The following is a 72,089-nucleotide window of genomic DNA, read 5'->3' on the forward strand; positions in this document are numbered from 1 at the left end:
CCAAGGGCCACGAAATTCCCCCCTCTTCCTCCATATATACAGCCCTTAGGGCATCGTTTAGACTTTGGGATTTGTTTAGTTAAAAGTTAGCCAGTGCAACTTCGTGTACTTCGTTTGTGTCCAACGACCAGACCAAGACCGCTTACGGATCCCCACCATTATCAATACTTCATATATATTCGCAATATTCAGATTGCTTTATCATATTCTTGCTCGTTCTTCGATTGCTTGCAGGAATAGACCTTCGTGGTCAGGTTGATCGTGCTCCAGCATGGTCAATAACCTCTCGGAGTTGGTTTAGCGATTGCTAAGGCGCAACGTCGTGCACGTTTGTAGTCGGATCGTCAAAGTCGTCTCCACCAAATCGATAGTTATCATCTCATCGAAAGATCGGGACACCCTCGCCTCTATCAAGTGGTATCAGATTTCCAGGTTGCTCGGTGAGATTTTACAGTTTTTCGTAGTTTAGATCGAGTCTGTTCTTCATACCTATAGTCCACGAAAAAGCCACAAAAAAAATTAGGGTTAGTTCATCATATCCGAACCAATCTGAGCCTTTGCATAATCTTTTTAGGGTTTTGCTTTGTTGAATTTGCGGTTGCATCGTCGTGTCTAGTTGCTGGTCTTAGAGTCTAGTCTTTTAGAGTTTCGAGTTCTGGTCATAAGTTGTCACGCCGCCGTCGCACCATCATCATCACCCCTGCCATCTACCACCACCGCTTCGAATCCGTATCCATATACCACCACAGCTGTCATATACCACCACCGCTGCCATCTACCACCATATATCCACCACCAATCTGAGTTCTTGTCATATTAGGTTTGTTTTCGAGATCCATCTAGATTCCGATTCGTGTTTCCTTGCCGGAGTAGGTTTCGGAAAAAAAATCGGGAAACCACGCTCCGTTTAGGCCCAAAATTTTTTGAAAACGCATTTTTCGAAAAAAAAATTCTGGCTATCCTATTTTTAGGTGTTTCTGAGTGTTTTGAGACAGGTGCCATTATAGGAAGTTTTTTTTGACCCGTTTCCAGTTTTTGGGTCCGGGCAGTCAAAAAAAAAATTGGTCGAAAAAATTTCGTGCCCATCCTGTTAGTTTGAGCTAGGAAGAGTTTTGAGACACTCGCCATTATAGTGATTTTTCGCAAAAAAAAAGCAGCAAAAAAAAAGAGCGCAAAAAAAAGTGCGAAAAAAAAAATTCCAGACTGTGCTTTTCCCTTGTTTACGTGCCGCGCCGTGATTTTGTTGGTGTTCTAGGCTCGCGTCTCTAGCACAGTCTAGCCTAGGACCAGCACAGTACCGTCGTTGAGCGTTTATTCAACTTTGCATCTCTGAATTGATTATTGCTGACCCTTTTTGCTACCATATTATAAGCCTTCCCAGCTCCACATACATCTACGTCGTGCGTTTGACTCTCCCTGGTAATCGCTCTATCCAAGCTTTGAGAGTTTTTGACTACAACGGTTGCCGATCACCGCCTGCTGCTGGGTAAGAACTGGTAATAATTTGAGATTTGCTTGACGGATTTGTGACACCCACCACCACCTCTTGTTAGTAGTCTGTAGGATCATATTCTTGTGTGTTTCTATTGCTGCTAACCATGCCAGGATCACAAGCCGACGAGACTGACTGGGAGAACATGACGAATAAGGATTTGCATGATAAATTTCAGCAAATGATGAGTGAACAGGTGCAAGACGTGCTAAACAGATTTGAAGAGGCCATGGAGAAGATAGATGGCATGGAGAAGACGTTTGAAACAAAGCTCGATAACAAGTTTAATGAATTGCTCGCGCGTCTTCCTTCACCACCACCCGCTGCACCTAACGCACCTCTCCAACAACAACAACAACGACTACCTCCATGTCGCGAAATAGACCTCCGCCGAGCGAGTCGTGTTCCTCTTGCGTTTGGCCAAACTGTTGGTGCTGCTGTTGATACTTCTGTGGCTCCTGCTGCTGATGCGGAGGAGGATGATTATGTGGTAGATTATGAGGATGAGGTTGATCAAAATCAGCACTACGTGCAGCCACCTGCACCACCACCAGCAGGTCGACCTCAGGTATATATTCGTAATGGTAGGCCTGCACCACCACCTCAGGTACGAGATGATGTCCATATTCGTAAACTGAAATTGAATATTCCACCATTTGAGGGTAGATATGTTCCTGATATATATCTTACTTGGGAGTTAGAAACTGAACAACGATTTACATGTTTACAATATCCTGAGGAGAGACGAGTTGCTGCTGCTGTTTGTGCTTTCACTAGTTTTGCATGTGTATGGTGGTCTGAACATTGTAGATTATATCCTATTCCAACTACTTGGGCTGCTTTGAAAACTGCTATGCGTACTCGTTGGGTTCCACCATATTATCAACGTGAATTGCTTCAAAAATTACAGCGTTTAAGACAAGGGAAAAATTCTGTAGAAGAATATTATCAGGAATTACAAACTGGCATGATTAGATGTGGTATTGTTGAGGAGAATGAAGCTATGCTTGCACGTTTTCTGGGTGGATTAAATAGAGAGATTCAGACCATTCTAGACTATAAGGAGTATACTAATATCACTCGTTTATTCCATCTTGCTTGTAAAGCTGAACGTGAAGTGCAGGATCGACAAGCATTGGGGCGAACTAACTTTTCTGCAGGCCGACCTTCATCATGGACACCACGTGCATCTTCTACTTTAACTGCACCAGCACTTCCATCCGGTGCCACCTCCAGTCGTGATACAAGAAAACAGGCACAACCACCATTATCTGCCAAGAGCGCACCTGCGGAGCCTGCACAGCGTTCTTCTTCTTCCATGGCATCAACAGGGCACACAAGTGATATTATTTGTCGTCGTTGTAAGGGAGGAGGTCATTATGCGAGCGAATGCAAATCTCCGCGTGTGATGATTGCTACCGCGGATGGTGGATATGAGTCTGCTAGTGACTAAGATGAGGAGACTTTGGCTCTTATTACACGTGAAGAACATGGTGGAGATGATTCTGATCATGAGACGCAATACCTGGCTCCTGAAGACGCTGACAGGTATGAATGTTTAGTTGCTCAACGTGTTTTGAGTGTGTAGATCACACAAGCTGAGCAAAATTAGAGGCACAATTTGTTCCATACCAAGGGAGTTGTGAAGGAACGTTCTGTGCGCGTCATCATAGACGGAGGGAGCTGCAACAACTTGGCTAGCATGGAGATGGTGGAGAAGCTTTCTCTCACCACAAGACCACATCCACATCCTTACTACATCCAATGGTTCAACAACAGCGGCAAGGTTAAGGTAACATGTACTGTTCGTGTGCATTTTAGTATACCTACATATGCTGATTATGTTGATTGTGATGTGGTACCTATGCAAGCATGTTCCTTATTACTTGGTAGACCATGGCAATTTGATAAAAATTCTGTACACCATGGTAGAAACAATCACTATACTCTTGTTCATAAGGATAAAAATATTACTTGGCTTCCTATGACTCCTGATTCTATTTTGAAAGATGATATTAATAGAGCTAATAAAGCAAAACAAGAGAAGAATAAGAGTGAAAATCAGATTGTGGCAAAAGAATTTGAGCAACAAATGAAGCCTAATAATAAACCATCTAGTGTTGCTTATGAAATTAAATTGAAAAGTGCATGTTTATTTGCCACCAAATCTGATATTGATGAGCTAGATTTCAGCAAATCTGTTTGCTATGCCTTTGTGTGCAAAGAGGCATTATTTTCATTCGAGGACGTGCCTTCCTCTTTGCCTCCTGCTGTCACTAAAATTTTGCAGGAGTTCGCTGACGTCTTTCCACAAGACGTGCCACCGGGATTACCGCCTATTCGAGGGATTGAGCATCAGATTGACTTAATTCCCGGTGCTTCACTGCCAAACCGTGCACCATACCGTACCAATCCAGAGGAGACGAAGGAGATTATGCGTCAAGTACAAGAGCTTCTCGACAAAGGTTATATACGCGAATCCCTTAGTCCTTGTGCTGTTCCTATTATTCTAGTGCCGAAAAAGGATGGTACATCACGTATGTGTGTTGATTGTAGAGGCATTAATAATATTACTATTCGTTATCGTCATCCTATTCCTAGGCTAGATGATATGCTTGATGAATTGAGTGGCTCTACAATATTCTCCAAAGTTGATTTGCATAGTGGCTACCATCTAATTCGTATGAAATTGGGAGATGAATGGAAAACAGCATTTAAAACTAAGTTTGGATTATATGAGTGGTGATAGAGGCGAGGGTGTCCCGATCTTTCGATGAGATGATAACTATCAATTTGGTGGAGACGACTTTGACGATCCGACTACAAACGTGCACGATGTTGCGCCTTAGCAATCGCTAAACCAACTCCGAGAGGTTATTGACCACGTGATAGAGGCGAGGGTCCCGATCTTTCGATGAGATGATAACTATCGATTTGGTAGAGACGACTTTGACGATCCGACTACAAACGTGCACGACGTTGCGCCTTAGCAATCGCTAAACGAATCTCCTGAGGTTACTGACGATGCTGGAAGCACGGTTAGCCTGACCACGAAGGTCTATTCCTGCAAGCAATCGAAGAACGAGCAAGAATATGATAAAGCAATCTGAATATTGCAAATATATATGAAGTATTGATAATGGTGGGGATCCGGAAGCGGTCTTGGTCTGGTCGTTGGACACAAATGAAGTACACGAAGTTGCAATGGCTAACTTTTAACTAAACAAATCCCCAAGGAAAAGCTACTAGATGGATCTACTTATATAGGAGCAAGGGGTGGCGGCCAAGGAGGTGGGAGGACGTCCCAAGGCAGCCTAAAACTAAATCTAGGTCGTACAAGGCCAATGGGCCCAAGTGGAGGTGATGTAACACCTTTGGACTTGTAGTTTGACTCGGATTCTGCTACAGTATTAGATTGTTTCGTCCACAACTCAACGCTCCGGACGAATTTGAAGGTGATTCCAATTGGGTTGGAAAGTGCACGAAATCTAGTTTCCAACAAAAAAAGAATCACCCAATTCGGAGTCCGTATGAAAAACTTGTGTGCGTTTTGAGTCAGGTATGTCTGTGCAGTCCGAATCTGAATCCAGAACGTGAGAGACTTGGATTCTATCTTCTCTTGGGCCAAAAGTGACGTGAGAGAACTTTTTGGACAGCAAATAAACATCTCTTTCTTCCTTATCTTCATATGTGGATTGTACAAATGTCCCATACACCTGCAATTAGACAAAACACAAAAATGTGTGAAGTATTTTTGTTCTGGATAACATAAATAGATTATTGAATAGTTTGCACTAGAAATCACCTGACAAATATGCATATATGCAATATTTTTGGTCATATCCAAGGTAGTCATGTCCTCATCATCCTCCCCTTCTTGAAAATAAAGCCGTCCTCGGCGTTGCTTAATCTGAAATGTGGCTAACAAAAGAGACAAGGTGTACATGTTGTATATGTATATGTCATCCATTTTTACTTCCCTTGATTTTTGCATATATGACACATGAATAGATGAGTAACTTGCATAGTTCATAAAATCTAAAGCCAAAAAATTAGCACAAGAAGTAGAAGGCATGAAAATATTGCAAGTCAGTTTGCACATATAAGTGAAGCTCTTATTCATTTCAAAAGATTGACAATGTTCATCATTAAACCATCCCAACATTGGTGAATAAACCTTACTTGCATCAAATTTACATGCTACAACATGCTTAAATAAGCAAACATGCAATAAGTCATTCAACACAGAATCATCACCAAGATTAGAGGTCATATCAAAATGATTAAACATTGGTTCTTTTGCATCAATAGTTAATTCAATGGGTGCACTCAAAATTGTTGGTATTTCAGTTGTTTGATCATATGGCAAAGTCAAATTATCAACGTAGTCCTCTAAAATAGGTGGTGTGATCAAAGTAGTGGGTAGCTCATCAGATGGTGCATTCAAATTGACAAGGCATTCATCATTCTCATGTAGAGATGGAAGATCAGTACCTTTGTCATTACCTCTTATGATCAACTCAGATGATGTAGCCACTCTCGGGGGCGATGTGTCACATGGTGGAGGTGATGTAGTCCTGACAACAACGGATGTGGTTGTCATAGTATGCCTAGTAGTTGAAGGAACAATCATATCAACTCTTGGAATGTGCACCGTGCGCTTGTTCTCCTTGTGGCCAACACGTCGTTTTATTTCATGTTCAGCTTTGCAAGCAAGATGAAACAAATGGTCCATAGGATAACACTCTTCATGAATTAGTATCTCTTGAATATCACGATTTAATCCTCCCCAAAATCTATCCATAAAATCATCTTCACTTTCTTCTAAAGAGGAATGCAACAAGGTAGTTTGTAAATCATCATAATATTTTGTTACAGTTTCACTACCTTGTTTTAAGTGTTGCAACTTCTTAATCATGTCACGAGTATAATAAGCAGGGACGAAAGTATGTCGCATGGCAAGTTTCAAATCATCCCAAGTAGTAGGTATATAATCAGGGTGTAACCGACAATATTCACTCCACCAAACCAAAGCATAACCAGTGAAAGAACCAACCGCAACCTTAACCTTTTTATGTTCATTGAAATTATGGGAAGCAAATATATTTTTTATGTCGAACTCCCATTCAATATATAAAGCAGGTTTAAAACGGCCATTAAATGGTGGTATAGATACATTAACCTGATCATGTGCATTTGGATGTTTGTGCACCTCTCGTGGCGGTTGTGGTATTTGCAAAGGTGGTGGCACGTCTCCCGCGATCGACAAAGCCCATGTATTGACTCTGGATCCTGTCATGATTAGTAGAACAAGAAACAAAACCCAAAAATAATGTTCCTATAACTACTAGGATGTGGTGGTAAAACGCTCACAGTAAAGCAAATATCAATGTCTTACAAGTTCTTACCATACAGCAGGCGGTGATCGGCAACCAGCGGTGTCAAGTAACTCCGAATATTGAGTAAAGCGATTGCCAGGGGAGCGTACGTATACACGGTGTAGAAATATGTGGAGCTGGGTTGGCTATATATGGTAGCAAAAGATTAGCAATAATCAATTCAAAGATGCAATGTTGAATAAACGCTCAACGACGGTACTGTGCTGGTCCTAGGCTAGACCGTACTAGAGACGCGAGCCTAGAACCATAATGAGGTCACGGCGTAGCACAACTAGCATCAATGAAGGATACTAAGTAGCTCTTGACAGCAAGATATAAGTGAAGATCACAACGGCAGTGAAGATAATGATGAAAAACAACTGCCAAGCAGGATATACAACAACTCTCTCTCCAACTTTCCTCTTGAAAAGTTTGAGACAATTTTCTGATAAATTCTTTCAAAGAATGCTACTAACTCAAGCTTTCCAATGCAAAAAGAATCACTCAATTCCGAGTTGATATGAGGAGTCAAAGAATTCTAAAACTGGCCTGAAAAATTGGAACAAGTTGTGCTCACGAACTTCGGAGGGCAAAAAGACCTATTTAGAAGCCGATTTTGAGGTGTCAAATATTGAACTAGCTTTTGCAACTATTTAGATGCGGCTCGTCGCTATCTTCAATTTGAGTACTCACGGAGCCAAAACTGACTTCGCATGAGGAAGATACACCTGTTTTACTGAACAGTATGCAAAACAGATTCCAATCCGAATTCAGGTACGAGATTGATTCTAGATAGAGCCAATTTTTTTTTTCTTCTCTCTTTTTTTTCTCACGCCTTTTTTTTCTTTTTCTTCTCCCTCTTTTTCTTTTTTTTTCTTTCCTTGTTTCTCTCTTTTTTTTTCTTTATCTTCTTTTTCTCCCTCTTTCCAAGATAAACTAGATAAGATGCAGATTCGATCAAGTGAAGATGTGAACGATCTCAACTATTATTATGACAATGAATGGTGGGTAGCACGTGGTGGAAATTGATGGATGGGTGGTGGACAGCGGAAGAGATAATGATGCAGCGGTGGCGTGACTAATGTGACCAGAACTCGAAACTCTAAACGAACTAGACACTAAGACCAGCAACTCGACACGACGATGCAACCGATAATTCAACTATGCAAGCAATGAAAAGAAAATTGCAAAGGCTCAGACTGGCTTGGACCAAGGATGAATAGATCTAACTCTTTTTTGTGGCTTTTTCTTGGACAATAGGTAAGAAAATAAATCTAATCTAGGAAAACTGGAAATTCTCACCGAGCAACCTGAAAACTGATACCACTTGATAGAGGCGAGGGTCCCGATCTTTCGATGAGATGATAACTATCGATTTGGTAGAGACGACTTTGACGATCCGACTACAAACGTGCACGACGTTGCGCCTTAGCAATCGCTAAACGAATCTCCTGAGGTTACTGACGATGCTGGAAGCACGGTCAGCCTGACCACGAAGGTCTATTCCTGCAAGCAATCGAAGAACGAGCAAGAATATGATAAAGCAATCTGAATATTGCAAATATATATGAAGTATTGATAATGGTGGGGATCCGGAAGCGGTCTTGGTCTGGTCGTTGGACACAAATGAAGTACACGAAGTTGCAATGGCTAACTTTTAACTAAACAAATCCCCAAGGAAAAGCTACTAGATGGATCTACTTATATAGGAGCAACGGGTGGCGGCCAAGGAGGTGGGAGGACGTCCCAAGGCAGCCTAAAACTAAATCTAGGTCGTACAAGGCCAATGGGCCCAAGTGGAGGTGATGTAACACCTTTGGACTTGTAGTTTGACTCGGATTCTGCTGCAGCATTAGATTGTTTCGTCCACAACTCAACGCTCCTGATGAATTTGAAGATGATTCCAATTGGGTTGGAAAGTGCACGAAATCTAGTTTCCAAAAAAAAAGAATCACCCAATTCGGAGTCCGTATGAAAAACTTGTGTGCGTTTTGAGCCAGGTATGTCTGTGCAGTCCGAATCTGAATCCAGAACGTGAGAGACTTGGACTCTATCTTCTCTTGGGCCAAAAGTGACGTGAGAGAACTTTTTGGACAGCAAATAAACATCTCTTTCTTCCTTATCTTCATATGTGGATTGTACAAATGTCCCATACACCTGCAATTAGACAAAACACAAAAGTGTGTGAAGTATTTTTGTTCTGGATAACATAAATAGATTATTGAATAGTTTGCACTAGAAATCACCTGACAAATATGCATATATGCAATATTTTTGGTCATATCCAAGGTAGTCATGTCCTCATCACCACGCTGGAGCACGATCAACCTGACCACGAAGGTCTATTCCTGGAAGCAATCGAAGAACGAGCAAGAATATGATAAAGCAATCTGAATATTGCGAATATATATATGAAGTATTGATAATGGTGGGGATCCGTAAGCGGTCTTGGTCTGGTCGTTGGACACAAACGAAGTACACGAAGTTGCAATGGCTAACTTTTAACTAAACAAATCCCAAGGAAAAGCTACTAGATGGATCTACTTATATAGGAGCAAGGGGTGGCGGCCAAGGAGGTGGGAGGACGTCCCAAGGCAGCCTAAAACTAAATCTAGGTCGTACAAGGCCAATGGGCCCAAGTGGAGGTGATGTAACATGATAGAGGCGGGGTGTCCCGATCTTTCGATGAGATGATACTATCGATTTGGTGGAGACGACTTTGACGATCTGACTACAAACGTGCACGACGTTGCGCCTTAGCAATCGCTAAACCAATCTCCTGAGGTTATTGACCACGCCGGAGCACGATCAACCTGACCACGAAGGTCTATTCCTGCAAGCAATCGAAGAACGAGCAAGAATATGATAAAAGCAATCTGAATATTGCGAATATATATGAAGTATTGATAAAGGTGGGGATCCGTAAGCGGTCTTGGTCTGGTCGTTGGACACAAATGAAGTACACGAAGTTGCAATGGCTAACTTTTAACTAAACAAATCCCCAAGGAAAAGCTACTAGATGGATCTACTTATATAGGAGCAAGGGGTGGCGGCCAAGGAGGTGGGAGGACGTCCCAAGGCAGCCTAAAACTAAATCTAGGTCGTACAAGGCCAATGGGCCCAAGTGGAGGTGATGTAACACCTTTGGACTTGTAGTTTGACTCGGATTCTGCTGCAACATTAGATTGTTTCGTCCACAACTCAACGCTCCGGACGAATTTGAAGGTGATTCCAATTGGGTTGGAAAGTGCACGAAATCTAGTTTCCAACAAAAAAAGAATCACCCAATTCGGAGTCCGTATGAAAAACTTGTGTGCGTTTTGAGTCAGGTATGTCTGTGCAGTCTGAATCTGAATCCAGAACGTGAGAGACTTGGACTCTATCTTCTCTTGGGCCAAAAGTGACGTGAGAGAACTTTTTGGACAGCAAATAAACATCTCTTTCTTCCTTATCTTCATATGTGGATTGTACAAATGTCCCATACACCTGCAATTAGACAAAACACAAAAGTGTGTGAAGTATTTTTGTTCTGGATAACACAAATAGATTATTGAATAGTTTGCACTAGAAATCACCTGACAAATATGCATATATGCAATCTTTTTGGTCATATCCAAGGTAGTCATGTCCTCATCATCCTCCCCTTCTTGAAAATAAAGCCGTCCTCGGCGTTGCTTAATCTGAAATGTGGCTAACAAAAGAGACAAGGTGTACATGTTGTATATGTATATGTCATCCATTTTTACTTCCCTTGATTTTTGCATATATGACACATGAATAGATGAGTAACTTGCATAGTTCATAAAATCTAAAGCCAAAAAATTAGCACAAGAAGTAGAAGGCATGAAAATATTGTAACTCAGTTTGCACATATAAGTGAAGCTCTTATTCATTTCAAAAGATTGACAATGTTCATCATTAAACCATCCCAACATTGGTGAATAAACCTTACTTGCATCAAATTTACATGCTACAACATGCTTAAATAAGCAAACATGCAATAAGTCATTCAACACAGAATCATCACCAATATTAGAGGTCATATCAAAATGATTAAACATTGGTTCTTTTGCATCAATAGTTAATTCAATGGGTGCACTCAAAATTGTTGGTATTTCAGTTGTTTGATCACATGGCAAAGTCAAATTATCAACGTAGTCCTCTAAAATAGGTGGCGTGATCAAAGTAGTGGGTAGCTCATCAGATGGTGCATTCAAATTGACAAGGCATTCATCATTCTCATGTAGAGATGGAAGATCAGTACCTTTGTCATTACCTCTTATGATCAACTCAGATGATGTAGCCACTCTCGGGGGCGATGTGTCACATGGTGGAGGTGATGTAGTCCTGACAACAACAGATGTGATGAGGACATCAATACAATTGTTACACCCACAGCCCCTGCTGCTATACATACTGGACCAGTTACTAGAGCTCGTGCACGCCAACTAAATTACCAGGTACTTTCGTTTCTTGGTAATGATTCTAATGTTCATGAGAATATGATGCTGCCTAAATTGGATACATTTGTTTTGCTTACAAATGAATGGCCTAGCTTGGAGAAGGATGAACATTGGAGCAAGAACAAGCATGGATATGATGGCATGCGCAAGGGGAACAAGAACGGAGTTACAAGTGATGATTTCAGGACTTTGAAGCCACCATAATGGGTGCATGAAGCCTTGGACGAAATATACAAGATGCCACTTCATAAATTTCGTCCCGAGGCTATTTTAGGTGCTGCGTCACCTTATTATTGGGCCAGGCCCATGTAATTTCGAAATACATAAGTACAGGCTATTTTTAGAGTCCGTATGTGTGGGGAAACAAGAGATAGGGTTGATTTCGGACCCCTCCACCAAGGGCCACGAAATTCCTCCCTCTTCCTCCATATATACAGCCCTTAGGGCATCGTTTAGACTTTGGGGATTTGTTTAGTTAAAAGTTAGCCATTGCAACTTCGTGTGCTTCGTTTGTGTCCAACGACCAGACCAAGACCACTTTTCGGATCCCCACCATTATCAATACTTCATACATATTCGCGATATTCAGATTGCTTTTATCATATTCTTGCTTGTTCTTCGATTGCTTGCAGGAATAGACCTTCGTGGTCAGGTTGATCGTGCTCCGGCGTGGTCAATAACCTCTCGGAGTTGGTTTAGCGATTGCTAAGGCACAACGTCGTTGCACGTTTGTAGTCGGATCGTCAAAGTCGTCTCCACCAAATCGATAGTTATCATCTCATCGAAAGATCGGGACACCCCGCCTCTATCAAGTGGTATCACATTTCCAGGTTGCTCGGTGAGATTTTACAGTTTTTCGTAGTTTAGATCGAGTCTGTTCTTCATACCTACAGTCCACGAAAAAGCCACACAAAAAAAATTAGGGTTAGTTCATCATATCCGAACCAATCTGAGCCTTTGCATAATCTTTTTAGGGTTTTGCTTTGTTGAATTTGCGGTTGCATCGTCGGTCTAGTTGCTGGTCTTAGAGTCTAGTCTTTTAGAGTTTCGAGTTCTGGTCATAAGTTGTCACGCCGCCGCCGCACCATCATCACCGCCCCTGCCATCTACCACCACCGCTCCGAATCCGTATCCATATACCACCACCAATCCGTGCCCATATACCACCACCGATCCATATCCATATACTACCACCGCTACCACCACCGCTGCCATATACCACCACCATATATCCACCACCAATCCGAGTTCCTTGCTTATTAGGTTTGTTTTCGGGATCCATCTAATTTCCGATTCGTGTTTCCTTGCCGGAGTAGGTTTCGGAAAAAAAAAAGAGTCGGGTAGCCACGCTCCGTTTAGGCCCAAAATTTTTCGAAAACGCATTTTTCGAAAAAATTTCTGGCTATCCTATTTTTAGGTGTTTCTGAGTGTTTTGAGACAGGTGCCATTATAGGAAGTTTTTTTTGACCCGTTTCCAGTTTTTGGGTCCGGGCAGTCGAAAAAAAAAATTGGTCGAAAAATTTCGTGCCCATCCTGTCAGTTTGAGCTAGGAAGAGTTTTGAGATACTCGCCATTATAGTGATTTTTCGCAAAAAAAAAGAGCGCAAAAAAAAAGAGCGCAAAAAAAAAGAGCAAAAAAAAATTCAGAGTGTGCTTTTCCCTTGTTTACGTGCCGCGCCGTGATTTTGTTGGTGTTCTAGGCTCGCGTCTCTAGCACAGTCTAGCCTAGGACCAGCACAGTACCGTCGTTGAGCGTTTATTCAACTTTGCATCTCTGAATTGATTATTGCTGACCCTTTTTGCTACCAAAGTATAAGCCTTCCCAGCTCCACATACATCTACGTCGTGCGTTTGACTCTCCCTGGTAATCGCTCTATCCAATCTTTGAGAGTTGTGACTACAACGGTTGCCGATCACCGCCTGTTGCTGGGTAAGAACTGGTAAGAATTTGAGTTTTGCTTGACGGATTTGTGACACCCACCACCACCACTTGTTCGTAGTCTGTAGGATCATATTCTTGTGTGTTTCTATTGCTGCTAACCATGCCAGGATCACAAGCCGACGAGATTGACTGGGAGAATTTATCGAACAAGGAGCTTCATGATAAGTTTCAGCAAATGATGACTGAACAGGTGCAAGATGTGCTGAACAATTTTGAAGAGGCCATGGAGAAAATCACTGGCCTTGAGAAGACGTTCGAAACAAAGCTCGATAACAGATTTAATGAATTGCTCGCGCGTCTTCCACCACCACCACCCGCTGCACCTAACGCACCTCTCCAACAACAACAACAACGACTACCTCCATGTCGCGAAATAGACCTTCGCCGAGCGAGCCGTGTTCCTCTTGCGTTTGGCCAAACTGTTGGTGCTGCTGTTGATACTTCTGTGGCTCCTGCTACTGCTGTTGCTGGTACCCAGGAGGATGATGAGTATGCGGGCGATTATGAGGATGAGGTTGATCAAAATCAGATCTACGAGCAGCCACCAGCACCACCACCAGCAGGTCGACCTCAGGTATATATTCGTAATGGTAGGCCTGCACCACCACCTCAGGTACGCGATGATGTCCATATTCCTAAACTGAAATTGAATATTCCACCATTTGAGGGTAGATATGTTCCTGATATATATCTTACTTGGGAGTTAGAAACTGAACAACGATTTACATGTTTACAATATCCTGAAGAGAGACGAGTTGCTGCTGCTGTTTGTGCTTTCACTAGTTTTGCATGTGTATGGTGGTCTGAACATTGTAGATTATATCCTATTCCAACTACTTGGGCTGCTTTGAAAACTGCTATGCGTACGCGTTGGGTTCCACCATATTATCAACGTGAATTGCTTCAAAAATTGCAGCGTTTAAGACAAGGGAAAAATTCTGTAGAAGAATATTATCAGGAATTACAAACTGGCATGATTAGATGTGGTATTGTTGAGGAGAATGAAGCTATGCTTGCACGTTTTCTGGGTGGATTAAATAGAGAGATTCAGACCATTCTAGACTATAAGGAGTATACTAATATCACTCGTTTATTCCATCTTGCTTGTAAAGCTGAACGTGAAGTGCAGGATCGACAAGCATTGGGGCGAACTAACTTTTCTGCAGGCCGACCTTCATCATGGACACCACGTGCATCTTCTCCTTCAACTGCACCAGCACCTCCATCCGGTGCCACCTCCAGCCGTGATACAAGAAAACAGGGAGGAGGTCATTATGCGAGGGAATGCAAATCTCCGCGTGTGATGATTGCTACCGCGGATGGTGGATATGAGTCCGCTAGTGACTATGATGAGGAGACATTGGCTCTTATTACACGTGAAGAACATGGTGGAGATGATTCTGATCATGAGACACAATACATGGCTCCTGAAGACGCTGACAGGTATGAATGTTTAGTTGCTCAACGTGTTTTGAGTGTGCAGGTCACACAAGCTGAGCAAAATTAGAGGCACAATTTGTTCCATACCAAGGGAGTTGTGAAGGAACGTTCTGTGCGCGTCATAATAGACGGAGGGAGCTGCAACAACTTGGCTAGCATGGAGATGGTGGAGAAGCTTTCTCTCACCACAAGACCACATCCACATCCTTACTACATCCAATGGTTCAACAACAGCGGCAAGGTTAAGGTAACACGTACTGTTCGTGTGCATTTTAGTATCTCTACATATGCTGATTATGTTGATTGTGATGTGGTACCTATGCAAGCATGTTCCTTATTACTTGGTAGACCATGGCAATTTGATAAAAATTCTGTACACCATGGTAGAAACAATCACTATACTCTTGTTCATAAGGATAAAAATATTACTTTGCTTCCTATGACTCCTGATTCCATTTTGAAAGATGATATTAATAGAGCTAATAAATTAAAACAGGAGAAGAATAAGAGTGAAAATCAGATTGTGGCAAAAGAATTTGAGCAACAAATGAAGCCTAATAATAAACCATCTAGTGTTGCTTCTGAAATTAAATTGAAAAGTGCATGTTTATTTGCCACCAAATCTGATATTGATGAGCTAGATTTCAGCAAATCTGTTTGCTATGCTTTTGTGTGCAAAGAGGCATTATTTTCATTCGAGGACGTGCCTTCCTCTTTGCCTCCTGCTGTCACTAACATTTTGCAGGAGTTCGCTGACGTCTTTCCACAAGACGTGCCACCGGGATTACCGCCTATTCGAGGGATTGAGCATCAGATTGACTTAATTCCCGGTGCTTCACTGCCAAACCGTGCACCATACTGTACCAATCCAGAGGAGACGAAGGAGATTATGCGTCAAGTACAAGAGCTTCTCGACAAAGGTTATATACGCGAATCCCTTAGTCCTTGTGCTGTTCCTATTTTTCTAGTGCCGAAAAAGGATGGTACATCACGTATGTGTGTTGATTGTAGAGGCATTAATAATATTACTATTCGTTATCGTCATCCTATTCCTAGGCTAGATGATATGCTTGATGAATTGAGTGGCTCTACAATATTCTCCAAAGTTGATTTGCGTAGTGGATACCATCAAATTCGTATGAAATTGGGAGATGAATGGAAAACAGCATTCAAAACTAAGTTTGGATTATATGAGTGGTTAGTCATGCCTTTTGGGTTAACTAATGCACCTAGTACTTTCATGAGATTAATGAACGAAGTTTTACGTGCTTTCATTGGACGATTTGTGGTAGTTTACTTTGATGACATATTGATTTATAGCAGATCTTTGGAAGAACATTTGGAACATTTACGTGCTGTTTTTATTGCTCTACGTGATGCACATTTGTTTGGTAACCTTGGGAAGTGCACCTTTTGCACCGACCGAGTATCTTTTCTTGGCTATGTTGTTACTCCACAGGGAATTGAAGTTGATAAAGCCAAGATTGAAGCTATTGAGAGTTGGCCGCAGCCCAAAACGGTCACACAAGTGAGGAATTTTCTTGGCCTCGCTGGATTCTATAGGCGTTTTATGAGAGATTTCAGCACCATTGCTGCACCTCTCAATGAGCTTACAAAGAAAGATGTGCCTTTTCTTTGGTGTACCGCACAGGAAGAAGCCTTCACGGTATTGAAAGATAAGTTGACACATGCTCCTTTACTCCAACTTCCTGATTTTAATAAGACTTTTGGGCTTGAATGTGATGCTAGTGGAATTGGATTAGGAGGTGTGTTATTACAGATGGCAAACCTGTTGCATACTTTTCTGAAAAATTGAGTGGGTCTAGTCTGAATTATTCTACTTATGATAAAGAATTATATGCTCTTGTTCGGACTTTAGAAACATGGCAACATTATTTATGGCCCAAAGAATTTGTTATACATTCTGATCATGAATCTTTGAAACATATTAAAAGTCAAGCTAAACTGAATCGTAGACATGCTAAATGGGTTGAATTCATTGAGACTTTCCCTTATGTCATTAAACACAAGAAGGGAAAAGAAAATGTTATTGCTGATGCATTGTCTCGTCGCTATACTATGCTTTCACAACTTGACTTCAAAATATTTGGTTTGGAGACCATCAAAGATCAATATGTGCATGATGCTGATTTTAAAGATGTAATGCAGAATTGTAAAGAAGGAAGAATGTGGAACAAGTTTGTTGTTAACGATGGATTTGTGTTTCGTGCTAACAAGCTATGCATTCCAGCTAGCTCCGTTCGTCTTTTGTTGTTGCAGGAGGCGCATGGAGGAGGATTAATGGGACACTTTGGCGTGAAGAAGACGGAGGACGTACTTGCTACACATTTCTTTTGGCCAAAGATGAGACGGGATGTTGTGCGTTTTATTGCTCGCTGCACTACATGTCAAAAAGCTAAGTCACGACTCAATCCTCATGGTTTATATATGCCTTTGCCTGTACCTAGTGTTCCTTGGGAGGATATATCTATGGACTTTGTTTTAGGTTTACCTCGAACAAAGAAGGGGAGGGATAGCATATTTGTTGTCGTGGATAGATTCTCGAAAATGGCACACTTTATACCATGTCATAAAAGTGATGATGCTGTTAATGTCGCTGATTTGTTCTTTCGTGAAATTATTCGCTTGCATGGTGTGCCGAATACTATTGTTTCAGATCGTGATACTAAATTTCTTAGCCACTTTTGGAGATGTTTATGGGCTAAGTTGGGGACTAAACTGCTTTTTAGTACTACTTGCCACCCCCAAACTGATGGACAAACTGAAGTAGTCAATAGAACGTTGTCTACTATGCTTAGGGCTGTTTTGAAGAATAATAAGAAAATGTGGGAGGAATGCTTGCCTCATATTGAATTTGCTTATAATCGTTCATTGCATTCTACTACTAAGATGTGCCCTTTTGAAGTTGTGTATGGTTTCCTACCTCGTGCACCTATTGATTTGTTGCCTCTTCCATCTTCGGAGAAGGTTAATTTTGATGCTAAACAACGTGCTGAATTGATTTTAAAAATGCATAAGTTAACTAAGGAAAACATTGAGCGCATGAATGCTAAATATAAACTTGCTGGAGATAAGGGTAGAAAACATGTTGTGTTTGCACCTGGAGATCTTGTTTGGTTACATTTGCGTAAGGATAGATTTCCTGATTTGCGCAAATCAAAGTTAATGCCACGTGCTGATGGTCCCTTTAAGGTGTTAGAGAAAATAAATGATAATGCATATAAACTTGAGCTGCCTGCAGATTTTGGGGTTAGTCCCACTTTTAACATTGCAGATTTGAAGCCTTATTTGGGTGAGGAAGATGAACTTCCGTCGAGGACGACTTCATTTCAAGAAGGGGAGGATGATGAGGACACCAATACAATTGTTACACCCACAGCCCCTGCTGCTATACATACTGGACCAATTACTAGAGCTCGTGCACGCCAACTAAATTACCAGGTACTTCCGTTTCTTGGTAATGATTCTAATGTTCATGAGAATATGATGCTGCCTAAATTGGATACATTTGTTTTGCTTACAAATTAAGGGCCTAGCTTGGAGAAGGATGAACATTGGAGCAAGAACAAGCATGGAGATGATGGCATGCGCAAGGGGAACAAGAACGGAGTTACAAGTGATGATTTCAGGACTTTGAAGCCACCATAATGGGTGCATGAAGCCTTGGACGAAATATACAAGATGCCACTTCATAAATTTCGTCCCGAGGCTATTTTAGGTGCTGCGTCACCTTATTATTGGGCCAGGCCCATGTAATTTCGAAATACATAAGTATAGGCTATTTTTAGAGTCCGTATGTGTGGGGAAACAAGAGATAGGGTTGATTTCGGACTCCTCCACCAAGGGCCACGAAATTCCCCCCCTCTTCCTCCATATATACAGCCCTTAGGGCATCGTTTAGACTTTGGGTTTTGTTTAGATTAAAAGTTCGCCATAGCTGCAACTTCGCGTACTTCGTTTGTGTTCAACGACCAGACAAAGGCGTCACAGAACCCCACCTTGATCAATAAAGCTTTCATCATATATTCGCAATATCCAGATTGCAATCTTAGTTTCTTGCTTGTTCTTCGTTTGCTCGCAGGAAACAGACCCTCGTGGTCAGGTTGATCGTGCTCCGGCATGGTCAATAACCTCTCGGAGTTGGTTTAGCGATTGCTAAGGCGCGACGTCCTCGCACGTTCGTAGTCGGATCGTCAAAGTCGACTTCCACCAAAGCGAAATCCACCATCTCATCGAAAGACGGGACACCTTTGCCTCTATCACGTGCTGATGGTCCCTTTAAGGTGTTAGAGAAAATAAATGATAATGCATATAAACTTGAGCTGCCTGCAGATTTTGGGGTTAGTCCCACTTTTAACATTGCAGATTTGAAGCCTTATTTGGGTGAGGAAGATGAACTTCCGTCGAGGACGACTTCATTTCAAGAAGGGGAGGATGATGAGGACATCAATACAATTGTTACACCCACAGCCCCTGCTGCTATACATACTGGACCAATTATTAGAGCTCGTGCACGCCAACTAAATTACCAGGTACTTTCGTTTCTTGGTAATGATTCTAATGTTCATGAGAATATGATGCTGCCTAAATTGGATACATTTGTTTTGCTTACAAATGAAGGGCCTAGCTTGGAGAAGGATGAACATTGGAGCAAGAACAAGCATGGAGATGATGGCATGCGCAAGGGGAACAAGAACGGAGTTACAAGTGATGATTTCAGGACTTTGAAGCCACCATAATGGGTGCATGAAGCCTTGGACGAAATATACAAGATGCCACTTCATAAATTTCGTCCCGAGGCTATTTTAGGTGCTACGTCACCTTATTATTGGGCCAGGCCCATGTAATTTCGAAATACATAAGTACAGGCTATTTTTAGAGTCCGTATGTGTGGGGAAACAAGAGATAGGGTTGATTTCGGACCCCTCCACCAAGGGCCACGAAATTCCCCCCTCTTCCTCCATATATACAGCCCTTAGGGCATCGTTTAGACTTTGGGGATTTGTTTAGTTAAAAGTTAGCCATTGCAACTTCGTGTGCTTCGTTTGTGTCCAACGACCAGACCAAGACCACTTTTCGGATCCCCACCATTATCAATACTTCATACATATTCGCGATATTCAGATTGCTTTTATCATATTCTTGCTTGTTCTCCGATTGCTTGCAGGAATAGACCTTCGTGGTCAGGTTGATCGTGCTCTGGCGTGGTCAATAACCTCTCGGAGTTGGTTTAGCGATTGCTAAGGCACAACGTCGTTGCACGTTTGTAGTCGGATCGTCAAAGTCGTCTCGACCAAATCGATAGTTATCATCTCATCGAAAGATCGGGACACCCCGCCTCTATCAGGATGTGGTTGTCATAGTATGCCTAGTAGTTGAAGGAACAATCATATCAACTCTTGGAATGTGCATCGTGCGCTTGTTCTCCTCGTGGCCAACACGTCGTTTTATTTCCTATTCAGCTTTGCAAGCAAGATGAAACAAATGGTCCATAGGATAACACTCTTCATGAATTAGTATCTCTTGAATATCACGGTTTAATCCTCCCCAAAATCTATCCATAAAATCATCTTCACTTTCTTCTAAAGAGGAATGCAACAAGGTAGTTTGTAAATCATCATAATATTTTGTTACAGTTTCACTACCTTGTTTTAAGTGTTGCAACTTCTTAATCATGTCACGAGTATAATAAGCAGGGACGAAAGTATGTCGCATGGCAAGTTTCAAATCATCCCAAGTAGTAGGTGTATAATCAGGGTGTAACCGACAATATTCACTCCACCAAACCAAAGCATAACCAGTGAAAGAACCAACCGCAACCTTAACCTTTTTATGTTCATTGAAATTATGGGAAGCAAATATATTTTTTATGTCGAACTCCCATTCAATATATAAAGCAGGTTTAAAACGGCCATTAAATGGTGGTATAGATACATTAACCTGATCATGTGCATTTGGATGTTTGTGCACCTCCCGTGACGGTTGTGGTATTTGCAAAGGTGGTGGCACGTCTCCCGCGATCGACAAAGCCCATGAATTGACTCTGGATCCTGTCATGATTAGTAGAACAAGAAACAAAACCCAAAAATAATGTTCCTATAACTACTAGGATGTGGTGGTAAAATGCTCACAGTAAAACAAATATCAATGTCTTACAAGTTCTTACCATGCAGCAGGCGGTGATCGGCAACCAGCGGTGTCAAGTAACTCCGAATATTGAGTAAAGCGATTGCTAGGGGAGCATACGTATACACGGTGTAGAAATATGTGGAGCTGGGTTGGCTATATATGATAGCAAAAGATTAGCAATAATCAATTCAAAGATGCAATGTTGAATAAACGCTCAACGACGGTACTGTGCTGGTCCTAGGCTAGACCGGACTAGAGACGCGAGCCTAGAACACTAATAAGGTCACGGCGTATCACAACTAGCATCAATGAAGGATACTAAGTAGCTCTTGATAGCAAGATATAAGTGAAGATCACAACGGCAGTGAAGATAATGATGAAAAACAACTGCCAAGCAGGATATACAACAACTCTCTCTCCAACTTTCCTCTTGAAAAGTTTGAGACAATTTTTTGATAAATTCTTTCAAAGAATGCTACTAACTCAAGCTTTCCAATGCAAAAAGAATCACTCAATTCCGAGTTGATATGAGGAGTCAAAGAATTCTAAAACTGGCCTGAAAAATTGGAACAAGCTGTGTTCATGAACTTCGGAGGGCAAAAAGACCTATTTAGAAGCTGATTTTGAGGTGTCAAATATTAAACTAGCTTCTGCAACTATTTAGATGCGGCTCGTCGCTAGCTTCAATTTGAGTACTTACGGAGCCAAAACGGACTTCGTATGAGGAAGATACACCTGTTTTACTGAACAGTGCGCAAAACAGATTCCAATCCGAATTCAGGTACGAGATTGATTCTAGATAGATCCAATTTTTTTTTCTTCTTTCTTTTTTTTCTCACGCTTTTTTTTCTTTTTCTTCTCCCTCTTTTTCTTTTTTTTTCTTTCCTTTTTTCTCTCTTTTTTTTCTTTATCTTCTTTTTCTCCCTCTTTCCAAGATAAACTAGATAAGATGCAGATTCGATCTGGCGAAGATGTGAGTGACCTGAACTATGATTATGACAATAAACAATGCGTAGCACGTGGTGGAAATTGGTGGATGGGATGGTGGACAGCGGATGGGATAATGATGCAGCGGCTGCGTGACTAATGTGAACAGAACTCGAAACTCTAAAGGAACTAGACACTAAGACCAGCAACTCGACACGGCGATGCAACCGATAATTCAATTATGCAAACAATGAAAAAAAATTGCAAAGGCTCAGTCTGGCTAGGACAAAGGATGAATAGATCTAACTTTTGTTTTGTGGCTTTTTCTTGGACAATAGGTAAGAAAATAAATCTAATCTAGGAAAAACTGGAAATTCTCACCGAGCAACCTGAAAACTGATACCACTTGATAGAGGCGGGGTGTCCCGATCTTTCGATGAGATGATACTACCGATTTGGTGGAGACGACTTTGACGATCCGACTACAAACGTGCACGACGTTGCGCCTTAGCAATCGCTAAACCAATCTCCTGAGGTTATTGACCACGCCGGAGCACGATCAACCTGACCACGAAGGTCTATTCCTGCAAGCAATCGAAGAACGAGCAAGAATATGATAAAAGCAATCTGAATATTGCGCATATATATGAAGTATTGATAAAGGTGGGGATCCGTAAGCGGTCTTGGTCTGGTCGTTGGACACAAACGAACTACACGAAGTTGCAATGGCTAACTTTTAACTAAACAAATCCCAAGGAAAAGCTACTAGATGGATCTACTTATATAGGAGCAAGGAGTGGCGGCCAAGGAGGTGGGAGGACGTCCCAAGGCAGCCTAAAACTAAATCTAGGTCGTACAAGGCCAATGGGCCCAAGTGGAGGTGATGTAACACCTTTGGACTTGTAGTTTGACTCGGATTCTGCTGCAACATCAGATTGTTTCGTCCACAACTCAACGCTCCGGACGAATTTGAAGGTGATTCCAATTGGGTTGGAAAGTGCACGAAATCTAGTTTCCAACAAAAAAAGAATCACCCAATTTGGAGTCCGTATGAAAAACTTGTGTGCGTTTTGAGTCAGGAATGTCTGTGCAGTCCGAATCTGAATCCAGAACGTGAGAGACTTGGACTCTATCTTCTCTTGGGCCAAAAGTGACGTGAGAGAACTTTTTGGACAGCAAATAAACATCTCTTTCTTCCTTATCTTCATATGTGGATTGTACAAATGTCCCATACACCTGCAATTAGACAAAACACAAAAGTGTGTGAAGTATTTTTGTTCTGGATAACACATATAGATTATTGAATAGTTTGCACTAGAAATCACCTGACAAATATGCATATATGCAATATTTTTGGTCATATCCAAGGTAGTCATGTCCTCATCATCACCTTTGGACTTGTAGTTTGACTCGGATTCTGCTGCAGCATCAGATTGTTTCGTCCACAACTCAACTCTCCGGACGAATTTAAAGGTGATTCCAATTGGGTTGGAAAGTGCACGAAATCTAGTTTCCAACAAAAAAAGAATCACCTAATTCGGAGTCCGTATGAAAAACTTGTGTGCGTTTTGAGTCAGGTATGTCTGTGCAGTCCGAATCTGAATCCAGAACGTGAGAGACTTGGACTCTATCTTCTCTTGGGCCAAAAGTGACGTGAGAGAACTTTTTGGACAGCAAATAAACATCTCTTTCTTCCTTATCTTCATATGTGGATTGTACAAATGTCCCATACACCTGCAATTAGACAAAACACAAAAGTGTGTGAAGTATTTTTGTTCTGGATAACATAAATAGATTATTGAATAGTTTGCACTAGAAATCACCTGACAAATATGCATATATGCAATATTTTTGGTCATATCCAAGGTAGTCATGTCCTCATCATCCTCCCCTTCTTGAAAATAAAGCCGTCCTCGGCGTTGCTTAATCTGAAATGTGGCTAACAAAAGAGACAAGGTGTACATGTTGTATATGTAGATGTCATCCATTTTTACTTCCCTTGATTTTTGCATATATGACACATGAATAGATGAGTAACTTGCATAGTTCATAAAATCTAAAGCCAAAAAATTAGCACAAGAAGTAGAAGGCATGAAAATATTGCAACTCAATTTGCACATATAAGTGAAGCTCTTATTCATTTCAAAAGATTGAGAATGTTCATCATTAAACCATCCCAACATTGGTGAATAAACCTTACTTGCATCAAATTTACATGCTACAACATGCTTAAATAAGCAAACATGCAATAAGTCATTTAACACAGAATCATCACCAAGATTAGAGGTCATATCAAAATGATTAAACATTGGTTCTTTTGCATCAATAGTTAATTCAATGGGTGCACTCAAAATTGTTGGTATTTCAGTTGTTTGATCACATGGCAAAGTCAAATTATCAACGTAGTCCTCTAAAATAGGTGGTGTGATCAAAGTAGTGGGTAGCTCATCAGATGGTGCATTCAAATTGACAAGGCATTCATCATTCTCATGTAGAGATGGAAGATCAGTACCTTTGTCATTACCTCTTATGATCAACTCAAATGATGTAGCCACTCTCGGGGGCGATGTGTCACATGGTGGAGGTGATGTAGTCCTGACAACAACGGATGTGGTTGTCATAGTATGCCTAGTAGTTAAAGGAACAATCATATCAACTCTTGGAATGTGCACCGTGCGCTTGTTCTGATACCACTTGATAGAGGCGAGGGTGTCCCGATCTTTCGATGAGATGATAACTATCGATTTGGTGGAGACGACTTTGACGATCCGACTACAAACGTGCACGACATTGCACCTTAGCAATCGCTAAACCAACTTCGAGAGGTTATTGACCACGCTGGAGCACGATCAACCTGACCACGAAGGTCTATTCCTGGAAGCAATCGAAGAACGAGCAAGAATATGATAAAGCAATCTGAATATTGCGAATATATATGAAGTATTGATAATGGTGGGGATCCGTAAGCGGTCTTGGTCTGGTCGTTGGACACAAACGAAGTACACGAAGTTGCAATGGCTAACTTTTAACTAAACAAATCCCAAGGAAAAGCTACTAGATGGATCTACTTATATAGGAGCAAGGGGTGGCGGCCAAGTAGGTGGGAGGACGTCCCAAGGCAGCCTAAAACTAAATCTAGGTCGTACAAGGCCAATGGGCCCAAGTGGAGGTGATGTAACACCTTTGGACTTGTAGTTTGACTCGGATTCTGCTGCAGCATCAGATTGTTTCGTCCACAACTCAACTCTCCGGACGAATTTGAAGGTGATTCCAATTGGGTTGGAAAGTGCACGAAATCTAGTTTCCAAGAAAAAAAGAATCACCCAATTCGGAGTCCATATGAAAAACTTGTGTGCGTTTTGAGTCAGGTATGTCTGTGCAGTCCGAATCTGAATCCAGAACGTGAGAGACTTGGACTCTATCTTCTCTTGGGCCAAAAGTGACGTGAGAGAACTTTTTGGACAGCAAATAAACATCTCTTTCTTCCTTATCTTCATATGTGGATTGTACAAATGTCCCATACACCTGCAATTAGACAAAACACAAAAGTGTATGAAGTATTTTTGTTCTAGATAACATAAATAGATTATTGAATAGTTTGCACTAGAAATCACCTGACAAATATGCATATATGCAATATTTTTGGTCATATCCAAGGTAGTCATGTCCTCATCAAGTGGTTAGTCATGCCTTTTGGGTTAACTAATGCACCTAGTACTTTCATGAGATTAATGAATGAAGTTTTACGTGCTTTCATTGGACGATTTGTGGTAGTCTATTTTGATGATATACTGATTTATAGCAGATCTTTGGAAGAACATGTGGAACATTTACGTGCTCTTTTTATTGCTCTATGTGATGCACATTTGTTTGGTAACCTTGGGAAGTGCACCTTTTGCACCGACCGAGTATCTTTTCTTGGCTATGTTGTTACTCCACAGGGAATTGAAGTTGACAAAGCCAAGATTGAAGCTATTGAGAGTTGGCCGCAGCCCAAAACGGTCACACAAGTGAGGAGTTTTCTTGGCCTCGCTGGATTCTATAGGCATTTTGTGAGAGATTTCAGCACCATTGCTGCACCTCTCAACGAGCTTACAAAGAAGGATGTGCCTTTTGTTTGGGGTACCGCACAGGAAGAAGCCTTCACGGTATTGAAAGATAAGTTGACACATGCTCCTTTACTCCAACTTCCTGATTTTAATAAGACTTTTGAGCTTGAATGTGATGCTAGTGGAATTGGATTAGGAGGTGTGTTATTACAAGATGGCAAACCTGTTGCATACTTTTCTAAAAAATTGAGTGGGCCTAGTCTTAATTATTCTACTTATGATAAAGAATTATATGCTCTTGTTCGGACTTTAGAAACATGGCAACATTATTTATGGCCCAAAGAATTTGTTATACATTCTGATCATGAATCTTTGAAACATATTAAAAGTCAAGCTAAACTGAATCGTAGACATGCTAAATGGGTTGAATTCATTGAGACTTTCCCTTATGTCATTAAACACAAGAAGGGAAAAGAAAATGTTATTGCTGATGCATTGTCTCGTCGCTATACTATGCTTTCACAACTTGACTTCAAAATATTTGGTTTGGAGACCATCAAAGATCAATATGTGCATGATGCTGATTTTAAAGATGTAATGCAGAATTGTAAAGAAGGAAGAATGTGGAACAAGTTTGTTGTTAACGATGGATTTGTGTTTCGTGCTAACAAGCTATGCATTCCAGCTAGCTCCGTTCGTCTTTTGTTGTTGCAGGAGGCGCATGGAGGAGGATTAATGGGACACTTTGGCGTGAAGAAGACGGAGGACGTACTTGCTACACATTTCTTTTGTGCCAAAGATGAGATGGGATGTTGAGCGTTTTATTGCTCGCTGCACTACATGTCAAAAAGCTAAGTCACGACTCAATCCTCATGGTTTATATATGCCTTTGCCTGTACCTAGTGTTCCTTGGGAGGATATATCTATGGACTTTGTTTTAGGTTTACCTCGAACAAAGAAGGGGAGGGATAGCATATTTGTTGTCGTGGATAGATTCTCGAAAATGGCACACTTTATACCATGTCATAAAAGCGATGATGCTGTTAATGTTGCTGATTTGTTCTTTCGTGAAATTATTCGCTTGCATGGTGTGCCAAATACTATTGTTTCAGATCGTGATACTAAATTTCTTAGCCACTTTTGGAGATGTTTATGGGCTAAGTTGGGGACTAAACTGCTTTTTAGTACTACTTGTCACCCCCAAACTGATGGACAAACTGAAGTAGTCAATAAAACGTTGTCTACTATGCTTAGGGCTGTTTTGAAGAATAATAAGAAAATGTGGGAGGAATGCTTGCCTCATATTGAATTTGCTTATAATCGTTCATTGCATTCTACTACTAAGATATGCCCTTTTGAAGTTGTGTATGGTTTCCTACCTCGTGCACCTATTGATTTGTTGCCTCTTCCATCTTCGAAGAAGGTTAATTTTGATGCTAAACAACGTGCTGAATTGATTTTAAAAATGCATGAGTTAACTAAGGAAAACATTGAGCGCATGAATGCTAAATATAAACTTGCTGGAGATAAGGGTAGAAAACATGTTGTGTTTGCACGTGGAGATCTTGTTTGGTTACATTTGCGTAAGGATAGATTTCCTGATTTGCGCAAATCAAAGTTAATGCCACGTGCTGATGGTCCCTTTAAGGTGTTAGAGAAAATAAATGATAATGCATATAAACTTGAGCTGCCTGCAGATTTTGGGGTTAGTCCCACTTTTAACATTGCAGATTTGAAGCCTTATGTGGGTGAGGAAAATGAACTTCCGTCGAGGACGACTTCATTTCAAGAAGGGGAGGATGATGAGGACATCAATACAATTGTTACACCCACAGCCCCTGCTGCTATACATACTGGACCAATTACTAGAGCTCGTGCACGCCAACTAAATTACCAGGTACTTTCGTTTCTTGGTAATGATTCTAATGTTCATGAGAATATGATGCTGCCTAAATTGGATACATTTGTTTTGCTTACAAATGAAGGGCCTAGCTTGGAGAAGTGATGAGGACATCAATACAATTGTTACACCCACAGCCCCTGCTGCTATACATACTGGACCAATTACTAGAGCTCGTGCACGCCAACTAAATTATCAGGTACTTTCGTTTCTTGGTAATGATTCTAATGTTCATGAGAATATGATGCTGCCTAAATTGGATACATTTGTTTTGCTTACAAATGAAGGGCCTAGCTTGGAGAAGGATGAACATTGGAGCAAGAACAAGCATGGAGATGATGGCATGCGCAAGGGGAACAAGAACGGAGTTACAAGTGATGATTTCAGGACTTTGAAGCCACCATAATGTGTGCATGAAGCCTTGGACGAAATATACAAGATGCCACTTCATAAATTTCATCCCGAGGCTATTTTAGGTGCTGCGTCACCTTATTATTGGGCCAGGCCCATGTAATTTCGAAATACATAAGTATAGGCTATTTTTAGAGTCCGTATGTGTGGGGAAACAAGAGATAGGGTTGATTTCGGACCCCTCCACCAAGGGCCACGAAATCCACCCCTCTTCCTCCATATATACAGCCCTTAGGGCATCGTTTAGACCTTGGGTTTTGTTTAGATTAAAAGTTCGCCATAGCTGCAACTTCGCGTACTTCGTTTGTGTTCAACGACCAGACAAAGGCGTCACAGAACCCCACCTTGATCAATAAAGCTTTCATCTTATATTCGCAATATCCAGATTACAATCTTAGTTTCTTGCTTGTTCTTCGTTTGCTCGCAGGAAACAGACCCTCGTGGTCAGGTTGATCGTGCTCCGGCGTGGTCAATAACCTCTCGGAGTTGGTTTAGCGATTGCTAAGGCGCGACGTCCTCGCACGTTCGTAGTCGGATCGTCAAAGTCGACTTCCACCAAAGCGAAATCCACCATCTCATCGAAAGACGGGACACCTTTGCCTCTATCAAGAAGGATGAACATTGGAGCAAGAACAAGCATGGAGATGATGGCATGCGCAAGGGGAACAAGAACGGAGTTACAAGTGATGATTTCAGGACTTTGAAGCCACCATAATGGGTGCATGAAGCCTTGGACGAAATATACAAGATGCCACTTCATAAATTTCGTCCCGAGGCTATTTTAGGTGCTGCGTCACCTTGTTATTGGGCCAGGCCCATGTAATTTCGAAATACATAAGTATAGGCTATTTTTAGAGTCCGTATGTGTGGGGAAACAAGAGATAGGGTTGATTTCGGACCCCTCCACCAAGGGCCACGAAATTCCCCCCTCTTCCTCCATATATACAGCCCTTAGGGCATCATTTAGACTTTGGGTTTTGTTTAGATTAAAAGTTCGCCATAGCTGCAACTTCGCGTACTTCGTTTGTGTTCAACGACCAGACAAAGGCGTCACAGAACCCCACCTTGATCAATAAAGCTTTCATCTTATATTCGCAATATCCAGATTGCAATCTTAGTTTCTTGCTTGTTCTTCGTTTGCTCGCAGGAAACAGACCCTCGTGGTCAGGTTGATCGTGCTCCGGCGTGGTCAATAACCTCTCGGAGTTGGTTTAGCGATTGCTAAGGCACGACGTCCTCGCACGTTCGTAGTCGGATCGTCAAAGTCGACTTCCACCAAAGCGAAATCCACCATCTCATCGAAAGACGGGACACCTTTGCCTCTATCAAGTGGTATCAGATTTCCAGGTTGCTCGGTGAGATTTTACAGTTTTTTAGTAGTTTAGATCGAGTCTGCTCTTCATACCTATAGTCCACGAAAAAGCCACAAAAAAAAAATTTAGGGTTAGTTCATCATATCCGAACCAATCTGAGCCTTGCATAATCTTTTTAGGGTTTTGCTTTGTTGAATTTGCGGTTGCATCGTCGTGTCTAGTTGCTGGTCTTAGAGTCTAGTCTTTTAGAGTTTCGAGTTCTGGTCATAAGTTGTCACGCCGCCGCCGCACCATCATCATCGCCCCTGCCATCTACCACCACCGCACCGAATCCGTATCCATATACCACCACCAATCCGTGTCCATATACCACCACCGATCCATATCCATATACTACCACCGCTACCACCACCGCTGCCATATACCACCACCATATATCCACCACCAATCCGAGTTCCTTGCTTATTAGGTTTACCTCGAACAAAGAAGGGGAGGGATAGCATATTTGTTGTCGTGGATAGATTCTCGAAAATGGCACACTTTATACCATGTCATAAAAGCGATGATGCTGTTAATGTTGCTGATTTGTTCTTTCGTGAAATTATTCGCTTGCATGGTGTGCCAAATACTATTGTTTCAGATCGTGATACTAAATTTCTTAGCCACTTTTGGAGATGTTTATGGGCTAAGTTGGGGACTAAACTGCTTTTTAGTACTACTTGTCACCCCCAAACTGATGGACAAAGTGAAGTAGTCAATAGAACGTTGTCTACTATGCTTAGGGCTGTTTTGAAGAATAATAAGAAAATGTGGGAGGAATGCTTGCCTCATATTGAATTTGCTTATAATCGTTCATTGCATTCTACTACTAAGATGTGCCCTTTTGAAGTTGTGTATGGTTTCCTACCTCGTGCACCTATTGATTTGTTGCCTCTTCCATCTTCGGAGAAGGTTAATTTTGATGCTAAACAACGTGCTGAATTGATTTTAAAAATGCATAAGTTAACTAAGGAAAACATTGAGCGCATGAATGCTAAATATAAACTTGCTGGAGATAAGGGTAGAAAACATGTTGTGTTTGCACCTGGAGATCTTGTTTGGTTACATTTGCGTAAGGATAGATTTCCTGATTTGCGCAAATCAAAGTTAATGCCACGTGCTGATGGTCCCTTTAAGGTGTTAGAGAAAATAAATGATAATGCATATAAACTTGAGCTGCCTGCAGATTTTGGGGTTAGTCCCACTTTTAACATTGCAGATTTGAAGCCTTATTTGGGTGAGGAAGATGAACTTCCGTCGAGGACGACTTCATTTCAAGAAGGGGAGGATGATGAGGACATCAATACAATTGTTACACCCACAGCCCCTGCTGCTATACATATTGGACCAATTACTAGAGCTCGTGCACGCCAACTAAATTACCAGGTACTTTCGTTTCTTGGTAATGATTCTAATGTTCATGAGAATATGATGCTGCCTAAATTGGATACATTTGTTTTGTTTACAAATGAAGGGCCTAGCTTGGAGAAGGATGAACATTGGAGCAAGAACAAGCATGGAGATGATGGCATGCGCAAGGGGAACAAGAACGGAGTTACAAGTGATGATTTCAGGACTTTGAAGCCACCATAATGGGTGCATGAAGCCTTGGACGAAATATACAAGATGCCACTTCATAAATTTCGTCCCGAGGCTATTTTAGGTGCTGCGTCACCTTATTATTGGGCCAGGCCCATGTAATTTCGAAATACATAAGTATAGGCTATTTTTAGAGTCTGTATGTGTGGGGAAACAAGAGATAGGGTTGATTTCGGACCCCTCCACCAAGGGCCACGAAATTCCCCCCTCTTCCTCCATATATACAGCCCTTAGGGCATCATTTAGACTTTGGGTTTTGTTTAGATTAAAAGTTCGCCATAGCTGCAACTTCGCGTACTTCGTTTGTGTTCAACGACCAGACAAAGGCGTCACAGAACCCCACCTTGATCAATAAAGCTTTCATCTTATATTCGCAATATCCAGATTGCAATCTTAGTTTCTTGCTTGTTCTTCGTTTGCTCGCAGGAAACAGACCCTCGTGGTCAGGTTGATCGTGCTCCGGCGTGGTCAATAACCTCTCGGAGTTGGTTTAGCGATTGCTAAGGCGCGACGTCCTCGCACGTTCGTAGTCGGCTCGTCAAAGTCGACTTCCACCAAAGCGATATCCATTATCTCATCGAAAGACGGGACACCTTTGCCTCTATCACTAGTGAATGCACAAACAGCAGTAGGAACACATCTCTCCTCAGGATATTGTAAACATGTAAATCGTTGTTCAGTTTCTAACTCCCAAGTAAGATATATATCAGGAACATATCTACCCTCAAATGGTGGAATATTCAATTTTAGTTTAGGGAGATGGTCATGATCTCGTACCTGAGGGTGAGCCCTACCATTGCCATTATTTGCATGTGGATGACCTGGTGGTTGCTGTGCTGGTGGTGGCACGTAGTTCTGATTTTGATCAACCTCATCCTCATAATCTCCCACATAATCCTCCTCCTCCACATCAGCAGTAGGAGCCACAGAAGTATCAACAGCAGCACCAGTAGTTTGGCCCGACTAAAGAGGGACACGGCTCGCTCGGCGGAGGGCTATTTCCCGACGTGGAGGTAATCGATGTTGTTGCTGTTGTTGCAGAGGTGCGGCAGAGCAGCCGGTGGTGGTGGTGGAAAACGTGAAAGCAATTCAGCAAACTTGTTATCGAGCTTTGTTTCAAACGTCTTCTCCATGCCATCTATCTTCTCCATGGCCTCTTCCAATCTGTTTATCACATCTTGCACCTGTCCACTCATCATTTGCTGAAACGTATCATGAAGCTCCTTGTTCGTCAAGTTCTCCCAGTCAGTCTCGTCGGCTTATGATCCTGGCATGGTTAGCAACAATAGAAACACACAAGAATATGATCCTACAGACTACTAACAAGTGGTGGTGGTGGCGGGTGTCACAAATCCGTCAAGCAAATCTCGAATTCTTACCAGTTCTTACCCAGCAGCAGGCGGTGATCGGCAACCGTTGTAGTCAAAACTCTCAAAAGCTTGGATAGAGCGAGTGCCAGGGAGAGTCAAACGCACGACGTAGATGTATGTGGAGCTGGGAAGGCTTATAGTATGGTAGCAAAAAGGGTCAGCAATAATCAATTCAGAGATGCAAAGTTGAATAAACGCTCAACGACGGTACTGTGCTGGTCCTAGGCTAGACCGTGCTAGAGACGCGAGCCTAGAACACTAACAAAATCACGGCGCTGCACGTAAATAAGGGAAAAGCACACTCTGGAACTCTCTTTTTTTTGCGCTCCTCTTTTTTTTGTTTGCGAAAAATCACTATAATGGCGAGTGTCTCAAAACTCTTCCCTCGTCAAACTGATAGGATGGGCACGAAAAAAAAATTCACTTTTTTTTTCGGAAATCAGGGCAGCGACGACGAAAAAGTGTGACAAAAAATCACTATGATGGCACGTGGCTCAAAAGACTCAGAAAAGCCTAAAAATAGGATAGGGAAAAAATTGCCCGTGAAAATTTTGGCCTAAAAACTGCCCGGGGGTCTCCAGACTCTCTTTTTATTTTTTTTCCGAGACCTACGCAGGCAAGGAAACACGAATCGGAATTTAGATTGATCTCAAGAACAAACCTAATATGAGAAGAACTCGGATTGGTGGTGGATATATGGTTGTGGTATATGGCAGCGGTGGTGGTATATGGTAGCGGTGGTGGTATATGGATATAGATTGGTGGTGGTATATGGATACGGATTGGTGGTGGTATATGGATATGGATTCAGAGTGGTGGCGGATAAGCAAAAGTGGTAGATGGGCGATGATGATGGTGCGGCGGCGGCGTGACAACTTATGACCAGAACTCGAAACTCTAAAAGACTAGACTCTAAGACCAGCAACTTGACACGACGATGCAACCGCAAATTCAACAAAGCAAAAACCCTAAAAAGATTATGCAAAGGCTCAGATTGGTTCGGGTATGATGAACTAACCCTAATTTTTTTTTCTGGCTTTTTCGTGGACTGTAGGTATGAAGAACAGACTCGATCTAATCTACGAAAAACTGTAAAATCTCACCGAGCAACCTGGAAATCTGATACCACTTGATAGAGGCTAAGGTGTCCCGATGTTTCGATGAGATGGTGGCTATCGTTTTCTGTGGGAGTCGACCTTGACGATCCGACTATGAACGTGCGAGACGTCGCGCCTTAGCAATCGCTAAACCAACTTTCGAGGGTTATTGACCACGCCGGAGCACGATCAACCTGACCACAAGGGTCTGTTTCCTGCGAGCAAACAAAGAACAAGCAAGAAACTGAGATTGCAATCGGGATATTGCGAATATAAGATGAAAGCTTTATTGATCAAGGTGGGGTTCTGTGACGTCTTGGTCTGGTCGTTGGACACAAACGAAGTATGCGAAGTTGCAGCTATGGCGACCTTTTAATCTAAACAAAACTCAAAGTCTAAACGACGCCCTAAGGGCTGTATATATGGAGGAAGAGGGGGGAATTTCGTGGCCCTTGAGGGTGGGGTCCGAAACCAACCCCAACTCTTGTTTCCCCACACATACGGACTCTAAAAATAGCCTATACTTAAGTATTTCGAAATTACATGGGCCTGGCCCATTAATAAGGTGACGCAGCACCTAGAATAGCCTATGGACGAATATTATGAAGTGGCATCTTGTATATTTCGTCCAAGGCTCCATGCACTCCTTATGGCGGCTTTAAAGTCCTGAAATCATCACTTGTAACGCCGTTCTTGATCCCCTTGCGCATGCCATCAACTCCATGTGTGTTCTTGCTCCAATGTTCATCCTTCTCCAAGCTAGGCCCTTCATTTGTAAGCAAAACAAATGTAGCCAATTTAGGCAGCATCATAATCTCATGAACATTAGAATCATTACCAAGAAACGAAAGTACCTGGTAATTTAATTGGCGTGCGCGAGCTCTAGTAATTGGTCCAGTATATGTAACAGTAGGGGCTGTGGGTGTAACAATGAAAATCCAAGTGCCAAGTGTGCCACTGGAAAGATGAGATGAAATCGCTTGAAAATGATATAAAGAACGTCGGAATCGGAGTTACGGTTTGGAAATGGCAAGCAATTCAAATATGATCACGTTCTGCGATTTACAGCAAGTAGTCAACTAAATGCAACAAGTTGAACATGCTACAACACCCAAACATGACAACAAAATACATGGCAGGGATCCATTCATGAAGCTCGCGCACCATTGTTACACCCACAGCCCCTACTGCTACATATACGGGACCAATTACTAGAGCTCGTGCACGCCAATTAAATTATCAGGTACTTTCGTTTCTTGGTAATGATTCTAATGTTCATGAGAATATGATGCTGCCTAAATTGGATACATTTGTTTTGCTTACAAATGAAGGGCCTAGCTTGGAGAAGGATGAACATTGGACCAAGAACAAGCATGGAGATGATGGCATGCGCAAGGGGAACAAGAACAGAGTTACAAGTGATGATTTCAGGACTTTGAAGCCACCATAATGGGTGCATGAAGCCTTGGACGAAATATACAAGATGCCACTTCATAAATTTCGTCCCGAGGCTATTATAGGTGCTGCGTCACCTTTTTATTGGGCCAGGCCCATGTAATTTCGAAATACATAAGTATAGGCTATTTTTAGAGTCCGTATGTGTGGGGAAACAAGAGATAGGGTTGATTTCGGACCCCTCCACCAAGGGCCACGAAATTCCCCTCTCTTCCTCCATATATACAACCCTTAGGGCACCGTTTAGATTTTGGGTTTTGTTTAGATTAAAGTTCGCCATAGCTGCAACTTCGCGTACTTCGTTTGTGTTCAACGACCAGACAAAGGCGTCACAGAACCCCACCTTGATCAATAAAGCTTTCATCTTATATTCGCAATATCCAGATTGCAATCTCAGTTTCTTGCTTGTTCTTCGTTTGCTTGCAGGAAACGGACCCTCGTGGTCAGGTTGATCGTGCTCCGGCGTGGTCAATAACCTCTCGGAGTTGGTTTAGCGATTGCTAAGGCGCGACGTCCTCGCACGTTCGTAGTCGGATCGTCAGAGTCGACTACCACCAAAGCGATATCCATCATCTCATCGAAAGACGGGACACCTTTGCCTCTATCAAGTGGTATCAGATTTTCAGGTTGCTCGGTGAGATTTTACAGTTTTTCGTAGTTTAGATCTAGTCTGTTCTTCATACCTATAGTCCACGAAAAAGCCAAAAAAATTAGGGTTAGTTCATCCCATCCGAACCAATATGAGCCTTGCATAATCTTTTCTGTATTTGCTTTGTTGAATTTGCGGTTGCATCGTCGTGTCCAGTTGCTGGTCTTAGCGTCTAGTCTTTTAGAGTTTCGAGTTCTGTTCACAGGTTGTCACGTCGCCGCTGGCATATATCACCACCGCATCATCATCGTCGCTGTTGCCATATACCACCACCACATATTCACCGCCAATCCGAATCCATATACGCAACCACATATCCGCCGCCATCACGCCAATCCGAGTTCACCTGCAACATATATCCGCCACCTGTCCGTGTTCCACCAGATTCATCTCCGCCACCAGTCCGAGTTCCACCAGATTCATCTCCGCCACCAGTCCTAGTCCGAGTCTAGTAATTGTTGCATTGTTCTCGATTTCCAGATCACGCGATACTCCGAGTTGTGACAGAGAAGGACTCCCCAACTTCCGAGCCATCCGCAGAAGAAAAATAGTTCCAATTTCAAAAAAAAAACTAAGTCTGGAAAATTCTGGCTAGGCAGTTTTTAGACCATTTGTAGACTTTTTCGAAAAAAATTTGTTGCGGAGCAAAAAAAAAAAGAGGAAACAAAAAAAAGTGCAAAAAAAAGAGAATAAAAAAATTCAGAGTGTGCTCCTCCCTTGTTTACGTGCCGCGCCGTGATTTTGTTGGTGTTCTAGGCTCGCGTCTCTAGCACAGTCTAGCCTAGGACCAGCACAGTACCGTCGTTGAGCGTTTATTCAACTTTGCATCTCTGAATTGATTATTGCTGACCCTTTTTGCTACCATATTATAAGCCTTCCCAGCTCCACATACATCTACGTCGTGCGTTTGACTCTCCCTGGTAATCGCTCTATCCAAGCTTTGAGAGTTTTGACTACAACGGTTGCCGATCACCGCCTGTTGCTGGGTAAGAACTGGTAAGAATTTGAGTTTTGCTTGACGGATTTGTGACACCCACCACCACCACTTGTTAGTAGTCTGTAGGATCATATTCTTGTGTGTTTCTATTGCTGCTAACCATGCCAGGATCACAAGCCGACGAGATTGACTGGGAGAATTTATCGAACAAGGAGCTTCATGATAAGTTTCAACAAATGATGACTGAACAGGTGCAAGATGTGCTGAACAATTTTGAAGAGGCCATGGAGAAGATCACTGGCCTTGAGAAGACGTTCGAAACAAAGCTCGATAACAAGTTTAATGAATTGCTCGCGCGTCTTCCACCACCACCACCCGCTGCACCTAACGCACCTCTCCAACAACAACAACAACGACTACCTCCACGTCGCGAAGCAGACCTCCGCCGAGCAAGCCGTGTTCCTCTTGCGTTTGGCCAAACTGTTGGTGCTGCTGTTGATACTTCTGTGGCTCCTGCTGCTGATGCGGAGGAGGATGATTATGTGGGAGATTATGAGGATGAGGTTGATCAAAATCAACACTACGTGCAGCCACCTGTACCGCCACCAGCAGGTCGACCTCAGGTATATATTCGTAATGGTAGGCCTGCACCACCACCTCAGGTACTGATGAGGACATCAATACAATTGTTACACCCACAGCCCCTGCTGCTATACATACTGGACCAATTACTAGAGCTCGTGCACGCCAACTAAATTACCAGGTACTTTCGTTTCTTGGTAATGATTCTAATGTTCATGAGAATATGATGCTGCCTAAATTGGATACATTTGTTTTGCTTACAAATGAAGGGCCTAGCTTGGAGAAGGATGAACATTGGAGCAAGAACAAGCATGGAGATGATGGCATGCGCAAGGGGAACAAGAACGGAGTTACAAGTGATGATTTCAGGACTTTGAAGCCACCATAATGGGTGCATGAAGCCTTGGACGAAATATACAAGATGCCACTTCATAAATTTCGTCCCGAGGCTATTTTAGGTGCTGCGTCACCTTATTATTGGGCTAGGCCCATATAATTTCGAAATACATAAGTATAGGCTATTTTTAGAGTCCGTATGTATGGGGAAACAAGAGATAGGGTTGATTTCGGACCCCTCCACCAAGGGCCACGAAATTCCCCCCTCTTCCTCCATATATACAGCCCTTAGGGCATCGTTTAGACTTTGGGTTTTGTTTAGATTAAAAGTTCGCCATAGCTGCAACTTCGCGTACTTCGTTTGTGTTCAACGACCAGACAAAGGCGTCACAGAACCCCACCTTGATCAATAAAGCTTTCATCTTATATTCGCAATATCCAGATTGCAATCTCAGTTTCTTGCTTGTTCTTCGTTTGCTCGCAGGAAACAGACCCTCGTGGTCAGGTTGATCGTGCTCCGGCGTGGTCAATAACCTCTCGGAGTTGGTTTAGCGATTGCTAAGGCGCGACGTCCTCGCACGTTCGTAGTCGGATCGTCAAAGTCGACTTCCACCAAAGCGAAATCCACCATCTCATCGAAAGACGGGACACCTTTGCCTCTATCAAAGAGGAAGGCACGTCCTCGAATGAAAATAATGCCTCTTTGCACACAAAAGCATAGCAAACAGATTTGCTGAAATCTAGCTCATCAATATCAGATTTGGTGGCAAATAAACATGCACTTTTCAATTTAATTTCAGAAGCAACACTAGATGGTTTATTATTAGGCTTCATTTGTTGCTCAAATTCTTTTGCCACAATCTGATTTTCACTCTTATTCGTCTCCTGTTTTGCTTTATTAGCTCTATTAATATCATCTTTCAAAATGGAATCAGGAGTCATAGGAAGCAAAGTAATATTTTTATCCTTATGAACAAGAGTATAGTGATTGTTTCTACCATGGTGTACAGAATTTTTATCAAATTGCCATGGTCTACCAAGTAATAAGGAACATGCTTGCATAGGTACCACATCACAATCAACATAATCAGCATATGTAGAGATACTAAAATGCACACGAACAGTACGTGTTACCTTAACCTTGCCGCTGTTGTTGAACCATTGGATGTAGTAAGGATGTGGATGTGGTCTTGTGGTGAGAGAAAGCTTCTCCACCATCTCCATGCTAGCCAAGTTTGCTCTGATACCACTTGATAGAGGCAAAGGTGTCCCGTCTTTCGATGAGATGGTGGATTTCGCTTTGGTGGAAGTCGACTTTGACGATCCGACTACGAACGTGCGAGGACGTCGCGCCTTAGCAATCGCTAAACCAACTCCGAGAGGTTATTGACCACGCCGGAGCACGATCAACCTGACCACGAGGGTCTGTTTCCTGCGAGCAAACGAAGAACAAGCAAGAAACTGAGATTGCAATCTGGATATTGCGAATATAAGATGAAAGCTTTATTGATCAAGGTGGGGTTCTGTGACGCCTTTGTCTGGTCGTTGAACACAAACGAAGTACGCGAAGTTGCAGCTATGGCGAACTTTTAATCTAAACAAAACCCAAAGTCTAAACGATGCCCTAAGGGCTGTATATATGGAGGAAGAGGGGGGAATTTCGTGGCCCTTGGTGGAGGAGTCCGGAATCAACCCTATCTCTTGTTTCCCCACACATACGGACTCTAAAAATAGCCTATACTTATGTATTTCGAAATTACATGGGCCTGGCCCAATAATAAGGTGACGCAGCACCTAAAATAGCCTCGGGACGAAATTTATGAAGTGGCATCTTGTATATTTCGTCCAAGGCTTCATGCACCCATTATGGTGGCTTCAAAGTCCTGAAATCATCACTTGTAACTCCGTTCTTGTTCCCCTTGCGCATGCCATCATCTCCATGCTTGTTCTTGCTCCAATGTTCATCCTTCTCCAAGCTAGGCCCTTCATTTGTAAGCAAAACAAATGTATCCAATTTAGGCAGCATCATATTCTCATGAACATTAGAATCATTACCAAGAAACGAAAGTACCTGGTAATTTAGTTGGCGTGCACGAGCTCTAGTAATTGGTCCAGTATGTATAGCAGCAGGGGCTGTGGGTGTAACAATTGTATTGATGTCCTCATCACTTTGAAAACTGCTATGCGTACGCGTTGGGTTCCACCATATTATCAACGTGAATTGCTTCAAAAATTGCAGCGTTTAAGACAAGGGAAAAATTCTGTAGAAGAATATTATCAGGAATTACAAACTGGCATGATTAGATGTGGTATTGTTGAGGAGAATGAAGCTATGCTTGCACGTTTTCTGGGTGGATTAAATAGAGAGATTCAGACCATTCTAGACTATAAGGAGTATACTAATATCACTCGTTTATTCCATCTTGCTTGTAAAGCTGAACGTGAAGTGCAGGATCGACAAGCATTGGGGCGAACTAACTTTTCTGCAGGCCGACCTTCATCATGGACACCACGTGCATCTTCTACTTCAACTGCACCAGCACCTCCATCCGGTGCCACCTCCAGCCGTGATACAAGAAAACAGGCACAACCACCATTATCTGCCAAGAGCGCACCTGCGGGGCCTGCACATCGTTCTTCTTCTTCCATGGCATCAACAGGGCACACAAGTGATATTATTTATCGTCGTTGTAAGGGAGGAGGTCATTATGCGAGAGAATGCAAATCTCCGCGTGTGATGATTGCTACCGCGGATGGTGGATATGAGTCCGCTAGTGACTATGATGAAGAGACTTTGGCTCTTATTACAAGTGAAGAACATGGTGGAGATGATTCTGATCATGAGACGCAATACATGGCTCCTGAAGACGCTGACAGGTATGAATGTTTAGTTGCTCAACGTGTTTTGAGTGTGCAGGTCACACAAGCTGAGCAAAATCAGAGGCACAATTTGTTCCATACCAAGGGAGTTGTGAAAGAACGTTCTGTGCGCGTCATCATAGATGGAGGGAGCTGCAACAACTTGGCTAGCATGGAGATGGTGGAGAAGCTTTCTGATAGAGGCAAAGGTGTCCCGTCTTTCGATGAGATGGTGGATTTCGCTTTGGTGGAAGTCGACTTTGACGATCCGACTACGAACGTGCGAGGACGTCGCGCCTTAGCAATCGCTAAACCAACTCCGAGAGGTTATTGACCACGCCGGAGCACGATCAACCTGACCACGAGAGTCTGTTTCCTGCGAGCAAACGAAGAACAAGCAAGAAACTGAGATTGCAACCTGGATATTGCGAATATAAGATGAAAGCTTTATTGATCAAGGTGGGGTTCTGTGACGCCTTTGTCTGGTCGTTGAACACAAACGAAGTACGCGAAGTTGCAGCTATGGCGAACTTTTAATCTAAACAAAACCCAAAGTCTAAACGATGCCCTAAGGGCTGTATATATGGAGGAAGAGGGGGGGAATTTCGTGGCCCTTGGTGGAGGGGTCCGAAATCAACCCTATCTCTTGTTTCCCCACACATACGGACTCTAAAAATAGCCTATACTTATGTATTTCGAAATTACATGGGCCTGGCCCAATAATAAGGTGACGCAGCACCTAAAATAGCCTCGGGACGAAATTTATGAAGTGGCATCTTGTATATTTCGTCCAAGGCTTCATGCACACATTATGGTGGCTTCAAAGTCCTGAAATCATCACTTGTAACTCCGTTCTTGTTCCCCTTGCGCATGCCATCATCTCCATGCTTGTTCTTGCTCCAATGTTCATCCTTCTCCAAGCTAGGCCCTTCATTTGTAAGCAAAACAAATGTATCCAATTTAGGCAGCATCATATTCTCATGAACATTAGAATCATTACCAAGAAACGAAAGTACCTGATAATTTAGTTGGCGTGCACGAGCTCTAGTAATTGGTCCAGTATGTATAGCAGCAGGGGCTGTGGGTGTAACAATTGTATTGATGTCCTCATCAGATGGTGGAGAAGCTTTCTCTCACCACAAGACCACATCCACATCCTTACTACATCCAATGGTTCAACAACAGCGGCAAGGTTAAGGTAACACGTACTGTTCGTGTGCATTTTAGTATCTCTACATATGCTGATTATGTTGATTGTGATGTGGTACCTATGCAAGCATGTTCCTTATTACTTGGTAGACCATGGCAATTTGATAAAAATTCTGTACACCATGGTAGAAACAATCACTATACTCTTGTTCATAAGGATAAAAATATTACTTTGCTTCCTATGACTCCTGATTCCATTTTGAAAGATGATATTAATAGAGCTAATAAAGCACAACAGGAGAAGAATAAGAGTGAAAATCAGATTGTGGCAAAAGAATTTGAGCAACAAATGAAGCCTAATAATAAACCATCTAGTGTTGCTTCTGAAATTCAATTGAAAAGTGCATGTTTATTTGCCACCAAATCTGATATTGATGAGCTAGATTTCAGCAAATCTGTTTGCTATGCTTTTGTGTGCAAAGATGCATTATTTTCATTTGAGGACGTGCCTTCCTCTTTGCCTCCTGCTGTCACTAACATTTTGCAGGAGTTCGCTGACGTTTTTCCACAAGACGTGCCACCGGGATTACCGCCTATTCGAGGGATTGAGCATCAGATTGACTTAATTCCCGGTGCTTCACTGCCAAACCGTGCACCATACCGTACCAATCCAGATGAGACGAAGGAGATTATGCGTCAAGTACAAGAGCTTCTCGACAAAGGTTATATACGCGAATCCCTTAGTCCTTGTGCTGTTCCTATTATTCTAGTGCCGAAAAAGGATGGTACATCACGTATGTGTGTTGATTGTAGAGGCATTAATAATATTACTATTCGTTATCGTCATCCTATTCCTAGGCTAGATGATATGCTTGATGAATTGAGTGGCTCTACAATATTCTCCAAAGTTGATTTGCGTAGTGGCTACCATCAAATTCGTATGAAATTGGGAGATGAATGGAAAACAGCATTTAAAACTAAGTTTGGATTATATGAGTGGTTAGTCATGCCTTTTGGGTTAACTAATGCATCTAGTACTTTCATGAGATTAATGAACGAAGTTTTACGTGCTTTCATTGGACGATTTGTGGTAGTTTACTTTGATGACATATTGATTTATAGCAGATCTTTGGAAGAACATTTGGAACATTTACGTGTTGTTTCTATTGCTCTACGTGATGCACGTTTGTTTGATAACCTTGGGAAGTGCACCTTTTGCACCGACCGAGTATCTTTTCTTGGCTATGTTGTTACTCCACAGGGAATTGAAGTTGACAAAGCCAAGATTGAAGCTATTGAGAGTTGGCCGCAGCCCAAAACGGTCACACAAGTGAGGAGTTTTCTTGGCCTCGCTGGATTCTATAGGCGTTTTGTGAGAGATTTCAGCACCATTGCTGCACCTATCAACGAGCTTACAAAGAAGGATGTGCCTTTTGTTTGGGGTACCGCACAGAAAGAAGCCTTCACGGTATTGAAAGATAAGTTGACACATGCTCCTTTACTCCAACTTCCTGATTTTAATAAGACTTTTGAGCTTGAATGTGATGCTAGTGGAATTGGATTAGGAGGTGTGTTATTACAAGATGGCAAACCTGTTGCATACTTTTCTGAAAAATTGAGTGGGCCTAGTCTGAATTATTCTACTTATGATAAAGAATTATATGCTCTTGTTCGGACTTTAGAAACATGGCAACATTATTTATGGCCCAAAGAATTTGTTATACATTCTGATCATGAATCTTTGAAACATATTAAAATTCAAGCTAAACTGAATCGTAGACATGCTAAATGGGTTGAATTCATTGAGACTTTCCCTTATGTCATTAAACACAAGAAGGGCAAAGAAAATGTTATTGCTGATGCATTGTCTCGTCGCTATACTATGCTTTCACAACTTGACTTCAAAATATTTGGTTTGGAGACCATCAAAGATCAATATGTGCATGATGCTGATTTTAAAGATGTAATGCAGAATTGTAAAGAAGGAAGAATGTGGAACAAGTTTGTCGTTAACGATGGATTTGTGTTTCGTGCTAACAAGCTATGCATTCCAGCTAGCTCCGTTCGTCTTTTGTTGTTGCAGGAGGCGCATGGAGGAGGATTAATGGGACACTTTGGCGTGAAGAAGACGGAGGACGTACTTGCTACACATTTCTTTTGGCCAAAGATGAGACGGGATGTTGAGCGTTTTATTGCTCGATGCACTACATGTCAAAAAGCTAAGTCACGACTCAATCCTTATGGTTTACATATGCCTTTGCCTGTACCTAGTGTTCCTTGGGAGGATATATCTATGGACTTTGTTTTAGGTTTACCTCGAACAAAGAAGGGGAGGGATAGCATATTTGTTGTCGTGGATAGATTCTCGAAAATGGCACACTTTATACCATGTCATAAAAGCGATGATGCTGTTAATGTTGCTGATTTGTTCTTTCGTGAAATTATTCGCTTGCATGGTGTGCCAAATACTATTGTTTCAGATCGTGATACTAAATTTCTTAGCCACTTTTGGAGATGTTTATGGGCTAAGTTGGGGACTAAACTGCTTTTTAGTACTACTTGTCATCCCCAAACTGATGGCCAAACTGAAGTAGTCAATAGAACATTGTCTACTATGCTTAGGGCTGTTTTGAAGAGTAATAAGAAAATGTGGGAGGAATGCTTGCCTCATATTGAATTTGCTTATAATCGTTCATTGCATTCTACTACTAAGATGTGCCCTTTTGAAGTTGTGTATGGTTTCCTACCTCGTGCACCTATTGATTTGTTGCCTCTTCCATCTTCGGAGAAGGTTAATTTTGATGCTAAACAACGTGCTGAATTGATTTTAAAAATGCATGAGTTAACTAAGGAAAACATTGAGCGTATGAATGCCAAATATAAACTTGCTGGAGATAAGGGTAGAAAACATGTTGTGTTTGCACCTGGAGATCTTGTTTGGTTACATTTGCGTAAGGATACATTTCCTGATTTGCGCAAATCAAAGCTCATGCCACGGCCTGATGGTCCCTTTAAGGTGTTAGAGAAAATAAATGATAATGCATATAAACTTGAGCTGCCTGCAGATTTTGGGGTTAGTCCCACTTTTAACATTGCAGATTTGAAGCCTTATTTGGGTGAGGGAGATGAACTTCCGTCGAGGACGACTTCATTTCAAGAAGGGGAGGATGATGAGGACATCAATACAATTGTTACACCCACAGCCCCTGCTGCTATACATACTGGACCAATTACTAGAGCTCGTGCACGCCAACTAAATTACCAGGTACTTTCGTTTCTTGGTAATGATTCTAATGTTCATGAGAATATGATGCTGCCTAAATTGGATACATTTGTTTTGCTTACAAATGAAGGGCCTAGCTTGGAGAAGGATGAACATTGGAGCAAGAACAAGCATGGAGATGATGGCATGCGCAAGGGGAACAAGAACGGAGTTACAAGTGATGATTTCAGGACTTTGAAGCCACCATAATGGGTGCATGAAGCCTTGGACGAAATATACAAGATGTCACTTCATAAATTTCGTCCCGAGGCTATTTTAGGTGCTGTGTCACCTTATTATTGGGCCAGGCCCATGTAATTTCGAAATACATAAGTATAGGCTATTTTTAGAGTACGTATGTGTGGGGAAACAAGAGATAGGGTTGATTTCGGACCCCTCCACCAAGGGCCACGAAATTCCCCCCCTCTTCCTCCATATATACAGCCCTTAGGGCATCGTTTAGACTTCGGGTTTTGTTTAGATTAAAAGTTCGCCATAGCTGCAACTTCGCGTACTTCGTTTGTGTTCAACGACCAGACAAAGGCGTCACAGAACCCCACCTTGATCAATAAAGCTTTCATCTTATATTCGCAATATCCAGATTGCAATCTCAGTTTCTTGCTTGTTCTTCGTTTGCTCGCAGGAAACAGACCCTCGTGGTCAGGTTGATCATGCTCCGGCGTGGTCAATAACCTGTCGGAGTTGGTTTAGCGATTGCTAAGGTGCGACGTCCTCGCACGTTCGTAGTCGGATCGTCAAAGTCGACTGCCACCAAAGCGATATCCATCATCTCATCGAAAGACGGGACACCTTTGCCTCTATCAGCTTGACTTTTAATATGTTTCAAAGATTCATGATCAGAATGTATAACAAATTCTTTGGGCCATAAATAATGTTGCCATGTTTCTAAAGTCCGAACAAGAGCATATAATTCTTTATCATAAGTAGAATAATTCAGACTAGGCCCACTCAATTTTTTAGAAAAGTATGCAACAGGTTTGCCATCTTGTAATAACACACCGCCTAATCCAATTCCACTAGCATCACATTCAAGCTCAAAAGTCTTATTAAAATCAGGAAGTTGGAGTAAAGGAGCATGTATCAACTTATCTTTCAATACCGAGAAGGCTTCTTCCTGTGCGGTACCCCAAAGAAAAGGCACATCTTTCTTTGTAAGCTCATTGAGAGGTGCAGCAATGGTGCTGAAATCTCTCACAAAACGCCTATAGAAGCCAGCGAGGCCAAGAAAACTCCTCACTTGTGTGACCGTTTTGGGTTGCGGCCAACTCTCAATAGCTTCAATCTTGGCTTTATCAACTTCAATTCCCTGTGGAGTAACAACATAGCCAAGAAAAGATACTCGGTCGGTGCAAAAGGTGCACTTCCCAAGGTTACCAAACAAACGTGCATCACGTAGAGCAATAAAAACAGCACGTAAATGTTCCAAATGTTCTTCCAAAGATCTGCTATAAATCAATATGTCATCAAAGTAAACTACCACAAATCGTCCAATGAAAGCACGTAAAACTTCGTTCATTAATCTCATGAAAGTACTAGGTGCATTAGTTAACCCAAAAGGCATGACTAACCACTCATATAATCCAAACTTAGTTTTGAATGCTGTTTTCCATTCATCTCCCAATTTCATACGAATTTGATGGTATCCACTACGTAAATCAACTTTGGAGAATATTGTAGAGCCACTCAATTCATCAAGCATATCATCTAGCCTAGGAATAGGATGACGATAACGAATAGTAACATTATTAATGCCTCTACAATCAACACACATACGTGATGTACCATCCTTTTTCGGCACTAGAATAATAGGAACAACACAAGGACTAAGGGATTCGCGTATATAACCTTTGTCGAGAAGCTCTTGTACTTGACGCATAATCTCCTTCGTCTCCTCTGGATTGGTACGGTATGGTGCACGGTTTGGCAGTGAAGCACCGGGAATTAAGTCAATCTGATGCTCAATCCCTCGAATAGGCGGTAATCCCGGTGGCACGTCTTGTGGAAAGACGTCAGCAAACTCCTGCAAAATGTTAGTGACAGCAGGAGGCAAAGAGTGATGAGGACATCAATACAATTGTTACACCCACAGCCCCTGCTGCTATACATACTGGACCAATTACTAGAGCTCGTGCACGCCAACTAAATTACCAGGTACTTTCGTTTCTTGGTAATGATTCTAATGTTCATGAGAATATGATGCTGCCTAAATTGGATACATTTGTTTTGCTTACAAATGAAGGGCCTAGCTTGGAGAAGGATGAACATTGGAGCAAGAACAAGCATGGAGATGATGGCATGCGCAAGGGGAACAAGAACGGAGTTACAAGTGATGATTTCAGGACTTTGAAGCCACCATAATGGGTGCATGAAGCCTTGGACGAAATATACAAGATGCCACTTCATAAATTTCGTCCCGAGGCTATTTTAGGTGCTGCGTCACCTTATTATTGGGCTAGGCCCATATAATTTCGAAATACATAAGTATAGGCTATTTTTAGAGTCCGTATGTATGGGGAAACAAGAGATAGGGTTGATTTCGGACCCCTCCACCAAGGGCCACGAAATTCCCCCCTCTTCCTCCATATATACAGCCCTTAGGGCATCGTTTAGACTTTGGGTTTTGTTTAGATTAAAAGTTCGCCATAGCTGCAACTTCGCGTACTTCGTTTGTGTTCAACGACCAGACAAAGGCGTCACAGAACCCCACCTTGATCAATAAAGCTTTCATCTTATATTCGCAATATCCAGATTGCAATCTCAGTTTCTTGCTTGTTCTTCGTTTGCTCGCAGGAAACAGACCCTCGTGGTCAGGTTGATCGTGCTCCGGCGTGGTCAATAACCTCTCGGAGTTGGTTTAGCGATTGCTAAGGCGCGACGTCCTCGCACGTTCGTAGTCGGATCGTCAAAGTCGACTTCCACCAAAGCGAAATCCACCATCTCATCGAAAGACGGGACACCTTTGCCTCTATCAAGTGGTATCAGAGCAAACTTGGCTAGCATGGAGATGGTGGAGAAGCTTTCTCTCACCACAAGACCACATCCACATCCTTACTACATCCAATGGTTCAACAACAGCGGCAAGGTTAAGGTAACACGTACTGTTCGTGTGCATTTTAGTATCTCTACATATGCTGATTATGTTGATTGTGATGTGGTACCTATGCAAGCATGTTCCTTATTACTTGGTAGACCATGGCAATTTGATAAAAATTCTGTACACCATGGTAGAAACAATCACTATACTCTTGTTCATAAGGATAAAAATATTACTTTGCTTCCTATGACTCCTGATTCCATTTTGAAAGATGATATTAATAGAGCTAATAAAGCAAAACAGGAGACGAATAAGAGTGAAAATCAGATTGTGGCAAAAGAATTTGAGCAACAAATGAAGCCTAATAATAAACCATCTAGTGTTGCTTCTGAAATTAAATTGAAAAGTGCATGTTTATTTGCCACCAAATCTGATATTGATGAGCTAGATTTCAGCAAATCTGTTTGCTATGCTTTTGTGTGCAAAGAGGCATTATTTTCATTCGAGGACGTGCCTTCCTCTTTGATAGAGGCAAAGGTGTCCCGTCTTTCGATGAGATGGTGGATTTCGCTTTGGTGGAAGTCGACTTTGACGATCCGACTACGAACGTGCGAGGACGTCGCGCCTTAGCAATCGCTAAACCAACTCCGAGAGGTTATTGACCACGCCGGAGCACGATCAACCTGACCACGAGGGTCTGTTTCCTGCGAGCAAACGAAGAACAAGCAAGAAACTGAGATTGCAATCTGGATATTGCGAATATAAGATGAAAGCTTTATTGATCAAGGTGGGGTTCTGTGACGCCTTTGTCTGGTCGTTGAACACAAACGAAGTACGCGAAGTTGCAGCTATGGCGAACTTTTAATCTAAACAAAACCCAAAGTCTAAACGATGCCCTAAGGGCTGTATATATGGAGGAAGAGGGGGGAATTTCGTGGCCCTTGGTGGAGGGGTCCGAAATCAACCCTATCTCTTGTTTCCCCACACATACGGACTCTAAAAATAGCCTATACTTATGTATTTCGAAATTACATGGGCCTGGCCCAATAATAAGGTGACACAGCACCTAAAATAGCCTCGGGACGAAATTTATGAAGTGGCATCTTGTATATTTCGTCCAAGGCGTCATGCACCCATTATGGTGGCTTCAAAGTCCTGAAATCATCACTTGTAACTCCGTTCTTGTTCCCCTTGCGCATGCCATCATCTTCATGCTTGTTCTTGCTCCAATGTTCATCCTTCTCCAAGCTAGGCCCTTTATTTGTAAGCAAAACAAATGTATCCAATTTAGGCAGCATCATATTCTCATGAACATTAGAATCATTACCAAGAAACGAAAGTACCTGGTAATTTAGTTGGCGTGCGCGAGCTCTAGTAATTGGTCCAGTATGTATAGCAGCAGGGCCTGTGGGTGTAACAATTGTATTGATGTCCTCATCAGTTTCTAAGCGTATTGAGACAGTCGCCGTAATAGAAAGTTTTTTTTGACCCGTTTCCAGTTTTTGGGTCCGGGCAGTCAAAAAAAAATTTTTTTTGGTCACAAAAATTTCGTGCCCATCCTGTCAGTTTGACCTGGGAAGAGTTTTGAGACACTCGCCATTATAGTGATTTTTCGCAAAAAAAAGAGAGCAGCGCAAAAATAAAGCAGCGCAAAAAAAAGAGCGAAAAAAAATTCGAGAGTGTGCTTTTCCCTTGTTTACGTGCAGCGCCGTGATTTTGTTAGTGTTCTAGGCTCGCGTCTCTAGCACGGTCTAGCCTAGGACCAGCACAGTACCGTCGTTGAGCGTTTATTCAATTTTGCATCTCTGAATTGATTATTGCTGACCCTTTTTGCTACCATATTATAAGCCTTCCCAGCTCCACATACATCTACGTCGTGCGTTTGACTCTCCCTGGTAATCGCTCTATCCAAGCTTTGGGAAGTTTTGACTGCAACGGTTGCCGATCACCACCTGCTGCTGGGTAAGAACTGGTAAGAATTTGAGGTTTGCTTGACGGGTTTGTGATACACCTGATGAGGACATCAATACAATTGTTACACCCACAGCCCCTGCTGCTATACATACTGGACCAATTACTAGAGCTCGTGCACGCCAACTAAATTACCAGGTACTTTCGTTTCTTGGTAATGATTCTAATGTTCATGAGAATATGATGCTGCCTAAATTGGATACATTTGTTTTGCTTACAAATGAAGGGCCTAGCTTGGAGAAGGATGAACATTGGAGCAAGAACAAGCATGGAGATGATGGCATGCGCAAGGGAAACAAGAACGGAGTTACAAGTGATGATTTCAGGACTTTGAAGCCACCATAATGGGTGCATGAAGCCTTGGACGAAATATACAAGATGCCACTTCATAAATTTCGTCCCGAGGCTATTTTAGGTGCTGCGTCACCTTATTATTGGGCCAGGCCCATGTAATTTCGAAATACATAAGTATAGGCTATTTTTAGAGTCCGTATGTGTGGGGAAACAAGAGATAGGGTTGATTTCGGACCCCTCCACCAAGGGCCACGAAATTCCCCCCCTCTTCCTCCATATATACAGCCCTTAGGGCATCGTTTAGACTTTGGGTTTTGTTTAGATTAAAAGTTCGCCATAGCTGCAACTTCGCGCACTTTGTTTGTGTTCAACGACCAGACAAAGGCGTCACAGAACCCCACCTTGATCAATAAAGCTTTCATCTTATATTCGCAATATCCAGATTGCAATCTTAGTTTCTTGCTTGTTCTTCGTTTGCTCGCAGGAAACAGACCCTCGTGGTCAGGTTGATCGTGCTCCGGCGTGGTCAATAACCTCTCGGAGTTGGTTTAGTGATTGCTAAGGCGCGACGTCCTCGCACGTTCGTAGTCGGATCGTCAAAGTCGACTTCCACCAAAGCGATATCCATCATCTCATCGAAAGACGGGACACCTTTGCCTCTATCAAGTGGTATCAGATTTCCAGGTTGCTCGGTGAGATTTTACAGTTTTTCGTAGTTTAGATCGAGTCTGTTCTTCATACCTATAGTCCACGAAAAAGCCAAAAAAAATTAGGGTTAGTTCATCCCATCCGAACCAATCTGAGCCTTGCATAATCTTTTCTGTATTTGCTTTGTTGAATTTGCGGTTGCATCGTCGTGTCCAGTTGCTGGTCTTAGCGTCTAGTCTTTTAGAGTTTCGAGTTCTGTTCACAGGTTGTCACGTCGCCGCTGCCATATATCACCACCGCATCATCATCGTCGCTGTTGCCATATACCACGACCACATATTCACCGCCAATCCGAATCCATATACGCCACCACATATCCGCCGCCATCACGCCAATCCGAGTTCACCTGCAACATATATCCGCCACCTGTCCGTGTTCCACCAGATTCATCTCCGCCACCAGTCCGAGTTCCACCAGATTCATCTCTGCCACCAGTCCTAGTCCGAGTCCAGTAATTGTTGCATTGTTCTCGATTTCCAGATCACGCGATACTCCGAGTCGTGACAGAGAAGGACTCCCCAACTTCCGAGCCATCCGCAGAAGAAAAATAGTTCCAATTTCAAAAAAAAAACGAAGTCTGGAAAATTCTGGCTAGGCAGTTTTTAGACCATTTGTAGACTTTATCGAAAAAAAATTGTTGCGGAGCAAAAAAAAAAGTGCAAAAAAAAGAGAAAAAAAATTCAGAGTGTGCTCCTCCCTTGTTTACGTGCCGCGCCGTGATTTTGTTGGTGTTCTAGGCTTGCGTCTCTAGCACAGTCTAGCCTAGGACCAGCACAGTACCGTCGTTGAGCGTTTATTCAACTTTGCATCTCTGAATTGATTATTGCTGACCCTTTTTGCTACCATATTATAAGCCTTCCCAGCTCCACATACATCTACGTCGTGCGTTTGACTCTCCCTGGTAATCGCTCTATCCAAGCTTTGAGAGTTTTGACTACAACGGTTGCCGATCACCGCCTGTTGCTGGGTAAGAACTGGTAAGAATTTGAGTTTTGCTTGACGGATTTGTGACACCCACCACCACCACTTGTTAGTAGTCTGTAGGATCATATTCTTGTGTGTTTCTATTGCTGCTAACCATGCCAGGATCACAAGCCGACGAGATTGACTGGGAGAATTTATCGAACAAGGAGCTTCATGATAAGTTTCAGCAAATGATGACTGAACAGGTGCAAGATGTGCTGAACAATTTTGAAGAGGCCATGGAGAAGATCACTGGCCTTGAGAAGACGTTCGACACAAAGCTCGATAACAAGTTTAATGAATTGCTCGCGCGTCTTCCACCACCACCACCCGCTGCACCTAACGCACCTCTCCAACAACAACAACGACGACTACCTCCACATCGCGAAACAGACCTTCGCCGAGCGAGTCGTGTTCCTCTTGCGTTTGGCCAAACTGTTGGTGCTGCTGTTGATACTTCTGTGGCTCCTGCTGCTGATGTGGAGGAGGATGATTATGTGGGAGATTATGAGGATGAGGTTGATCAAAATCAGCACTACGTGCAGCCACCTGCACCACCACCAGCAGGTCGACCTCAGGTATATATTCGTAATGGTAGGCCTGCACCACCACCTCAGGTACGAGATGACGTCCATATTCCTAAACTGAAATTGAATATTCCACCATTTGAGGGTAGATATGTTCCTGATATATATCTTACTTGGGAGTTAGAAACTGAACAACGATTTACATGTTTACAATATCCTGCGGAGAGACGAGTTGCTGCTGCTGTTTGTGCTTTCACTAGTTTTGCATGTGTATGGTGGTCTGAACATTGTAGATTATATCCTATTCCAACTACTTGGGCTGCTTTGAAAACTACTATGCGTACTCGTTGGGTTCCACCATATTATCAACGTGAATTGCTTCAAAAATTACAGCGTTTAAGACAAGGGAAAAATTCTGTAGAAGAATATTATCAGGAATTACAAACTGGCATGATTAGATGTGGTATTGTTGAGGAGAATGAAGCTATGCTTGCACGTTTTCTGGGTGGATTAAATAGAGAGATTCAGACCATTCTAGACTATAAGGAGTATACTAATATCACTCGTTTATTCCATCTTGCTTGTAAAGCTGAACGTGAAGTGCAGGATCGACAAGCATTGGGGCGAACTAACTTTTCTGCAGGCCGACCTTCATCATGGACACCACGTGCATCTTCTACTTCAACTGCACCAGCACCTCCATCCGGTGCCACCTCCAGCCGTGATACAAGAAAACAGGCACAACCACCATTATCTGCCAACAGCGCACCTGCGGGGCCTGCACAGCGTTCTTCTTCTTCCATGGCATCAACAGGGCACACAAGTGATATTATTTGTCGTCGTTGTAAGGGAGGAGGTCATTATGCGAGAGAATGCAAATCTCCGCGTGTGATGATTGCTACCGCGGATGGTGGATATGAGTCCGCTAGTGACTATGATGAGGAGACTTTGGCTCTTATTACACGTGAAGAACATGGTGGAGATGATTCTGATCATGAGACGCAATACATGGCTCCTGAAGACGCTGACAGGTATGAATGTTTAGTTGCTCAACGTGTTTTGAGTGTGCAGGTCACACAAGCTGAGCAAAATCAGAGGCACAATTTGTTCCATACCAAGGGAGTTGTGAAGGAACGTTCTGTGCGCGTCATAATAGACGGAGGGAGCTGCAATAACTTGGCTAACATGGAGATGGTGGAGAAGCTTTCTCTCACCACAAGACCACATCCACATCCTTACTACATCCAATGGTTCAACAACAGCGGCAAGGTTAAGGTAACACGTACTGTTCGTGTGCATTTTAGTATCTCTACATATGCTGATTATGTTGATTGTGATGTGGTACCTATGCAAGCATGTTCCTTATTACTTGGTAGACCATGGCAATTTGATAAAAATTCTGTACACCATGGTAGAAACAATCACTATACTCTTGTTCATAAGGATAAAAATATTACTTTGCTTCCTATGACTCCTGATTCCATTTTGAAAGATGATATTAATAGAGCTAATAAAGCAAAACAGGAGACGAATAAGAGTGAAAATCAGATTGTGGCAAAAGAATTTGAGCAACAAATGAAGCCTAATAATAAACCATCTAGTGTTGCTTCTGAAATTAAATTGAAAAGTGCATGTTTATTTGCCACCAAATCTGATATTGATGAGCTAGATTTCAGCAAATCTGTTTGCTATGCTTTTGTGTGCAAAGAGGCATTATTTTCATTCGAGGACGTGCCTTCCTCTTTGATAGAGGCAAAGGTGTCCCGTCTTTCGATGAGATGGTGGATTTCGCTTTGGTGGAAGTCGACTTTGACGATCCGACTACGAACGTGCGAGGACGTCGCGCCTTAGCAATCGCTAAACCAACTCCGAGAGGTTATTGACCACGCCGGAGCACGATCAACCTGACCACGAGGGTCTGTTTCCTGCGAGCAAACGAAGAACAAGCAAGAAACTGAGATTGCAATCTGGATATTGCGAATATAAGATGAAAGCTTTATTGATCAAGGTGGGGTTCTGTGACGCCTTTGTCTGGTCGTTGAACACAAACGAAGTACGCGAAGTTGCAGCTATGGCGAACTTTTAATCTAAACAAAACCCAAAGTCTAAACGATGCCCTAAGGGCTGTATATATGGAGGAAGAGGGGGGGATTTCGTGGCCCTTGGTGGTGGGGTCCGAAATCAACCCTATCTCTTGTTTCCCCACACATACGGACTCTAAAAATAGCCTATACTTATGTATTTCGAAATTACATGGGCCTGGCCCAATAATAAGGTGATGCAGCACCTAAAATAGCCTCGGGACGAAATTTATGAAGTGGCATCTTGTATATTTCGTCCAAGGCTTCATGCACACCTTATGGTGGCTTCAAAGTCCTGAAATCATCACTTGTAACTCCGTTCTTGTTCCCCTTGCGCATGCCATCATCTCCATGCTTGTTCTTGCTCCAATGTTCATCCTTCTCCAAGCTAGGCCCTTCATTTGTAAGCAAAACAAATGTATCCAATTTAGGCAGCATCATATTCTCATGAACATTAGAATCATTACCAAGAAACGAAAGTACCTGGTAATTTAGTTGGCGTGCACGAGCTCTAGTAATTGGTCCAGTATGTATAGCAGCAGGGGCTGTGGGTGTAACAATTGTATTGATGTCCTCATCATCCTCCCCTTCTTGAAATGAAGTCGTCCTCGACGGAAGTTCATCTCCCTCACCCAAATAAGGCTTCAAATCTGCAATGTTAAAAGTGGGACTAACCCCAAAATCTGCAGGCAGCTCAAGTTTATATGCATTATCATTTATTTTCTCTAACACCTTAAAGGGACCATCAGGCCGTGGCATGAGCTTTGATTTGCGCAAATCAGGAAATGTATCCTTACGCAAATGTAACCAAACAAGATCTCCAGGTGCAAACACAACATGTTTTCTACCCTTATCTCCAGCAAGTTTATATTTGGCATTCATACGCTCAATGTTTTCCTTAGTTAACTCATGCATTTTTAAAATCAATTCAGCACGTTGTTTAGCATCAAAATTAACCTTCTCCGAAGATGGAAGAGGCAACAAATCAATAGGTGCACGAGGTAGGAAACCATACACAACTTCAAAAGGGCACATCTTAGTAGTAGAATGCAATGAACGATTATAAGCAAATTCAATATGAGGCAAGCATTCCTCCCACATTTTCTTATTACTCTTCAAAACAGCCCTAAGCATAGTAGACAATGTTCTATTGACTACTTCAGTTTGGCCATCAGTTTGGGGATGACAAGTAGTACTAAAAAGCAGTTTAGTCCCCAACTTAGCCCATAAACATCTCCAAAAGTGGCTAAGAAATTTAGTATCACGATCTGAAACAATAGTATTTGGCACACCATGCAAGCGAATAATTTCACGAAAGAACAAATCAGCAACATTAACAGCATCATCGCTTTTATGACATGGTATAAAGTGTGCCATTTTCGAGAATCTATCCACGACAACAAATATGCTATCCCTCCCCTTCTTTGTTCGAGGTAAACCTAAAACAAAGTCCATAGATATATCCTCCCAAGGAACACTAGGTACAGGCAAAGGCATATGTAAACCATAAGGATTGAGTCGTGACTTAGCTTTTTGACATGTAGTGCATCGAGCAATAAAACGCTCAACATCCCGTCTCATCTTTGGCCAAAAGAAATGTGTAGCAAGTACGTCCTCCGTCTTCTTCACGCCAAAGTGTCCCATTAATCCTCCTCCATGCGCCTCCTGCAACAACAAAAGACGAACGGAGCTAGCTGGAATGCATAGCTTGTTAGCACGAAACACAAATCCATCGTTAACGACAAACTTGTTCCACATTCTTCCTTCTTTACAATTCTGCATTACATCTTTAAAATCAGCATCATGCACATATTGATCTTTGATGGTCTCCAAACCAAATATTTTGAAGTCAAGTTGTGAAAGCATAGTATAGCGACGAGACAATGCATCAGCAATAACATTTTCTTTTCCCTTCTTGTGTTTAATGACATAAGGGAACCAAATATAAACTTGCTGGAGATAAGGGTAGAAAACATGTTGTGTTTGCACCTGGAGATCTTGTTTGGTTACATTTGCGTAAGGATAGATTTCCTGATTTGCGCAAATCAAAGTTAATGCCACGTGCTGATGGTCCCTTTAAGGTGTTAGAGAAAATAAATGATAATGCATATAAACTTGAGCTGCCTGCAGATTTTGGGGTTAGTCCCACTTTTAACATTGCAGATTTGAAGCCTTATTTGGGTGAGGTAGATGAACTTCCGTCGAGGACGACTTCATTTCAAGAAGGGGAGGATGATGAGGACATCAATACAATTGTTACACCCACAGCCCCTGCTGCTATACATACTGGACCAATTACTAGAGCTCGTGCACGCCAACTAAATTACCAGGTACTTTCGTTTCTTGGTAATGATTCTAATGTTCATGAGAATATGATGCTGCCTAAATTGGATACATTTGTTTTGCTTAAAAATGAAGGGCCTAGCTTGGAGAAGGATGAACATTGGAGCAAGAACAAGCATGGAGATGATGGCATGCGCAAGGGGAACAAGAACGGAGTTACAAGTGATGATTTCAGGACTTTGAAGCCACCATAATGGGTGCATGAAGCCTTGGACGAAATATACAAGATGCCACTTCATAAATTTTGTCCCGAGGCTATTTTAGGTGCTGCGTCACTTTATTATTGGGCCAGGCCCATGTAATTTCGAAATACATAAGTATAGGCTATTTTTAGAGTCCGTATGTGTGGGGAAACAAGAGATAGGGTTGATTTCGGACCCCTCCACCAAGGGCCACGAAATTCCCCCCTCTTCCTCCATATATACAGCCCTTAGGGCATCGTTTAGACTTTGGGTTTTGTTTAGATTAAAAGTTCGCCATAGCTGCAACTTCGCGTACTTCGTTTGTGTTCAACGACCAGACAAAGGCGTCACAGAACCCCACCTTGATCAATAAAGCTTTCATCTTATATTCGCAATATCCAGATTGCAATCTCAGTTTCTTGCTTGTTCTTCGTTTGCTCGCAGGAAACAGACCCTCGTGGTCAGGTTGATCGTGCTCCGGCGTGGTCAATAACCTCTCGGAGTTGGTTTAGCGATTGCTAAGGCGCGACGTCCTCGCACGTTCGTAGTCGGATCGTCAAAGTCGACTTCCACCAAAGCGAAATCCACCATCTCATCGAAAGACGGGACACCTTTGCCTCTATCAAGTGGTATCAGAGCAAACTTGGCTAGCATGGAGATGGTGGAGAAGCTTTCTCTCACCACAAGACCACATCCACATCCTTACTACATCCAATGGTTCAACAACAGCGGCAAGGTTAAGGTAACACGTACTGTTCGTGTGCATTTTAGTATCTCTACATATGCTGATTATGTTGATTGTGATGTGGTACCTATGCAAGCATGTTCCTTATTACTTGGTAGACCATGGCAATTTGATAAAAATTCTGTACACCATGGTAGAAACAATCACTATACTCTTGTTCATAAGGATAAAAATATTACTTTGCTTCCTATGACTCCTGATTCCATTTTGAAAGATGATATTAATAGAGCTAATAAAGCAAAACAGGAGACGAATAAGAGTGAAAATCAGATTGTGGCAAAAGAATTTGAGCAACAAATGAAGCCTAATAATAAACCATCTAGTGTTGCTTCTGAAATTAAATTGAAAAGTGCATGTTTATTTGCCACCAAATCTGATATTGATGAGCTAGATTTCAGCAAATCTGTTTGCTATGCTTTTGTGTGCAAAGAGGCATTATTTTCATTCGAGGACGTGCCTTCCTCTTTGCCTCCTGCTGCCACTAACATTTTGCAGGAGTTCGCTGACGTCTTTCCACAAGACGTGCCACCGGGATTACCGCCTATTCGAGGGATTGAGCATCAAATTGACTTAATTCCCGGTGCTTCACTGCCAAACCGTGCACCATACCGTACCAATCCAGAGGAGACGAAGGAGATTATGCGTCAAGTACAAGAGCTTCTCGACAAAGGTTATATACGCGAATCCCTTAGTCCTTGTGCTGTTCCTATTATTCTAGTGCCGAAAAAGGATGGTACATCACGTATGTGTGTTGATTGTAGAGGGATTAATAATATTACTATTCGTTATCGTCATCCTATTCCTAGGCTAGATGATATGCTTGATGAATTGAGTGGCTCTACAATATTCTCCAAAGTTGATTTGCGTAGTGGATACCATCAAATTCGTATGAAATTGGGAGATGAATGGAAAACAGCATTTAAAACTAAGTTTGGATTATATGAGTGGTTAGTCATGCCTTTTGGGTTAACTAATGCGCCTAGTACTTTCATGAGACTAATGAACGAAGTTTTACGTGCTTTCATTGGACGATTTGTGGTAGTCTATTTTGATGATATACTGATTTATAGCAGATCTTTGGAAGAACATTTGGAACATTTACGTGCTGTTTTTATTGCTCTACGTGATGCACGTTTGTTTGGTAACCTTGGGAAGTGCACCTTTTGCACCGACCGAGTATCTTTTCTTGGCTATGTTGTTACTCCACAGGGAATTGAAGTTGACAAAGCCAAGATTGAAGCTATTGAGAGTTGGCCGCAGCCCAAAACTGAATCGTAGACATGCTAAATGGGTTGAATTCATTGAGACTTTCCCTTATGTCATTAAACACAAGAAGGGAAAAGAAAATGTTATTGCTGATGCATTGTCTCGTCGCTATACTATGCTTTCACAACTTGACTTCAAAATATTTGGTTTGGAGACCATCAAAGATCAATATGTGCATGATGCTGATTTTAAAGATGTAATGCAGAATTGTAAAGAAGGAAGAATGTGGAACAAGTTTGTCGTTAACGATGGATTTGTGTTTCGTGCTAACAAGCTATGCATTCCAGCTAGCTCCGTTCGTCTTTTGTTGTTGCAGGAGGCGCATGGAGGAGGATTAATGGGACACTTTGGCGTGAAGAAGACGGAGGACGTACTTGCTACACATTTCTTTTGGCCAAAGATGAGACGGGATGTTGAGCGTTTTATTGCTCGATGCACTACATGTCAAAAAGCTAAGTCACGACTCAATCCTTATGGTTTACATATGCCTTTGCCTGTACCTAGTGTTCCTTGGGAGGATATATCTATGGACTTTGTTTTAGGTTTACCTCGAACAAAGAAGGGGAGGGATAGCATATTTGTTGTCGTGGATAGATTCTCGAAAATGGCACACTTTATACCATGTCATAAAAGCGATGATGCTGTTAATGTTGCTGATTTGTTCTTTCGTGAAATTATTCGCTTGCATGGTGTGCCAAATACTATTGTTTCAGATCGTGATACTAAATTTCTTAGCCACTTTTGGAGATGTTTATGGGCTAAGTTGGGGACTAAACTGCTTTTTAGTACTACTTGTCATCCCCAAACTGATGGCCAAACTGAAGTAGTCAATAGAACATTGTCTACTATGCTTAGGGCTGTTTTGAAGAGTAATAAGAAAATGTGGGAGGAATGCTTGCCTCATATTGAATTTGCTTATAATCGTTCATTGCATTCTACTACTAAGATGTGCCCTTTTGAAGTTGTGTATGGTTTCCTACCTCGTGCACCTATTGATTTGTTGCCTCTTCCATCTTCGGAGAAGGTTAATTTTGATGCTAAACAACGTGCTGAATTGATTTTAAAAATGCATGAGTTAACTAAGGAAAACATTGAGCGTATGAATGCCAAATATAAACTTGCTGGAGATAAGGGTAGAAAACATGTTGTGTTTGCACCTGGAGATCTTGTTTGGTTACATTTGCGTAAGGATACATTTCCTGATTTGCGCAAATCAAAGCTCATGCCACGGCCTGATGGTCCCTTTAAGGTGTTAGAGAAAATAAATGATAATGCATATAAACTTGAGCTGCCTGCAGATTTTGGGGTTAGTCCCACTTTTAACATTGCAGATTTGAAGCCTTATTTGGGTGAGGGAGATGAACTTCCGTCGAGGACGACTTCATTTCAAGAAGGGGAGGATGATGAGGACATCAATACAATTGTTACACCCACAGCCCCTGCTGCTATACATACTGGACCAATTACTAGAGCTCGTGCACGCCAACTAAATTACCAGGTACTTTCGTTTCTTGGTAATGATTCTAATGTTCATGAGAATATGATGCTGCCTAAATTGGATACATTTGTTTTGCTTACAAATGAAGGGCCTAGCTTGGAGAAGGATGAACATTGGAGCAAGAACAAGCATGGAGATGATGGCATGCGCAAGGGAAACAAGAACGGAGTTACAAGTGATGATTTCTGGACTTTGAAGCCACCATAATGGGTGCATGAAGCCTTGGACGAAATATACAAGATGCCACTTCATAAATTTCGTCCCGAGGCTATTTTAGGTGCTGCGTCACCTTATTATTGGGCCAGGCCCATGTAATTTCGAAATACATAAGTATAGGCTATTTTTAGAGTCCGTATGTGTGGGGAAACAAGAGATAGGGTTGATTTCGGACCCCTCCACCAAGGGCCACGAAATTCCCCCCCTCTTCCTCCATATATACAGCCCTTAGGGCATCGTTTAGACTTTGGGGGTTTTGTTTAGATTAAAAGTTCGCCATAGCTGCAACTTCGCGTACTTCGTTTGTGTTCAACGACCAGACAAAGGCGTCATAGAACCCCACCTTGATCAATAAAGCTTTCATCTTATATTCGCAATATCTAGATTGCAATCTCAGTTTCTTGCTTGTTCTTCGTTTGCTCGCAGGAAACAGACCCTCGTGGTCAGGTTGATCGTGCTCCGGCGTGGTCAATAACCTCTCGGAGTTGGTTTAGCGATTGCTAAGGCGCGACGTCCTCGCACGTTCGTAGTCGGATCGTCAAAGTCGACTTCCACCAAAGTGATATCCATCATTTCATCGAAAGACGGGACACCTTTGCCTCTATCACTTCGTCTCCTCTGGATTGGTACGGTATGGTGCACGGTTTGGAAGTGAAGCACCGGGAATTAAGTCAATCTGATGCTCAATCCCTCGAATAGGCGGTAATCCCGGTGGCACGTCTTGTGGAAAAACGTCAGCGAACTCCTGCAAAATGTTAGTGACAGCAGGAGGCAAAGAGGAAGGCACGTCCTCGAATGAAAATAATGCCTCTTTGCACACAAAAGCATAGCAAACAGATTTGCTGAAATCTAGCTCATCAATATCAGATTTGGTGGCAAATAAACATGCACTTTTCAATTTAATTTCAGAAGCAACACTAGATGGTTTATTATTAGGCTTCATTTGTTGCTCAAATTCTTTTGCCACAATCTGATTTTCACTCTTATTCTTCTCCTGTTGTGCTTTATTAGCTCTATTAATATCATCTTTCAAAATGGAATCAGGAGTCATAGGAGGCAAAGTAATATTTTTATCCTTATGAACAAGAGTATAGTGATTGTTTCTACCATGGTGTACAGAATTTTTATCAAATTGCCATGGTCTACCAAGTAATAAGGAACATGCTTGCATAGGTACCACATCACAATCAACATAATCAGCATATGTAGAGATACTAAAATGCACACGAACAGTACGTGTTACCTTAACCTTGCCGCTGTTGTTGAACCATTGGATGTAGTAAGGATGTGGATGTGGTCTTGTGGTGAGAGAAAGCTTCTCCACCATCTCCATGCTAGCCAAGTTGTTGCAGCTCCCTCCGTCTATGATGACGCGCACAGAACGTTCTTTCACAACTCCCTTGGTATGGAACAAATTGTGCCTCTGATTTTGCTCAGCTTGTGTGACCTGCACACTCAAAACACATTGAGCAACTAAACATTCATACCTGTCAGCGTCTTCAGGAGCCATGTATTGCGTCTCATGATCAGAATCATCTCCACCATATTCTTCACTTGTAATAAGAGCCAAAGTCTCTTCATCATAGTCACTAGCGGACTCATATCCACCATCCGCGGTAGCAATCATCACACGCGGAGATTTGCATTCTCTCGCATAATGACCTCCTCCCTTACAACGACGATAAATAATATCACTTGTGTGCCCTGTTGATGCCATGGAAGAAGAAGAACGCTGTGCAGGCCCCGCAGGTGCGCTCTTGGCAGATAATGGTGGTTGTGCCTGTTTTCTTGTATCACGGCTGGAGGTGGCACCGGATGGAGGTGCTGGTGCAGTTGAAGTAGAAGATGCACGTGGTGTCCATGATGAAGGTCGGCCTGCAGAAAAGTTAGTTCGCCCCAATGCTTGTCGATCCTGCACTTCACGTTCAGCTTTACAAGCAAGATGGGATAAACGAGTGATATTAGTATACTCCTTATAGTCTAGAATGGTCTGAATCTCTCTATTTAATCCACCCAGAAAACATGCAAGCATAGCTTCATTCTCCTCAACAATACCACATCTAATCATGCCAGTTTGTAATTCCTGATAATATTCTTCTACAGAATTTTTTCCTTGTCTTAAGCGCTGTAATTTTTGAAGCAATTCACGTTGATAATATGGTGGAACCCAACGCGTACGCATAGCAGTTTTCAAAGCAGCCCAAGTAGTTGGAATAGGATACAATCTACAATGTTCAGACCACCATACACATGCAAAACTAGTGAAAGCACAAACAGCAGCAGCAACTTGTCTCTCCTCAGGATATTGTAAACATGTAAATCGTTGTTCAGTTTCTAACTCCCAAGTAAGATATATATCAGGAACATATCTACCCTCAAATGGTGGAATATTCAATTTCAGTTTAGGAATATGGGCATCATCTCGTACCTGAGGTGGTGGTGCAGGCCTACCATTACGAATATATACCTGAGGTCGACCTGCTGGTGGTGGTGCTGGTGGCTGCTCGTAGATCTGATTTTGATCAACCTCATCCTCATAATCGCCCGCATACCCATCATCCTCCTGGGTACGAGCAACAGCAGTAGCAGGAGCCACAGAAGTATCAACAGCAGCACCAACAGTTTGGCCAAACGCAAGAGGAACACGGCTCGCTCGGCGAAGGTCTATTTCGCGACGTGGAGGTAGACGTTGTTGTTGTTGTTGGAGAGGTGCGTTAGGTGCAGCGGGTGGTGGTGGTGGAAGACGTGCGAGCAATTCATTAAATCTGTTATCGAGCTTTGTTTCGAACGTCTTCTCAAGGCCAGTGATCTTCTCCATGGCCTCTTCAAAATTGTTCAGCACATCTTGCACCTGTTCAGTCATCATTTGCTGAAACTTATCATGAAGCTCCTTGTTCGATAAATTCTCCCAGTCAATCTCGTCGGCTTGTGATCCTGGCATGGTTAGCAGCAATAGAAATACACAAGAATATGATCCTACAGACTACGAACAAGTGGTGGTGGTGGGTGTCACAAATCCGTCAAGCAAAACTCAAATTCTTACCAGTTCTTACCCAGCAACAGGCGGTGATCGGCAACCGTTGTAGTCAAAACTCTCAAAGCTTGGATAGAGCGATTACCAGGGAGAGTCAAACGCACGACGTAGATGTATGTGGAGCTGGGAAGGCTTATACTATGGTAGCAAAAAGGGTCAGCAATAACCAATTCAGAGATGCAAAGTTGAATAAACGCTCAACGACGGTACTGTGCTGGTCCTAGGCTAGACTGTGCTAGAGACGCGAGCCTAGAACACCAACAAAATCACGGCGCGGCACGTAAACAAGGGAAAAGCACACTCTGAATTTTTTTTTCGCTCCTTTTTTTTTGCGCTCATTTTTTTTGCGCTGCTTTTTTTTTTGCGAAAAATCACTATAATGGCGAGTGTCTCAAAACTCTTCCTAGCTCAAACTGACAGGATGGGCACGAAATTTTTCGACCAATTTTTCTTTTTTTTCGACTGCCCGGACCCAAAAACTGGAAACGGGTCAAAAAAAACTTCCTATAATGGCACCTGTCTCAAAACACTCAGAAACACCTAAAAATAGGATAGCCAGAAAATTTTCGACTGTCCTCATCACTTTCGCTCACCACAAGACCACATCCACATCCTTACTACATCCAATGGTTCAACAACAGCGGCAAGGTTAAGGTAACACGTAATGTTCGTGTGCATTTTAGTATCTCTACATATGCTGATTATGTTGATTGTGATGTGGTACCTATGCAAGCATGTTCCTTATTACTTGGTAGACCATGGCAATTTGATAAAAATTCTGTACACCATGGTAGAAACAATCACTATACTCTTGTTCATAAAGATAAAAATATTACTTTGCTTCCTATGACTCTTGATTCCATTTTGAAAGATGATATTAATAGAGCTAATAAAGCAAAACAGGAGAAGAATAAGAGTGAAAATCAGATTGTGGCAAAAGAATTTGAGCAACAAATGAAGCCTAATAACAAACCATCTAGTGTTGCTTCTGAAATTAAATTGAAAAGTGCATGTTTATTTGCCACCAAATCTGATATTGATGAGCTAGATTTCAGCAAATCTGTTTGCTATGCTTTTGTGTGCAAAGAGGCATTATTTTCATTCGAGGACGTGCCTTCCTCTTTGCCTCCTGCTGTCACTAACATTTTGCAGGAGTTCGCTGACGTCTTTCCACAAGACGTGCCACCGGGATTACCGCCTATTCGAGGGATTGAGCATCAGATTGACTTAATTCCCGGTGCTTCACTGCCAAACCGTGCACCATACCGTACCAATCCAGAGGAGACGAAGGAGATTATGCGTCAAGTACAAGAGTTTCTCGACAAAGGTTATATACGCGAATCCCTTAGTCCTTGTGCTGTTCCTATTATTCTAGTGCCGAAAAAGGATGGTACATCACGTATGTGTGTTGATTGTAGAGGCATTAATAATATTACTATTCGTTATCGTCATCCTATTCCTAGGCTAGATGATATGCTTGATGAATTGAGTGGCTCTACAATATTCTCCAAAGTTGATTTGTGTAGTGGATACCATCAAATTCGTATGAAATTGGGAGATGAATGGAAAACAGCATTCAAAACTAAGTTTGGATTATATGAGTGGTTAGTCATGCCTTTTGGGTTAACTAATGCACCTAGTACTTTCATGAGATTAATGAACGAAGTTTTACGTGCTTTCATTGGACGATTTGTGGTAGTTTACTTTGATGACATATTGATTTATAGCAGATCTTTGGAAGAACATTTGGAACATTTACGTGCTGTTTTTATTGCTCTACATGATGCACGTTTGTTTGGTATCCTTGGGAAGTGCACCTTTTGCACCGACCGAGTATCTTTTCTTGGCTATGTTGTTACTCCACAGGGAATTGAAGTTGATAAAGCCAAGATTGAAGCTATTGAGAGTTGGCCGCAACCCAAAACGGTCACACAAGTGACGAGTTTTCTTGGCCTCGCTGGATTCTATAGGTGTTTTGTGAGAGATTTTAGCACCATTGCTGCACCTCTCAATGAGCTTACAAAGAAAGATGTGCCTTTTCTTTGGGGTACCGCACAGGAAGAAGCCTTCTCGGTATTGAAAGATAAGTTGACACATGCTCCTTTACTCCAACTTCCTGATTTTAATAAGACTTTTGAGCTTGAATGTGATGCTAGTGGAATTGGATTAGGCGGTGTGTTATTACAAGATGGCAAACCTGTTGCATATTTTTCTGAAAAATTGAGTGGGCCTAGTCTGAATTATTCTACTTATGATAAAGAATTATATGCTCTTGTTCGGACTTTAGAAACATGGCAACATTATTTATGGCCCAAAGAATTTGTTATACATTCTGATCATGAATCTTTGAAACATATTAAAAGTCAAGCTAAACTGAATCGTAGACATGCTAAATGGGTTGAATTCATTGAGACTTTTCCTTATGTCATTAAACACAAGAAGGGAAAAGAAAATGTTATTGCTGATGCATTGTCTCGCCGCTATACTATGCTTTCTCAACTTGACTTCAAAATATTTGGTTTGGAGACCATCAAAGATCAATATGTGCATGATGCTGATTTTAAAGATGTAATGCAGAATTGTAAAGAAGGAAGAATGTGGAACAAGTTCGTCGTTAACGATGGATTTGTGTTTCGTGCTAACAAGCTATGCATTCCAGCTAGCTCCGTTCGTCTTTTGTTGTTGCAGGAGGCGCATGGAGGAGGATTAATGGGACACTTTGGCGTGAAGAAGACGGAGGACGTACTTGCTACACATTTCTTTTGGCCAAAGATGAGACGGGATGTTGAGCATTTTATTGCTCGCTGCACTACATGTCAAAAAGCTAAGTCACGACTCAATCCTCATGGTTTATATATGCCGTTACCTGTACCTAGTGTTCCTTGGGAGGATATATCTATGGACTTTGTTTTAGGTTTACCTCGAACAAAGAAGGGGAGGGATAGCATATTTGTTGTCGTGGATAGATTCTCGAAAATGGCACACTTTATACCATGTCATAAAAGCGATGATGCTGTTAATGTTGCTGATTTGTTCTTTCGTGAAATTATTCGCTTGCATGGTGTGCCAAATACTATTGTTTCAGATCGTGATACTAAATTTCTTAGCCACTTTTGGAGATGTTTATGGGCTAAGTTGGGGACTAAACTGCTTTTTAGTACTACTTGTCACCCCCAAACTGATGGACAAACTGAAGTAGTCAATAGAACGTTGTCTACTATGCTTAGGGCTGTTTTGAAGAATAATAAGAAAATGTGGGAGGAATGCTTGCCTCATATTGAATTTGCTTATAATCGTTCATTGCATTCTACTACTAAGATGTGCCCTTTTGAAGTTGTGTATGGTTTCCTACCTCGTGCACCTATTGATTTGTTGCCTCTTCCATTGATAGAGGCAAAGGTGTCCCGTCTTTCGATGAGATGGTGGATTTCGCTTTGGTGGAAGTCGACTTTGACGATCCGACTACGAACGTGCGAGGACGTCGCGCCTTAGCAATCGCTAAACCAACTCCGAGAGGTTATTGACCACGCCGGAGCACGATCAACCTGACCATGAGGGTCTGTTTCCTGCGAGCAAACGAAGAACAAGCAAGAAACTGAGATTGCAATCTGGATATTGCGAATATAAGATGAAAGCTTTATTGATCAAGGTGGGGTTCTGTGACGCCTTTGTCTGGTCGTTGAACACAAACGAAGTACGCGAAGTTGCAGCTATGGCGAACTTTTAATCTAAACAAAACCCAAGGTCTAAACGATGCCCTAAGGGCTGTATATATGGAGGAAGAGGGGGTGGATTTCGTGGCCCTTGGTGGAGGTGTCCGAAATCAACCCTATCTCTTGTTTCCCCACATATACGGACTCTAAAAATAGCCTATACTTATGTATTTCGAAATTACATGGGCCTGGCCCAATAATAAGGTGACACAGCACCTAAAATAGCCTCGGGACGAAATTTATGAAGTGGCATCTTGTATATTTCGTCCAAGGCTTCATGCACACATTATGGTGGCTTCAAAGTCCTGAAATCATCACTTGTAACTCCGTTCTTGTTCCCCTTGCGCATGCCATCATCTCCATGCTTGTTCTTGCTCCAATGTTCATCCTTCTCCAAGCTAGGCCCTTCATTTGTAAGCAAAACAAATGTATCCAATTTAGGCAGCATCATATTCTCATGAACATTAGAATCATTACCAAGAAACGAAAGTACCTGATAATTTAGTTGGCGTGCACGAGCTCTAGTAATTGGTCCAGTATGTATAGCAGCAGGGGCTGTGGGTGTAACAATTGTATTGATGTCCTCATCACATACTTTTCTGAAAAATTGAGTGGGCCTAGTCTGAATTATTCTACTTATGATAAAGAATTATATGCTCTTATTCGGACTTTAGAAACATGGCAACATTATTTATGGCCCAAAGAATTTGTTATACATTCTGATCATGAATCTTTGAAACATATTAAAAGTCAAGCTAAACTGAATCGTAGACATGCTAAATGGGTTGAATTCATTGAGACTTTTCCTTATGTCATTAAACACAAGAAGGGAAAAGAAAATGTTATTGCTGATGCATTGTCTCGCCGCTATACTATGCTTTCACAACTTGACTTCAAAATATTTGGTTTGGAGACCATCAAAGATCAATATGTGCATGATGCTGATTTTAAAGATGTAATGCAGAATTGTAAAGAAGGAAGAATGTGGAACAAGTTCGTCGTTAATGATGGATTTGTGTTTCGTGCTAACAAGCTATGCATTCCAGCTAGCTCCGTTCGTCTTTTGTTGTTGCAGGAGGCACATGGAGGAGGATTAATGGGACACTTTGGCGTGAAGAAGACGGAGGACGTACTTGCTACACATTTCTTTTGGCCAAAGATGAGACGGGATGTTGAGCGTTTTATTGCTCGCTGCACTACATGTCAAAAAGCTAAGTCACGACTCAATCCTCATGGTTTATATATGCCGTTACCTGTACCTAGTGTTCCTTGGGAGGATATATCTATGGACTTTGTTTTAGGTTTACCTCGAACAAAGAAGGGGAGGGATAGCATATCTGTTGTCGTGGATAGATTCTCGAAAATGGCACACTTTATACCATGTCATAAAAGCAATGATGCTGTTAATGTTGCTGATTTGTTCTTTCGTGAAATTATTCGCTTGCATGGTGTGCCAAATACTATTGTTTCAGATCGTGATACTAAATTTCTTAGCCACTTTTGGAGATGTTTATGGGCTAAGTTGGGGACTAAACTGCTTTTTAGTACTACTTATCACCCCCAAACTGATGGACAAACTGAAGTAGTCAATAGAACGTTGTCTACTATGCTTAGGGCTGTTTTGAAGAATAATAAGAAAATGTGGGAGGAATCCTTGCCTCATATTGAATTTGCTTATAATCGTTCATTGCATGCTACTACTAAGATGTGCCCTTTTGAAGTTGTGTATGGTTTCCTACCTCGTGCACCTATTGATTTGTTGCCTCTTCCATCTTCGGAGAAGGTTAATTTTGATGCTAAACAACGTGCTGAATTGATTTTAAAAATGCATGAGTTAACTAAGGAAAACATTGAGCGTATGAATGCTAAATATAAACTTGCTGGAGATAAGGGTAGAAAACATGTTGTGTTTGCACCTGGAGATATTGTTTGGTTACATTTGCGTAAGGATAGATTTCCGGATTTGCGCAAATCAAAGTTAATGCCACGTGCTGATGGTCCCTTTAAGGTGTTAGAGAAAATAAATGATAATGCATATAAACTTGAGCTGCATGCAGATTTTGGGGTTAGTCCCACTTTTAACATTGCAGATTTGAAGCCTTATTTGGGTGAGGAAGATGAGCTTCCGTCGAGGACGACTTCATTTCAAGAAGGGGAGGATGATGAGGACATCAATACCATTGTTACACCCACAGCCCTACTGCTACATATACGGGACCAATTACTAGAGCTCGCGCACGCCAATTAATTTATCAGGTACTTCGTTTCTTGGTAATGATTCTAATGTTCATGAGAATATGATGCTGCCTAAATTGGATACATTTGTTTTGCTTACAAATGAAGGGCCTAGCTTGGAGAAGGATGAACATTGGAGCAAGAACAAGCATGGAGATGATGCCATGCGCAAGGGGAACAAGAACGGAGTTACAAGTGATGATTTCAGGACTTTGAAGCCACCATAATGGGTGCATGAAGCCTTGGACGAAATATACAAGATGCCACTTCATAAATTTCGTCCCGAGGATATTATAGGTACTGCGTCACCTTTTTATTGGGCCAGGCCCATGTAATTTCGAAATACATAAGTATAGGCTATTTTTAGAGTCCGTATGTGTGGGGAAACAAGAGATAGGGTTGATTTCGGACCCCTCCACCTAGGGCCACGAAATTCCCCTCTCTTCCTCCATATATACAGCCCTTAGGGCACCGTTTAGATTTTGGGTTTTGTTTAGATTAAAGTTTGCCATAGCTGCAACTTCACGTACTTCGTTTGTGTTCAACGACCAGACAAAGGCGTCACAGAACCCCACCTTGATCAATAAAGCTTTCATCTTATATTCGCAATATCCAGATTGCAATCTCAGTTTCTTGCTTGTTCTTCGTTTGCTTGCAGGAAACAGACCCTCGTGGTCAGGTTGATCGTGCTCCAGCGTGGTCAATAACCTCTCGGAGTTGGTTTAGCGATTGCTTAGGCGCGACGTCCTCGCACGTTCGTAGTCGGATCGTCAGAGTCGACTGCCACCAAAGCGATATCCATCATCTCATCGAAAGACGGGACACCTTTGCCTCTATCAATGTCCTAGCAAACCGTTGATTGGCTATGTTACCGCTTTGCTCAGCCCCTCTTATAGCGTTGCTAGTTGAAGTTGAAGATTGGAGACCGTTCGTTGTTGGAACATTATTTACTTGTTGGGATATCATTATATTGCCATGTTATCTTAATGCATCTATATACTTGGTAAAGGGTGGAAGGCTCGGCCTCTCGCCTAGTGTTTTGTTCCACTCTTGTCGCCCTAGTTTCCGTCATATCGGTGTTATGTTCCCGGATTTTCCGTTCCTTACACGGTTGGGTTATAATGGGAACCCCTTGATAGTTCACCTTGATTAAAGATTTTCCAGCAATGCCCAACCTTGGTTTTACCATTTGCCACCTAGCCTCTTTTTCCCTTGGGTTTCCGGAGCCCGAGGGTCATCTTATTTAAGCCCCCCCGGGCCAGTGCTCCTCTGAGTGTTGGTCCAACCGAGCGATGTCCGGGGCTACCAGGGGAAACTCTGGGCTGGCCTACCCGACGTCTGGCTCATCTGAGTGTGCCCTGAGAACGAGATATGTGCAGCTCCTATCGGGATTTGTCGGCACATTCGGGCGGTGTTGCTGGTTTTGTTTTAACTTGTCGAAGTGTCTTGAAGAACCGAGATACTGAGTCTGATCGGAATGTCTTGGGAGGAGGTCTATTCCTTCGTTGACCGTGAGAGCTTGTCATGGGCTAAGTTGGGACTCCCCTGCAGGGATTTGAACTTTCAAAAGCCGTGCCCGCGGTTATGGGCAAAGGGAATTTGTTAATGTCCGGTTGTAGATAACTTGAACCTTAACTTAATTAAAATGAATCAACTGTGTGAGTTACCATGATGGTCTCTTCTCGGCGGAGTCCGGGAAGTGAACACGGTGTTGGAGTAATGCTTGCCGCAGGATGCCCTCTAGTTACTCGCTCGCGCTTTGCCCTCTCTTCTCGCTCTCTTTTGCGAACATGATAGCCACCATATATGCTAGTCGCTTGCTGCAGCTCCACATATTTTTCCTTGCCTTACCTATTAAGCTTAAATAGTCTTGATCGCGAGGGTGCGAGATTGCTGAGTTCCTGTGGCTCACAGATTACTTCCAAACCAGATGCAGGGCCAGATGACTCCGTTCCAGATGACGCGCTTGAGCTCAAGTGGGAGTTCGATGAGGACTCATGCCCATACTACGTGTCTTTCCCTGATGATCAGTAGTGGTGCCCAGTTGGGGTGATCGGGACCGTGTCGCATGTTGGGTTTGTCTTTTATTTTGGCGTCGTAGTCGGGCCATGAGTGTTTGAATGTTGTAATGCTATTTATGTACTTTGATTGATGTGGCGAGTGTAAGCCAACTATGTATCTCCCCTTTTATTATCTATATTACATGGGATGTTGTGAAGATTGCCTAACTTGCGACATTGCTTTCAATGCGATTATGCCTCTAACTCGTGCCTCGACACGTGGGAGCTATAGTCGCATCGAGGGCATTACACTGGCATACATCACAAACTGCTACATACTCCACAGTATCCTTCTTCATTCCGGTCCACCAGAAAATATCATTCAAATCCAAATACATTTTGGTATTTCCTGGGTGAATTGAATATGGTGAATCGTGTGCCTCTTGCAATATCAACTTC

Source organism: Triticum dicoccoides, chromosome 5A, assembly GCF_002162155.2.
Source record: "Triticum dicoccoides isolate Atlit2015 ecotype Zavitan chromosome 5A, WEW_v2.0, whole genome shotgun sequence".
In the NCBI taxonomy this organism is placed as follows: domain Eukaryota; kingdom Viridiplantae; phylum Streptophyta; class Magnoliopsida; order Poales; family Poaceae; genus Triticum; species Triticum dicoccoides.